The sequence below is a fragment of the Drosophila kikkawai genome, chromosome X (genome assembly GCF_030179895.1).
Source record: "Drosophila kikkawai strain 14028-0561.14 chromosome X, DkikHiC1v2, whole genome shotgun sequence".
In the NCBI taxonomy this organism is placed as follows: Eukaryota; Metazoa; Arthropoda; class Insecta; order Diptera; family Drosophilidae; genus Drosophila; species Drosophila kikkawai.
In genome coordinates this window covers 12,858,784-12,930,872 of record NC_091733.1, presented here as the reverse complement: position 1 = coordinate 12,930,872, position 72,089 = coordinate 12,858,784, and the positions used below count along the sequence as shown (strand labels likewise).

At 40.3% G+C, this 72,089-nt stretch overlaps 1 protein-coding gene across 3 annotated transcripts; it reads left to right on the top strand.

Moving 5' to 3' along the window:
- Positions 1-13,406: 13,406 nt before the first annotated feature.
- Cph (BCL11 transcription factor chronophage) lies at positions 13,407-63,452 on the top strand. 3 transcript variants are annotated; one of them, XM_070288588.1, is made up of 5 exons: positions 13,407-14,644; positions 37,958-38,053; positions 54,752-55,201; positions 55,270-55,596; positions 60,136-63,452. In XM_070288588.1, exons 1-5 carry the CDS (start codon positions 14,608-14,610, stop codon positions 63,060-63,062), a joined length of 3,837 nt encoding a protein of 1,278 aa, XP_070144689.1. In that variant the 5' UTR covers positions 13,407-14,607; the 3' UTR covers positions 63,063-63,452. The 3 variants fall into 3 exon arrangements, with proteins under 3 accessions (XP_070144689.1, XP_017029223.1, XP_017029222.1); XM_017173734.3 differs by lacking the exon at positions 37,958-38,053; XM_017173733.3 differs by lacking the exons at positions 13,407-14,644; positions 37,958-38,053 and adding an exon at positions 47,150-47,204.
- The last annotated feature ends 8,637 nt before the right edge of the window (positions 63,453-72,089 follow it).

Here is a 72,089-nt window from a genome sequence, read left to right as displayed (position 1 = left end):
TAGTCATGACTTCCGCTCTGCACTTTGGCACACATCCAGACAGGCGGCAGCGATGATGCCCCATTATGTGGCATGTAGAGCGATGCACAGTCGCTGCACAGAAACTTTACGAAAGAAATAAAAACAAAAATAAACAAATTAAAACATAAATATTTGGTAGATGAAAACTAAACCAGGAAAAGGCATGCAAAATTTATAGATTTGAATTTATATATTAAACATTAACTGTATATTTTTTAGAATATTTTTTAAAAGGGGTTTCTTGGTGAATTTTCAAGGGGGAAATAATTGATTAATTACGGAAAATTTATTGAAATATTAAAGATAAACTATATATTTTTATGGTATTTTTTAAAAAGGGTTTTCTTGGTTAATTTACAGGGGGAAATAATTTATTTATTTATTAAATATTTTGCAATATCTACAATTACGCTACAGCTTAGTTATATATATTTTCCATTCTTATTTCCATATTTTCTTTTAAAGAAATTATCCTATCTATAAAAATTTCTTACCATAACTTTATATTAGTGAAAGATTTTTTTTCAAGTGTTATTTCTTCCCGTTGCAATTGTCATGGCCATGTTCCTGCTGCCCACACAACAATCACAGCCACCGAGCAGATGCCATCGAATCCTCTGCCGAAAGCCTTTGCCTCGATTGAAGTCCGTTTTGGGTGATTAAAAATTCCCCTTTAAAGTTCACACACACACACACACAGACACATCCCCAAATGAGGGGGAGGTGGTGGGTCCCAGCATTAATATTTCATACGGGGCCAGGTCGGCCGATCACTGGTCTTGGCCAGGTCAACGTTATCTTTCTTTTCACCTTTTCACAAACTGCAAACTGGCCGAAATTAAAAGTTTTGTTTGCGTTGAATAACTTTTCAAAGACTCTTTGAATTACAGCCTCACACACTCATGTGTGTGTGTGTGGTGCGTGTCCTCCACCCTGCACACTTGAACCTTCTTCTTTCAAAATTTCCTTTCAAAACTTTTCAATTTCTGGGCTCTCCTCCACACTCTGCCCTTTTTTTTTATTTATTCGCGTTGAAAGGAAAAAAGAAAAGAAATGCAGGAAGGCTTATCAGTTGGACAGTACGAAATACAGGCTGTATTTTAATTGTGGGCACTCGAGTGTGAACCACATGGCAACCCCAACCCCAACCCGGGAATCCGGGCACCCAACAACCAGCGCCCGCACAAATGGCCAGCGGGGAAAAAGTTCTGGTGTTTAATCGGCATGCGACTCCTGTCCGCAAAATTGCCCGAAAATTGAGTTTGAGGCCAAAACAAGTGGACATCATCGAGTCCATTAGCTAATGGATAAGGGATAATGGATAAAAAAGTGTCCAGGCAATGGGAGAGTCTCAGAGCTTTGAAATTATATTAAAATAAGACTTAAAAAAAACCAAAAACAGAGACTGGAAATTAAATATTAAAAGCTTAGGAAGCTTAGGAAATTATATACTATTCAGATTTTTTAAAATAATCTAACTAAATAATTAAATCTCGGATATAACTAGCTTTTTTTCTGCTGCCACAACAAGTGGTCACCGCACAGGAGCCACCACAGAAGAGGCCTAATCTCTTACAGCGAAATCTCGGCGACAATCTGGGTGTCGTCTTCATTTCATTTAATTTTTTGTTGTTGTTTTTTTGGGTCTCCCAAGTGAGTTGTTGTGAGTTCCCCGGGCAGAGCTGTAACTGTGACTGCTCCCATCCGCCTGTGGCTTGGGGTCTCGTGGGTGCGGTTGAGAGATCTCTCTCTCTCTCTCTCTTGGATCGGATTGGATTGGATCGCCACCCACTCGCATTTGCATGAGCCACGAGAGGCCACAGCCACAGCCACAGCCACAGCCAAAGCCAGAGCAAGAGCCAAGCCCAGACCGGTGGTCAGCATCAGCATCAGCATCAGCGGCCCCTGCCTTATTGATGACTTTTAACAGCCGCAGCAGCAGCGTCGTTTAAATAATGAGCCCACGGGTCGAGGCCACCAGCCGGCGTCATCATCATCATCGTCATCGTCATCGTCATCTCTAGGTGCACACACACCTCCGCATCCGCAAGTCATCAATGGCTCGGAACCGATACCGATACCGATCCATCTCCCTCCTAGAGGTTCTCTCCCCATCAGCTGTCACATTGGGCAATTGCCATAACGATTGCCCAACCAAAAACCAAAATCCTGAATTCGAACTGCCGCGTCATCGCCAGAGTCTCCTGGGGATCGATCTACTATAGATTCTATAGCATGCATGCGACCATGTCCAGCTGAATCTCGGACTTACTCTCGATTTTATTTGTATTTTCTACTGGCAAAGGCCAGTCAGTCCAGTGGCTTTGCTCGAACGTCGTTCAACCGCGAAATTGCCGCACAAAATTCAAGCAGCTGGGAAATGGGGAAAAGTCGGAGGTCAAAACAATGTCAGCACCCGAAGAAAATTTCTTAAAAAAAAGCTGATAATGGTAACGAAATTTTTAAGTATTTTTGGAAGCCAAGAACATTTTTTTAATATTATTTATTAGTTTAGTTACAAATAAGAATGCTTTTGAAGGATATTTATAAAATGTTTTCGGTGGCTTAGAAATTAAAGAATAACAAAAATATTTACAATATAATATCCTATATATATAACCTATGAATAATATAAAAAAAAACCGTATTCTTTAGCCCCAAAAAAATCGTCTTAGTACTTGTTGATTTCTTCAAGTGACTATAGTGGCCCCAAGTCCAATGATGAGTCCACGCATATTGGTGCCATATGATTAGCGGAGCGTCGCCGAGGCATGACAATCCATCAGATGGCGATGGCCATGTGCCCACACCGCCGTCACCGTCACCTCCTCCAACTCCAGCTGCGACGAACCTCGTTTCGGATTCCGACTAAATCTTGGCCCAGGCTTGCCGCCGCCACCAAACGGAATAACATCATCATCATCGTCGTCGTCGTCTTGTGCCATTGATGACCAGGAAGGCTGGGCGTGGCCGGCATGCCCCGTCAATTGCCCAACTTGGGCAGGAACTCTCATGGGCAGCAGAGAGCAGAAGGGTGGGGCCCTGCCCCTGCCCTGTGCACACCCAAAACAAATTCTGTTTTCTTTTTTTTAATAACAAGAAAACAAAACCAAAACAAAAAAAAAAAAAAATCGTCCAGAGAAACCCAGCCAAAAAGTGCGATCGCTTACAAGTACAAAATTGTCCCAACCTACGCTTCGTCGATCTCGCCCCATCTCTCTTGGGGGGAGGCAGTGGCGCAGTTTTAGGGACCGGGGGGGCCCATTTTTTTTAAGAAAATAAAAAAAATTTATTTTTATATAAATTAAAAATGCAATACGAATGTATACATATAAAGTACATATCGCTCGTAACATTGTCCTTGTTCTCAGTCTCTCTATCTTTCTCTACCCCGCTTTGCCTGCAATGTTCAAGCAATAGAAGAGAGCATTTCTTTTTTGACTGCACTCCAGAATTTGTATTATAATTTTGTGTTGAATCTTTTTTAAAGCTATTTAAATATTTATATCTTAATATTATTAAGCCCCCTTAAGGACCCCCTTTTACGGCCGCCCCTGTCACGGCCGGTGCGTGCGCAGATGCAGCAGCCGCGATATCGGGCCTAAATGGGAGCAAAGCAAGACATAATGCCAGAAAAGAGCCAGAGACAGAGCCCGAGTCTCGAGTAGGCCTCCGCCTCATTTCATATTCATCGATGTGGGGCACGGCCAGGAGATCTTGGCTGGATCTGTGTAGGATCAGCAGGAAGAGAGATAGAGCCACCCCTGTACCCACCCATATATACATATATATATTTTTTTGGATATATATATTTAATCAACTTTGGCTAAATACTTGGACTTGGCCCAGTAGTTGTATGGCGGTGTCATGCGCCACCTTAACAGCATTTGCCAGCCAGCCAGCCAGCCAGCCAGCCATTTGTCATTGGAGCACGGGCTAGGCCCCAGCTGAAAATAGTAAAAAATAAAGCAGACACCAACATTAAACACTGCAAAAAATAAAAAATAATATTAAAAGGAATTATTAGTGTTAAGCAAATAAAATAACTAAGAAAACAAAGAGCAGACATCTTTAGCAGTTAAAAGATTACTTTCCTTACTTTTCCCTAAGTTTTTACTTTAAAATAAATTTCTATGGTTTATATTTAATATTTTCCCTTAAAAATAGTTAAAAAATTTATTTCTTGAGCTGTGTACCTACCCAGGGGAGTGCGATTCATTCATTATGTGGAAGATCTGGCCGGGGCAAGTCATTCGAATTCATAGCGCAGACTGCGTGGGATGTCGCCGTCGTCGTTAAAGCTAAAGAGCAAACACTGGCGAAAAAATCCAAAAAATATAAAACAAAAAAAAAAAAAAACCCCCAGCAAACAAAAGATTTTTGTTTCAGAGTTAATAACAAGTATATATAGTAAGTGCGGAGAGTTCAGGTGAAGTGGGCATACTCTATAACCTGCTCTCCCATTTGTCATATCTCCTTTGGTCCATCATTAAGGCGGCGACATCATCACCAGATCGGAGCGATACGATATACATAATATTATAATAGGGTATAAAATACCAGCAGAGATGACGCTGATTGCCATCGGGAGATGCTAGTCCGTACATATCCCAGCGATATTGCAATTAAGATAAAGTCGGCGTTTATTTTTTTTTTGTTTTTTTTTTTCGGTTAAAGACAAGTCGGTTTAAGCCGCTCCCCCTTTGGTTTGTTCGTGATTCTTCAGGCTTTGCTGTACTAGCCTACGTTCTTCCAGTCTTCTGCTGTCTCCTGTCTTTTTTCTAGATTTTTAGGACACGCAATACGAGCTTACAGCTGCTGGAATTGAATAGGAAAAGTCTTTGAAGAGCTTTAGAATAACTATTAATTTATTTCATAATTAAGGAAAAATCTCTAAACTAAATAAATTCTGCTAAGCTGTTCCCTAACAATTTCTCTGAAAAATAAACTCTGCTAATTCTTTAATTCTTAATTAATATATTAATACAATTTTCCAGTAGCCCGTATAAGGTCCCCCTTGCATTTTCTTGCAGTCACAACATAACCTTGAAAAATTCAAAAATAAATTCATAGAAAAATTTGAAAACTCAGACACTATTCCACACTTCTTCTCCCCATCTCTCTACCGAGAGAATACTATAAATAATATATATAAGAAATGAAGTGTGTGTGTGTTTAAAAATATATATCCACAACGGACGGAATTTTCAAGTTCACCCCCTGCTATGAGCTGGCTCCTTAGACTTTTCCCAGTTCTGGCTGGGGATGATGGCTGGTCAAATGTGGAGCGTTGCAAGAATTGAAGCGACTGAAACCGAAACCGAAACCATTTCATGCCCATTCCCATTGTCGGTGTCACAGCCATGGCCATCCATCCCATACCATCCCCCCCGTTCAATATAGATATAGGAATAAGAATAAGACTGAGACTGAGAGATCTGTGATCTCCACGACGGCTGGCGGTGGCTTAAAATAACATTACGCGGGGTCTTGAGATCGGAGACCCGGGTCCGTTCCATTGCCTGGCCTGGCCTGAGTTGAGTTGAGTTGAGTTGAGTTGCGGCTGCTCACATGTGTCTGCCATATGTTGGTCCGTGGGACAAGACAAACGCCCATCGGTTTTGGTTTGCATCACAGACTGGCCGTGGGGCTGTGCCAGGCACTACAAAAAATATTTGCTCTAAATTCTTATAAACGAAATGGCATTAAAATATATATAAAGAAATGTGAACTTAATTTTGATTAGGAATCCCAAAATCGGAATTATTTTGTTCAGCAAACTCTAGATCAGCTACGCTGGAGTTCTACCTTCTTCGCTCCCTCTTATTACAGCTTTAGAAATTCCATTGACAAAGTGAAATTCTAGTGAAATTTAAGATTATTTTGTCACCGTGTATATACGATCCCCTCCTTAGGCGATCTCCTTTTCGGATCCATGCCACCCCTGCGGTGATGCCCCCAAAAATGGCCGACGTCTCTTGGTGGAATCGTTCGTTCCATTTGTGGACACACTTGAGATTCCATTAATTCCCAAATATTTTCATTTTGTTGAAAATTTTTAAAGACAGCCAGCAAAGCAGAGAGCGGTGGCAGGCAAATCAAACGACATATAACAGCATATCAAGTGCCCCGTTGTCTTGTCACTGGGTTTTATTTATGGCCGCTACTGTAAAACAAAAAAAAAAAAAAAACAATGAGAAATTGTCACTTGGACAGTCCGTGATCGCATCATCTTGAGAAAAAGAAAAGTAGGTGGGGTTGAAGGGATAAATTTGCCTCAGAAACAAGAAGAGTCAAAAAAATAGCTCAACTTTTAACTATTAATCTTTAAAACTAATATATAAGTATACATTTCGATATATAAATTATTATTTTTTATATTTTTAATTATAAAAGAACAACAATTGTGTTTGGAAAAAAGGAAATGAGTAGCAGCGCAAGTTGGTGCCTGTACATGGCAGGCAAAGCATTAAGACAAAAGCAGAGCTATTCTTTGATTCCTTTGAGGGAAGTAGACATTATTTTCTTATTAAATATTTTTACTTTTTAAATATTATTACTTTTATAACTTTACCTTCACCATTACATTTTATAAAAAAAAAAACACAAAAATCACACACAGTATTATATTATAAATCTCCGCTCCTATTATTTTGACCTCAAATATAAGAACTCTGAACTCTGAAACCCTCTTAAGTGGGTGACTTCTTTGCCTTTCGGTTAACCGCAGTGAAAAATGAGGCTTAATGTAGGCTCCTGATGCCCAAGGAAAATCCGATTGGATGGGATCTCCGATTACGGTTAGAAACACAGAACAGGACAACGCCAGGACTCTCTCTCGAGTGGCTTCAAGTGCTTGCTCCTGCACTTGTCTTGGGATTTCAATTAACTACAACTATATGTACATATATTTCTTACAAAAACCCTAAGAAGTGCCGACGCTTTGAAGGGGGTTAAACATATATCCATTAAGAGTACGGTTTTCCAAGGCCTGGGAAAAAAACTAAACCTATCTTCAGTAGTGAGATATTTTAAGGACCTCTTAAATAATATAGTGTAATATGATTTTTCTAAAATCCTTGATTTGTAGATCCCCCTAAGGACACTAGTTTCCCTCCAATTCGCTTACCAACCTCATTGACAACCATATTCCTTCACCTAGTTGGGCCCAAAGACTCTGGTTAATGGCCCAGAACAAGGTCCGATGGTGGAGCCCAGCTAACCCACCGCCACGCAAAGAGGAGGCAATGAGGACAGCCGGTGGTTGAGGCAAAAAAGGACCCATGGCTGATGGTAGGTGGAGGCCTGTTGTTAGCCTTCATGGCCATCGAATGTATAATCGATCACTTGGGTGGCCAGGACACAGGCCGAGTTTGTTGGGTCATCTAAACAAAGGAAGTCAGGGGGCTGGGGTCCTGGAGGAGGGGTCGGGGGGCAGAGCAACTCAGAGACGCGGACGAAAGACTCGAAATGTGGCACTCGCTCTCGTTCGCCGTCGCTAAAATTTGTTAAATCGATAAACTTTGTTTAGTGCGCGGAAACAACAAGAAGTCAGCCAGTCAGCCGGTCGAATCCACGGCGATTTCGACCGCGGCTCAAAACCACAGAGCCCGATAGACCACCGACTCTGACTCCCCAACTATCCCAACGAATCTAAACCACCAGAGACATTAAACCGAAATATAGCTTACCTTATAACCTTAAAGGATTTTTTAACAAGTTATATTCTCCTAGATCACTATATTTACTAAAATTATGGGATTACAATTTATCGAAATTTTAAATATAAAAAATATCACAAAACTATCTTATATCATTTAAAATATCCTAAAAAGTATAGTTTATGATATCCTAAATATTATTTTCAAGCTTAGAGTTTCGCAAATATTGTAAGCTTTAATAAATCGAAATTTTAAATATCGAAAAATAACATAATTATCGTTAAATTATCGATCTTATTAAGAAAAGAATTTATTAATATTATTTAAATTACTTGCATTTTTTTATGTTAGCTTAGAGATGTATATATTAAAAAAAAATCTGATATAATATAGATAAAAATATCTCGAACTTAAAATCATTTCGAAAATATGGTAAACTTTAATAAAACGGAATTTTAAATATTAAAAATTATATTATTCAATATTTCAGATTTCAATATCAATATATATATAAAATATTTCAGACTGTTTAATACGATTTAATATATTAATATTCTTTTAAAATTATGTCTGCTATAATATTCTATTTTTTTTTTAATTATAATATTAATAAAGCATTTATTAACTAACATATTATATTTATATACATTTTATGAAGTTTTACCCACTTATCGATGACAACTTCTTTAGGTTTGCATTTTTTTTTACATATATAATTTTATTTTGGAAATTGCGTCAATCAGTGATTTGTCAACATAGCAAGCGGACCTTACCACCTCTCACCTGGCCAGGGCAACGCACCCCACCCCACCCCATCTTTCATCAGGGTCGTTTAATCGATCAGCGGGATGGCCGCTGGCATTAAGAAGCCGCTTTGGAATCGGTATCGGAATTGGTGCCACCACCACATTATTTTTTTCCTTTTTTTTTTTGGGTTCTGTGGGTGGTTCCAGTGGTTGACACCGCGGCATAAATATATGCATTTCTATATATATATATTTTTTTTATATATATGTTCCTGACCCCCAAATCGATCTAACAAAGCTGTTCACGCGACAATTAATGGTTCGGGCCAAGGAAGAGGGGAAAAAAGAAGGAAAGGAAAAATCGTTATACCAACCAGAGTTGGGGGAGAGTTTACCCCCACTTGGTATATATATATGTATATATAGGGGAAATTGCACTCAGAACCGGTAGCCGTGATAATGGTCAGCCGTTGGCCAAAACGATTTATTACCAAGCCAGCCAACGATCGCTGATGCACTGCAAATTAATGCACCTATATAAAAATAAATATATAAAACAAAATATTTTTTTAAACAATTTTTTTGGGATTTATTTAACTTAAGCTTTAAAATTAAAATTTGAGTTTAAAAAAAGAAAAAGTGTAATATACTTTTAGCAGTGTGACTGGCCCGAGCGGCAATCACGGCACGCAACGGCTAATGGAGCGAAGCTGGCCAAGAACTGGCCGTTGGCCAACTGCAGCCGCTTCCTCGATGATGGATCACAGATTGAGATTCGGACGGGCGGCTGCTGGGCCAATTTGTCGACACTTTTGGACTTGAGCGGGATGCTGCTGCCGCAGGACCTTCTCTGGCCGACATAATGATGCAGCAGAAGTGCTGCTGCAGGGTCGCTGCAGCTACTGCTGCTGCAGTTGCAACTGCATTTTCGGAGTGCACTCTAAATCTCAAGCATCGCTTCCTCTCTTTTTTTTTTCTTCTTCTGGTTTCTACCTCGCATATGTCACCGGCAGGCAGGCAGGCAGGCGGCGGCCACCCCCTTTGGTAATTGCCGGCAATTCTGCAATTTTCGTTATTGTTAAATGTCGGTTTTTGTGCTCGGTTTCTGTAGCTTTATGTTTTCGCTTTTTATTTGCAGTTTTCAGTTTTCAGCTTTTGGTTTTGTTTCGGTTTTTTTTTTATTTATTTATTTTTTCAACGCGAAAAAAAATAACAAAAATGCAAGCGAAACTCTCACATCTCGCCGACAATGATCGGTAGTAGAGGAGCCAGGCGTCCATCGATCGCTGACAGAGCCGGGCCTTCATCTGCATATATTAAAAAAGGTATGAATATATACACTGGGAGAAACGGAAAACCCCTAAGGTTTCATTTAATCGTTTCAGAATATTTTTAATTTGTTTGTTATTTGATGGCAACCTATATTTAATATGTAATTTTTTCAAATTTAAAAAATTCTAGGATATTTTCTTTAAAACAAATATTTCTTATAAATTTTAAACAAAAGAATGTATATATTTCCTTAATTTTTGTCATATTAAATTTCATTTGTAACAGCAAAATTGTATACAAAAAATTTAAGATATATATTTTATTTGATCACCTGAAACTCTCAAGCTTTAAATTCTTTATTGTTAAAGTATTTCGCAGGATTCTCGCAGTGCACGCATGTGTAATGAAATGTGTGATTGCGTACACACGTTGCAATTGCGAAGGTTCCTCTCAAATTCACACTCGCCTTTCGGATTCGCAAGTAATTGCTCGGCTCTGCTTAGATTTTTTACCCACCCCCGTCTGGCTTTACCCTTTATTATTATTTTTTTTCGATCTTTGATCTTGCCGTGTCGGTTTCGGAATCGGAATGTTATATCCCCAGTAAAGGAATTTACCCTTGTGCATCTGAAGTGGCTTTTTTCGCGTGGTCAGTTTTATGTTAAAAATCAGACCATCAGACCACAATGACCATATTCGATAATATATTTAAAAAATAATAATAATATATAACAATATTATAATATATTAGAAATAATATAATCGTAAAGTTTGATATATAGAATTTTAGAAAAAGTACTACAATTATTCCACAAATAAAAAGAAATCAAAATCAATATTATTTTCACAAAAATATTAACCAAATATCAGCAGAACCTCTAAGCCAGAATAATAATACCCTGTAAAAGGAGTAAATAATTCGCAGTTTATCATCTACTTTGGCCTCATTCCTGGCCAATTCCAATTCATTTCCAATTCCATTTCCATTCCAATTCTATTCCAGCTGCGCTCCGCTAGCCGGCTTGCTCGTGTGAGCGGTCTCCGTTCGACTGATAACAGTTATAGCGATGCCCGGCGACCCCTACTCCACAGCCACATCCCCACCTGCCCCCCGCCCCTGTTGGCCAGTAGCCCTCACCTTGGCACTTCGTCGTGGCACACATTGTGTTGTCCCCCCCTTACTCCAGCGGCACCCGCGCTCTCCACCTTTGTGGGGTGGCGTTCTCCTAAGCTCGCTCTCTCTCCAGCAACGCCGGCAGAGCTTACTCTCTCAGCCTGTCTCTATGTGTGTGTGTGTGTGTGTGTGCTACCTGTACGTTGAAAGAGAGCCGCAGGTGGAGGAGGAGTGTGTGTGCGGATGGGTTATGAGCTTATGGGTAAGGGGTAGATGGACCGCGGGGGGTGGCAGCGGGCGATTGTCAAACACAAATGTGCGAGAGCAGAGACGGCGGCCAATCGATGACGAACGCGCGTGTGCGACGCCACACATGTGTGCGTCTCTGGACAAGTGTGTGTGTGTGCGTGCAGGAGTATGTGAAAGTGCGTATGTGTGTGGGGGAGTGGGAGTGCGACTGGGCTTGCATATAGCGCTATTAATATGTATATAAGTATCTCCACATATGTGTGTTTGTATGTATGTTTTTTAAAGATTTAATATGAGATTTATTAAGTCAAAATAGTTTTTCATTTTAAACAATATTAGAATAATATCAAGGATAATTTATTATTATTATTCTATACAAGTTATGATATGTGGGATGTATAAGCTACGATTTGGGATCTACTCAGATGGAATCTTCAATTGGAATTACTGTTTTATTTCTGAAAATTACGCATTTCTAATATATTTCTATATTATTTTAACCTAAAATTTTGGACCTCATTTTATTAAATTTATTTAAAAGAAATTCTTTTAATATTTTTACACTCGTAACTTTTTTAAAAACAGTAATTTTGAACATAATTAAATTTTTGAACAAGTGCAATGAGTGTGATTATAAAACTCGGACTCGAACACACACACACACCTCATGTCACCCAACTCCCCACGCCCCCCAGGACCCCTCCTCCTTCGCCCACAAAACAATTAACAACAAAAACAATTCGACACACACTCGCAGCATTTGAAGCTCTCATATGTGTGAGAGTGCGCTGATTCTCATATCAAAGAGCCTGACATTAATGGCAGCAGCGACGCGACGCTGGCCGCGGCAGCGCTGTCCAGCTTTTTTTGTTGCTTTTTTTTGGTGGGAGGCCAGGCAGGCCAGCAGGCAACATGTTCGATGTCGCGGTTGCAACTGGGGAGCACCAGCGGAGGTGCGGTGATCATTCATTGAGGGATGCACCTTAACCCCCCAACGCTGCTATAATTATCGTACAGCCCCCCGCCCCGAACCAATTGACATGACCTTTGGAGGCGCTTTGTCGTCGATCTCTGGCGAGCTTGCAACGTGTTGGAAGCTGTGCAGGTTGTGCGCCACTTCGGTTGCATCCTCCAAGCACGAAGCTCCACCAGACGCTCTTGGACACCCGACGAGGACGTGTCCCCCAAATGGTTGATAATATGGTTTATTATTTATTATGGCTATTTGATTAATATTTATAGCATTACATTTTTAATAAGAATTTACACTACTTTAACACTTATTTTATTAAATTTTTAAAAATTTTATTTGGATAAGATTTAGATTTATTTACTTATCGAATATAAATTAAAATATTATAATAAGGCAAACACAAAAATAGGAAACATAAAGTCAGTCACTTTAAATTTTTAAAATAAACTGTACTTAAATATAAGAAAATAAATACATCACTTCTCTATTTATATTTAGCTTGTAAAATATATTCCCTTAATAGCTTACTTATTTAATTATGTTTTATTATTTAAAGAAACATTACTCCTTTTTATTCCAAGTAAATAACAAGTTTTTCTTGTTTTTTATGTTTGTTATTTATTTACAGCCCGAAAGGTGCGCGCGCGCTTTGATATCCTTATCCGTAAGGATGTTGTGGTCCTTGTTCGGTGTCCTTGCTGCCTGGACAGTTGTAATTGCGAGAGGGTTGTAATCGCGCCCTTAACTGCCACGAGTGTGTGTGTGTGCCAGCGATTGACCAGAGTGACCAGCCTGAAAAGTTGCCACCCCTTTGCGATTTTCATGCGTGTGTTTGTGTGTGCGTCGAGCTTCGCTCTAGCGCTGTCCCGCTTTGGCCAGTGTGGCCGGTGTGCCCACCCCCACACACGCACCAACACACGCACCAACACACATATGACCAGCGGCAAATAAACAAACGCCGGCAGCGACGCGGGCAGAGAGCGCGAAGCCAACCCACCACCACCACCGCACCACCACCTCCGCCGACACCATCATCACAAGCACCGGCACGGCACCGCACCGTTAGGAAAGGGCTGCGTCGGCGTCGGCCTCGGCGTCGCTTAGCCAAAATCAAATTGCCAGATTGGCATTAAAGTGCAAAAGCCTGAAATGAAATTGAATTATCTGCAGGCAGTCGCTCGCAGGACATCGTCGCGTTCGGACACATTCGCCTAAGCTCGCTCTTCCACTCACACACAGCGCCGCCTTCTCTTTTTGGCCAGCGCTCGACGCTCTCTCTCCCTCACTCTCTCCCGCTCTCTCAAGCCTCGTGCTCGTGTCCAAAGCGAGCTTTCGTCACACTTCCAACGCGTTCGCTGGCGTTCGCTCACTCGTTCGCTTAGTTGGTTGGAGCGTGGTCGCCGCGGTGTTTTTGTTGCTGCTTTTGGTGGGCCCTGGACAGCGGCGACAGGCAAAGCTGCGCAGCTTTCAGCGACAGCGGCTGAGGCAGAGGCAGAGGACCAGACGGCAGCGAAGACGCGCTCGCCGCTAAAACGTCGCAAGTAGTCGCGTACTTCCGCCGTTACCGTTAGCACCGCACACAAGCCGGAGCCGCAAAAGCGCGCACACACATACACACGTTTACCGTTGGCCGTCGTCGCGGCAAATAATAACAGTTAATCGAGAAGAAAAACAAAAATATATCAAAATACAAAACGAAAATAATACGTACGCAATGGGAAAATAATAGAAAGAAATAAGAAAAAAGAAACGAAAAGCAGGCATTCTTCTGTGCAATCCTCCATTTTTTTTTCAAGTGTCTCGGAGTGTGCTTTACCAACCAATTGGGTTTTTTTTCGATTCGTTGTTGAGCCAACTCCAATTGGAATCTCTTTTGGGAAAATGAAACCGCGTGCGAAGGTGACAACGACAGCGACGACAACAACAAAGGCAACAGCAAAACAGACACAGCTAAAAAACAAGGCTTGACGAAAAGTATCAAACCCGAAGGAAGCAAAGGAAAACCCAAAGTCCGAGTGCAAAAGGTTCCTATAGGAAATATACAACAATCGCAAAAAAAAAAATTATAAAAATAAAGGAAAATAGAAAATAAAAGTGATAAAGTGCTCAAGTTTAGTTCCATCAAAATTTACAAATATCATCCTTGTATTTTGTTTGTTTTGTTCCGGTTTTCCTCCTTATGACAGCCCAAGAAAAGCCATCAAAATGACAAAAACAACAACAAGTAAAACCAAAACTGAAGCTGTCTGATTAGAAACTAAATAATACCATTAAAAACTATTTTTTTTTAATAAAAAAAAAAACAAACACCGAAACAAGTGCAATAATAAGTAAACAAAAAATACGAAGCGGAGAGTTGTAGTAAAAGAAAAACAAAACAAAAACCTAGAATATATATTTTGAAACTTTCTTTATTGGAATTGGAAAACCTCAAGTGGAAATCGTTTAAAGTCGCGGTTAAAGTGTGTGTGTTTTTTTTTTAGAGATCGGCAGGACATTGCCCTTTGTGGGGTTAAGTGTGCCTGTGTCTGTGGCGAAGATTAAAACACCTTCCGGAAACTGGAAAGAAAAATGAGAATTAAAATGCCCGCGGTTCGAATTGCACAAGGTGAGTCTGATAAGCAAGGGTTAAAGTTTAAGTTTCCAATTGGGACATAAACAGCTGACGTCTGCAGGGTTGGAGGATTCTTTGGGTTTTCTGAAACAATATTTTAGGAATTAGTAAAGACATTTTCTCGTAATTTAACAGGAATTTTATTTTACATTATTTGTATTTTACCATTTAATATTAATTTTATTATTACCAGGGATTTTGGCTTTTTCGTTTGTTTACCTTGGTAGGTTAAAGGTTAACATGCTTATATAATAATTTCAAAGGCTTTAATTTACTTTTATAGATTAGGACACCTAAATAATAGTTTCTTATATATAAAATAAATTTTAAAAAAATCATACATTTATGTAAATATCAATGGCAATTTGAGCTTAATATATATTAGATAATATATGATTACCAGAGTGACCAAAACCGAGAAATACTGCAAGGTGACCCCTGAAAAGATGATCTCAATATCTCGTTCTGGAATGTGTGTTCTAGGTTCGGCTATAGCCTATGGTCAGGCCATATCAGTCGACCATGTCGCACCCACACCCACACCCCTCCCCGTACCATATGGAAGGTCTCCTTATTTTGTTATATTTTTGTTGTTGTTCTTGTATCTAGTCGAGTTATCGCTGCGATATGGCCAATGTCTAAATCAGAGCCAGTCGCCCCCGCCTAGGTGTGTTTGCAATGATTTTTTTTTTTAGATTTGTTGTTTTAACGCCTTTTCCCCCAAAATTTCGAGTTGTAGAATTTGCCGATTAGGGTTCTTTGTAATTTCCCTATCAACTCTATATGGTTTTCTTTTTTTTTTTTGGCGACCAGCGTCCAAGCTGCATTTGCTATGTGATTGTGGAAAAAACACGGCTTAGTTCAAAGAGAAATCAGGGCCGTAAAGCCATAAAGCGCCATACAATCGGCATATATCCATATCATTGTCATAATATGGATTGTTCGCGGCAGTAATAAAGTAAGTCGTATTTTTTTTTCGTTCGTTTTGGGGCCGCCACTCTGGTTGGGATTTTTTGCACAGATTTTCCATTTGTTGCCCAAGCAAGCAAGCGGCGTTATCAATCTTATCTAGATAGCGACGGCCGCTGGACAGTGACGCACTTGAGTTGGCCAGTACCGGGTACACTTGCTCCACTCCCCCCACTAAAAGGGGGAGGTAGGGTGGGGGGGTGAAGTGTGAGGAACCCTTGTGTCGTCAAACAATTTTAATTGCTCGCAAAGTTGTTTGCTGTTGGTGTTCTTTTCATATTCTTTTTTTTTTTCGGTCTATTTGTCTTACAAATCAAAATCAACAAGAGGGCGAGCAGCGAGGGCCTTTTCCAGGTAATTTCCAGGTGATAAGGGGAGAAGGCCTAATTGCTGACGATCGAAGGTGGAGGAGGAGGCTTGGACGCGATGCGATGCTCCGGAGTCCGGACCTGCCCTGCCATATGTCATATATATAAACATGGTAACCATCCTTATCGATATCTCCCTGCTCTGTCCCCAAAATTGCTGTTGTTAGCTAGCTAGGTGGCGGTGTTTGGTGTTCGGTGTTCCCTCCCCCTTCTTGAAGCCCACCTCGTCGTCCATCATAATTAATTGCTACAATTTCATTTTCGATTCCACTCGAAGGTGGGAATCTTTTTGATCTCCAAAAAAGAAACAAGAACAGGAGAGTCTCTTTACACACACAGCATTTCGTCATTTCGCCGCCCAAAGGGGGGTGTTGCTGCTCCTCGTCTTCTTATCAGCATGAGGAGGGGGTGGTTAAGGGGGGGAGGGAGAGAGGCTGATGAGTAATTTCCGAGAACAAGTCGCAATGTTCCATGTTTGACAAGTTCTATTGGGAGTGGGGTCTAAAATGGTAACAAAAGCTGGGGGAAAAACTGGGGAAAAATAAAGGCTTAAAAAGTAAGGAAAAGACTAGATTTTATAAATATAAATATAATAAATAAAAACTATAAAAATGTATAATAATTAATATAAAAAATGCATATAAAATTATAAACAAATACCCCAAATAAAGTCCCCAAGCTAAGGTCATATATTTTACTTTTAAATAAATAACAAAACCTTATTGAAGCATAAGAATTATAATAAATACAAAACAACTAGCCACTTAATCACTGATCTTTAAGCTATCAATAATTTCCAATGAAAGCACAAAACAAAAATGTAAACTCAGCTGCCCTTCGGTTAATATCCTGCCGGCCCTTGTTGAGCTTCGTTGCACAAACATCCTGAGGGGGAAATAGGGTTCGATATATACATATATGTATGTGCCCACCGATATGGTCAGCGTTAATCAAGCAGGACAGGCACCTGCCTGCCAGGAGGGCACGAGGCATGGGGAGATGACCCACCACCAGCATAACCACCTGGCGGGCGGCTGACCTGGGTGGCCTCATCTCATGGTCGTCCTGGCGCCTCTTGGCTGTTGATTTTTCCACCTTTTTTCGACTCTTTTTTTTAACTGGAAGCTTTTCTCGTACCTTGGGCGTTCTTTTAATTTGATTATCGACCAAACAGTGTCCATTAAATGAGCGACCGACCGACCAGGCGACCGCTGCCTTTTTTCGTGTTATCCTGCTCCTAATCGCCATGGCAACGTCCTCCTCGCGTTTTCAGCATTTGCAATTGTTATAACAAATAACAGAGTGACTCCTTCTGTCTCCTCCTGCCGCGTCCTTATTTTTTATTTTTATTTATTTATTATTTTTCTTTCTTTTTTTTTTTTTTTGCACCCACACTTGGCACACTCCCACATCCTTGCCCGCAGTGTCAACGTGTCGTCATGTGGACCTCAAACTTTTGTCCAGCTGCGGCTACAGTTTTTATTTTTTTGTGATGTTAAAACCCTAAAAGCGGCCAAAACATGGGGAGTCAAGGGGGTTAGGGGGAAGGGGGATTCCGGGCAGAATGCCAACTTTATTTGTTGTATTTTTGTATAATTAAACTGCTCTTAAAGAATGAGGAATCGCAAAATTTAGGAAATATTTTATAATATTATAAATATATTATATAAAATATATTGTATCTTTTGGATATTTATTTAAATGAAAGATACTTGTAATTTTTTGGAAGCATTTAATTAATAAAACAAAACATTAATATTCCATAAATATTACTAAAAGTAATAACGAGGTCTAAACAAATAAAAATCTATTGAAATTAATTTTTTTATAATTTAAGTTTTTGCTTTAAATAATTTTATATTTAATTTGATACTTAATTTTGGCCAATCTTGGAAATATATATCCGATGGGAAGTCGGGGAATATAGAAAATTTATTATTTTAATTTAATTTATTCAACAAAATTTCAAGAGTTATTTTTTGTAGAATTTTTTTTTGCCGTGCAGGAGGGGGAACTACTGCTGCTGCATTTGAATCCTTGCGGGGGGCAAGGATATGGCGGATATAAATTGAAACTGGCCCGTTCTGCTGCCGGCGCAGCGGGAGAGACCAGCGCCAGCGTCGCTCACATGGTCCAGACGGATGGATGGACGAGGGCAGAGGCTATGGATGTGGATGTGGCAACCCCCCTTGGAGCCCCGTGCCACTGCCAGGAGCAGGAGCAGCAGCAGCAGCAGCAGCATAATCAGCCACAACAGCGCTCAGCGAGTTACTTCCGCTGCGGCGAGTCTGGGCCTTAGACGGAGTCCTGGTTAGTACTGGATACTGGATGCGGCGTTCCCAGGACCTGGTCCAAACTGTCGCGCTAGGTGCATCCGTTTTGGCCAGCCCTGCATGTCCTGGGCAATGTCCCTTTCCCTCCCCCTTTTCGCCTTTGCTGAATTGTTTTGCACTTGTCTTTTGTTTTCCACTCGCTTTTCGCCTTTTGTTGTGTGTTTTTATGTCCTGACTATGTGTGTGTCGTCCCCCCCTCCTCCCCTCGGTCTGAGTTTTGTAATTTTTAAAGTTTTTTCGGTGTTAAAAGTGTGAATGGGTTTTGTGCTGCTGCCGCGACTTTTATGATTATTCTATTCTTTCACCTGAAAAAGCAAACAAAATTGTTGCGTGAGTTGGGGAAAACATTTGTACGTTTTATTTTTTACTTTGATAATTACATTTAAATTGGACAAGTATATATACTAAATATTTTATTTGTTTTTATGATTATTTATATTTATATTTATAATTAAATTTGAGTTTAACCTAACTTTTGTGACCAAAAATAATGGAAAGACTGTATTTATTATTAATGTTAATAAAATAAGTATTCCCTTTTCAATTGAATTTTTCAACTAAAAATTAATATAAATTCCAAAAAATATATGTATATTATTTCCATAATATAATATAATTTTACTTGTACTTAATTTTTTTTTAACAGCAAACTTAAGTCCCAAAAACCATTCTTTATAACTTGTTATATAAACTATTGACACCATGACCCTGTGCCGCATACTAAAACTATTATTATTATATTATAAAGCCTGCCAACGGTGCGTATACTTAATATTGGCTTGGGGGGCCGCCTAGGCAAAGAGCTAATAGCTGTGAAAAGGGGCGGGAAAGAGGCACCGAAATGACCTGAAACAGAAGCTAACAAGTTAATGAATCTTTTAGACTTTGTTTTGACGCGCATTTTCTTTTCTACACGTTTTTTTTTGTATTTTTTTGCCGGTTTTTATTTTTTTTATGATGTCCCGCCTCGCACTTTGGCAAACTTTTCACTTTCAACGAGGTGGTGGGTGGTGCGGGGTGGGTGGGGTTCAGAACTTGGCACCTTTGTCATAGTTAGAAGCCATCCCCCTTACAGTTTTCCCCCTCTCTGCCACCGTTTTTTTTTGTGTCTCTGCAAACAGCATTTTCTTTTCTTTTTGCTTTCTTTTTGCAAAGACGCGCGTAGCCGGCGAGCAAAACAAACCGCAAAATGTTCGAAAGCGAACATCTGACTGTGAGCGATGATGATGATGATGACGATGGGATGGGATGGGGTGGAGTATCCTGCCACGCCCCCGTAAGCCCCCCTCAATGTGGGCTTTCCCTTGCTCCCTGCGCACGCGCCTCAAATTTTTGCCTAGGCGCGAACCAAATTTCAATGGCTTTTCCTTTGGTTTTTTGTTTACTTTTGAGCTTCCTTTTTACTCTTTTTTTTTTTCTTCTTGAGGCAGCTCATTTTTCTTGCACTTCCACATGGCATCTGCTCATCCCTTTTCGAGCACGTGCCAAAAGCGAGAGAAGCCCACCGGAAATGCGGAAGATTCCAAGCGAAAAAAAAAACTACAAAATACAAGCATTTTCGTTGGGAATTATTATGGTAATAGTAATTATTTTGCATAAATTGGGCCAAGATCAAATAACTCAGCTGCTGCTGCTGCGGCTGCTGGGCGGGGTGCAGCGTGATTAGTTTCTGAAGCCGAAGAGAGGAACCCAAGTCATTCATTAAGATCCATGGGCTTGGCTAACAGCCGCGCAGCTCAAGCGCCTACGCGATGTCAAACCCAAGAGAAACCTCAACTTGAATCGGAATCAAACCCCCAAGAAGAAGACGAAGAAGCTCAGAGGAAGACCTCAGAAGAAACCCAGACTCAGAGGCTTCTTCTTCGGGCTTTTGTCTTTCGCGGCGAGTCTCCAACTAGGTTCGGCATGGGGTCTCCTCTCTTCTCCTCATTTATTATTATTTTGTTGTTGTTGTTGTTGTTGTATTTCTTTCGTTTTTAATTGAGCCAAGCAATTATTATTTCTTGGCTCATTCATTGATCCGCTTGCTGGCCCATTCATTGCGTTTATAAATAGCTCGAGCTCGCTCTGGAGATTGAAAATGCAAAGCCCACGCAATCCGTTGGATAGCCGGACCTCCAAGAGCCCGAGACCGAGAGCCTCCCCCCTTTAACCATTTCCGACTCCTCCAAGTGGTGGTGCACACACCCTTTAAGTGTAGAACAGTGCGTTTCATTAATAATGTGGCAAAATTAGAAGCTTTGTTAGGTTGGTAAAAGAACGTAGAAAATTTTTATATATTTGGGAATTTTTTTTTAGGGTTTTGTAAAATTTTAAATGTTTAGTTTTTTATAAATATATTTAATATATATCCAAAAAAATAAATAACTAATGTAATAAATTATGCTTGGTACTATTTTTTAAAAAATCTGAGAATCTAGAATAAGAAATCTTATAATTCTGTTGCAAGTTTCTTTCTTTTGAGCTTCGTTATATAAATATCTTGAATATATATCCAAGAACTTTATAAATTATGTTTGGGTAATAATTGTAAAGGATTATAGAACCTATAATAAACAGATTTAAAAATTCTGTAAGAGGTAGCCTTATTAAAGATAATAATATATCCCACTGAAAATTCTTATCTTTAAACAAATTTTATAAAATTAAATATAGTTCCTAAATACATATTCCCTTTACTAAAACATTTTTATAGATTCTAACTTTAGAACTTGTCATTTTCGAGCCACACTGTATGCCTGCGTATATCGGTTACAGTTTTGAGCTGAGGTTCGGTTTTAGTTTTGGATTCTCAGAGATTTTTTATTTCGGTCTCGTCACCAATGGGTTATAGAGAGACCCTAGGCATGTGGGTGTTTTTGGCAGCGAATTCAATAAAAACTTCACAGCCAATATTGTGGCCGATTTTGGCATGTGACCAGCTGCTCCTCCTCCTTCCCGAAATCCACCTCAATCCTCCTTCACTGATTGCCGTCTCGTGCTGTTGATGGTGGGTGTGGGTGCGGCCAACGGATGGCTCGGAATGGGTGGGGATGGATCTCTCTGGATCTCTGTGGATCTCTGTGGATCTCTGGTGGATATCCAGATGGATGGATCCATCTGCTCATTTCGTGTTTGCTCAGGCCCAGGCATAATTTAATTCAATGATTACTGATTTCAAAACGAAACCAAGATGCGAATCCAAAAGAAAAGTACAGAAAACATAAAAAAAAACCGTATGTGCGTCGCGCCCGGGCTCAAATAAATAAATCAATCACGACGAGAGCTTCAGAGGGAGAATCCGGAGCGGGGGGCAACTGCGGCAACCCCACCTCGAAATGCATGCAATGGTTCTCTTTCGGGGTCCAAGGCACTCCCCATTTCCGTTTGCCAGCGATTTATATCGGCACTTGGATGGATATGGATGCCACCATCTGGCCCTCAGTTTCCTTCCTCCTCCTCCAACGCATCTTATCAGCATAATTATTATCATTAAGATGCCATTGTCACATTGCATTGCACACCTTAAAGTGGAGCTCTGGGATCATCGAGGCACCCAGGCAGGCAGGCAGCTGTGGCTGTGGCTGTGGATGGATGCGTTGGATGATGCTGTGGATCCTACTCTACTCCTTCTTCTGCAAAGAAAAAAAACCAATAAAAAAGTGGGATAAAAAGCAAGCCAGAGGGAGGAGTCTGGCTCTGGCTCTGGGTCTGGGTCTGTGGGCGAAGTGGGTGGTGCTCAGAGCTTTTTCTCTTGAAAATTGCTCTGCAGAAATGCGCATACTTCCATGCATATTAAAGGTGTATTTGTGCCATCAATATTAAGGGTCATATTTGAATTTGGTCAATACTATTTATATTTTAATTTTTTTCTGTGGAAAGTTTCAGGATTTTTACAAATATTCGAAAAGTATAAGCTAGAATACCTTTATAGATATTTATCAAGCACTTGTTACATACTTGTTACATATTAGATGTTAAGTACTTACTGAGGTTAATATATTTATTTAACCAATTAAATAGTACAAAATGTTGTCTTAAAATCATTATAATATTTTTATTTTTTTTTTGTTGGGCTTAATAAATATCACTTAATATATTGTAGACTACAAAAAGAAAATAATCCTCCTTAATAAGATTTTATGGCTAATTTTTAAAGTATCTTTTGGTGTTATTAAATCTTCGAGTCTCCACCTACAATTCTTCTGTAATTAATTAATCTCTGACTTAATGGGTCTTATTATTATTGATATATGGGATATTTTGAATTGAAACATTAATGCGTATCTGGGGCTTCATTTTTCATCAGCGGCACACGTTTCTCAATTCTCGCAAATTCTCGCGATTCGCTCGCTAGCCATTCGCTGCGTCTTCTCCAGCTTCTCCCCTTTGCTGGTATTTGTGCGCAGTCTCCAGTCTTCAGTCTGCAGTCTTTACACTTGAAGAAAATATGTTATAATAATATAGTAAAATATTTATATAATAAATTGTATCATAATAGGGAGGAAATCATGTTATTATTATTTATTAGTTATTTTAGGAAAGACTTATTAAGGAATATTTAAATAATAAAAAAAAAACAATAATTAAACATATACAGTGAAATTTCATAGAAAATATAAAAAAAATGTACTACAATAAGTTATAAATAGGTTTTAATTTAAATAAAGAATAGTTCGATTTAGTTATAATTAATTTCATATAGGGAACTATTTTATGATTATAGTTTAAATTATTTAATATATATTTTATAATTATATAATTATTATTTTATACTCAAAGCTAAAAAAGAAATCTTTGAAAGTTTTCAAATCTTAAATATTATAAATTGTATTTCTCTCAGTGACTCAATTTTTTCGGGATCACCCGAAGACGCGCTCTGACTTGTCTTGGCTTTTGCGTTTTTCTTCTTTTTTTCTCTGGCTTTTGCTCTGTTTTTTTGTATTTTTTTGTCTGCCTTGCTCTACGCTTTTCTGTTGACGCCTCCCCCTTTTATTTATTCATTCGGTTTCCAGTTACAAATCCGCCTGATAACTTATTTACTCCGCTTTGGGGCTTTGTTCGTTCGCTTCGGTTGGGGCTCTCGGATCGTTGGGAGCGTTCGGATCGCTGTTCGGGTCGCTTCGGTTCGTCTTCGTGGCGATTGTGTGCGAGCAAGAGGCGGCTAGCTTTAGTGGGAGCTGAAGTGAGATGGAGACATGGGGCGAGTCGAATTGGGCAAGCGAATTGAATGAATATCAGTAGAAGAGCAGCAGCAGCAACAACAAAAAAGCAGGTTTCTTGTTGTTGCTTTTGTTTTTTATTTCCAGTTACCTGTCTTACCCCGTTTCTTCTTTCGCTGTTATCTGGGGTCCCCCTTGGGCCCCGGCATTACGGTATTTGTTATTGCCGTCTGAAGCTAAATAAGCTAAGACTGCTTCACACCTGTCTGTCGTCCGTCCCCCTGTCGCTCATCGCCTTCGTCTTCTGTCTTCTGTCTGTGTTTGCCGATCGCCAGCGCCTGTGTGCGTCTCTTTCTGTCCGATCTGCCCACTCTTTCTCCTCATTTGGCGTGTGCGTCTCTGTGTCGTTGGACATTTTGATTGGCCAGACCTTAATAAAGCCAAAGGCAAAGCGGAAAGCAAAAAAAAAAAAAAAGAAATAAAAATAATAAAAAAAAAAAAAAACTTAAACTCGAGCCAAGCCCAGCGGTCTCTCTCTATCTCTCTTGCTCACTCTTCCAGTCTGTCCCTCTCTTTCATGGGCTTGGCCACAGCATCGTCATCGTCTGCGATTTTTCCGCGGCGATTGCGCAGCTTGCTTACACACACACACACACACTCTCAGCCGCCATTTTGGAGTGTATATCAAAAATATTAAAAAAAAAAACTACAATTTACATCTTAAAGTTTTCTTTTCTTATAAAAGCTAGGGCACAGCTTGAAGTCTCTCAACTTCATTGGCTGTGGGCATAAAAGGGTTAAAAAATAGTTTAAAACTGGACAAGATCGTACAGAGGGAGAAAAGGCTTTGCATTTTTGCTTTTTAAAAGGATCTTTCTTTGATCATTTTTCAAACTTTTTAAAAGGAAGTCTTGAAAGCTTCTCCCTTAATTCTCTGTGTATTCCCAAGGATATTAAGGCGCAAAAAGTGCCCTCAAAAGAAAGGGGTGACTTGCGCTGACCTCGGTAGTACGTTGAGCGGTTCCTAATTGAATTCGCAGTTCCCAGTTCCCAGTTGGACTTCCCGGGCAGTTGCCAACTTGGCCACTTTCCAAAGGCAGGACAGGACACTCGCTCTCTCTCTCTCTCTCTCTCCTTCCCTCTCCATATATTCCTGTGAGGACCTTTCGAGGGCAAAGGCCTCTCCTGTTCTCAGCTGGAAAATTGCACATGCGATGCTTCCTTTCCTTTCCTTGCCTTTCCTGTCCTGTCCTGTCCTGTCCTTGCCTCTTCGTACGTTTCCCTGTGCGTATGAGTGATGTTACCAACTGCATATGTGTGTGCTGGGAATTTATGCATCAGCAGGCACACAGACAGGGTCCTCTTTTGGTCCTTTTACAGCCTCATTTGGGGGAACAGAGAGGGCCACAGATAAATAGAGAGAGAGAGAGGGAGAGAGAGAGAGAGAGAGAGAGAGAGACAGAGCGCCATTGTCGGGCGCAAGTTGCGCATAATTGAAACATAAAACGCTTGGACACCAATTCACAAAAGGCCAAAGAAGAGCCACCCAAGAGTTGCCACTTTTTGGGGAGTCACTTTTGTGCCAAAGAAAGGAGACAATTGTGTGTAAGGAAATGCATTCTGTGTGTGCGTATGTGTGTGTGTGATTTATGGGGCTGTTGTTGTTTTTGCTTGCCAGCCATTTGTTGTAAATTGAAGAGTGCCAAACCGCACATTTGAATATGGCAGTTGGGAATTGGCCTGGCCATAAACAGTGGGTTAACTTGGGTTAAAAACAGGTAACATGTTGGTCTAAATAATTTAATAATAAAGTAAATTTTAGCTTGAAATGAAAGGGTTTAGGAAAGTTAATACATTCTGGAAAATTTAAGGAAATATCTAAAAAATAAAAAATAAATAAATTTATAGAGGTACTTTTTAGATGTATTTCTCTCTTAAAACCCATGACAAAATATTATTTTCTTGAAATGTATATATTAAATAATATTCTCTGACAATATTTTTCCCGTTAGTAAAGCTCAAGACCTCTTTAAGATAATGATTTCAGGCATCCTTCACAAGGAGTAAGAAATAATATGTCAGCAAGTGGGTTGCTGCTCTCTTGACCTCCAGTTAAACTGCCAAAAAAAAAAAGAAATGGGAAATAGGAAATAGAAAATAGAAAATCCCTGGAATAAAGGAGGTGAAAAGCAGAAGGAGGCGGAGCAACTGAAACCGAAACAGAAGCCGAAACAGGAGCTGGGATTAAGACCTAGACCAGGAAGTACACATGTACAAGTCAGAAATGCACTACAAGAAAAAGGAAATCAAAAGAACAATTAAAGAAACAGATTGAAAAATATATTAAATATTAAAATATATAAATATTAAGCTTAAAAGTTTTAGTTGAAATATTTACAAATAATATTTCAATGATATTTACAATTAGTTTTAAATATTTATTAGTTGAAATCTTTATTTGTTTTTATTCCGTGCAGCGGCTTTGCCGCTCCAGTCGAACGGTTTCGCTACTTTCATTTGTTCATTGTGTCCTGCCCTGCGGTGCCGGCATCGTCCGTGGTCCTTCCTCGCCCGTTGTCCGTCGTCCTTGGTCCTTCGTCCTGCCAGTCCTGCGGTTAAGTTCTCCAAATTGCAGTCAGCAGTCTGGAGCTACAAGCTACATGCCACACAGCAGCAGGAGTAGTTTCTCCTACTCCTGCCTGACTCCGGGCAAATACATAGCCTGCTCCTCCTGCTCCTCCTCCTTCTGCACCGTCTGATTCCCTCGGATCCTGCAGCCAGGATACTGGAGACTGTCCAATAAGTGGCAAAAACGACGCGTGCTATCTAGTCATCTGCAGGATGAGGCGAAAGGAGCTGGGAGTTCCAGCGATGGCAATGCCAATGGAAATGGAGATGAAGCGGGCTGCCAGGATTCAGAGTGGGTGCAGTAGTAGGACCTCCTTCTCGATGTCTCTCCGCCAGACAACGTCCAAGGTCCACTTTTGTGTGTACGGGGGGGCGGACGGCACGAATCACTCAGCCGCAGCGCATAAAGTTCAAGTTGGGCGATTTCCCGGGAACAGTTGCCAGGCAGCCGTGGACGCTCCATGGTTGGGATATCCAAAAACTCCTAGCTTCAAGCAAATAAAATCAACAAAATTCAAGTTTTTATTGTTGGCCCCGACAAACACATAGAAACCGAGAGCGAAAGAGAGATGAAAGGACGAAGGATTCGCCGATGCACATATGTATTCCTTCGACTCCCCCTCCCCCCAGGAATACGTATCGGTATCTCGGGGCCTGGTACATATATGTGTATCTTGTGGAACGTGTACTATCAACGTCATCGGCCACATTTGGTCGTCGTCTGTCCCTGGCGGGTTTCTCGGTTTGCAGCAGCAGCATCTGTAGCATCCTTGGCATATCCCTACTCCCCCTTGCAGGTCCTTCTGACACATCGTTTAAGTGTCGCATCCGGGTGTCCGAGTTCGACTTCAACTTCAGCTTCAGCTTTCAGCTCCTGCTCCTGTTCGAGTTCGAGTTGGAAGGAAGCAGGATCTGGTTCTTCGCACAGGAAACAGCCCCCAAAAATACACACCCAAACACAGACACACACACAAACACACACACTATTGATTTTGGCCAGAAGCTGGGGGGCTGCCTGGCCACAAGGGATGTGTCCTGGCCGTTGTTGAGCCTGGGAGTGTGGGTTCCCCAAAAAAAAGGGGCAGCCACTGGACGATTGGACGATTGGACAAAGGGGCGTATGAGTATTGGAATACGTTAGTTATGTGTCCAGTTTTTGAGACTCCGCCCATTTGAAGATATTTGAAGCTTGAAGCTTAAATTTTTAAGGAAAAAACCTATAATACCTATTTAGAAAGTTGTACAAAAATGTTTAAAGTAAAATTAAAGGTAAAAATTAATATTTTTGTATTTATTTAATTTCATAGTTTGTTATTTAAACAATTTTTACAAAATTCGAGAACGAAAAGTGAACTTTTTAGGCTAAAAACCAATAATTAGGCCTAAAATGCATTGTTTTTTAGCTTTTGTTATTGAAATTCAACATCTAGATCTAAAAAAAATAATAATTAAATAATTAAATAAATTAGTTTTCAGATTTAAAATTTGTATATTTAATGTTTTACTTTTTTTTGTATTTTTATTTCAACATTTTAATTAACAAAAATGTTTATAAAAAATCTTAAAATTTAGTTCATTTGTCTTTATTTTTGTTTTTCCAACTTTATTTTATTTAAATCAATATATTTAAATAACCAAAAATAACTATTTTATAGTATATAGTACATAGTACCTCTGGCCATTCATTGAATTCGATTACTTGGAGGCACACACACACTTAGACACACACAACCCCTTTGGCCAGAAGAAGAGGAAGAAAATCAATAAAAAAAAGCCAACACCCAACCGCAAGACAACCTATAAATAAATGGCCATCTCTTCTCACCTGTGCCTCCTGCCAGAGAGTCACTCGTGCCCCGTGAAGCCATTTAATTGCCGGCAGACAGAGCTGGGAGACGGCAGAGAGCAGGAACCACTCCTGACCACTCGACCTGCGGCTGGCGAAGATTAGCTCCTCGGCGCGGGCTAATAGCCAAGCCATAAAAGACAATACCAGGAGGCAAATAGCGGACGCGGACGCGGATCGTGTAACCGAAATGTAACCGAGACCTGGTACCCGGGGTACCACACGTTCCACACACATGGAGGCAGCCTCGCCAGACGCCCAGAGATACCGAGACTTCCAGCTTCCCAGCTCCCAGACTTTGGACAACTTTGACTTATTGCTGCGACAGATACAATTACAAACGATGGGCTTTGGTCTTGCGGTCAATGAATGAATGGCGAATGAATGAATGAATGAATGAATGAGTGGTCCAGACTAAGGTCTCCAGGCACTGAAAAAGAAAATGGGGTATAACAATGTGGGGAAAGTTAAAAGGATAACTGAAAGTTCCGAAATTTAGGAAACTAAGATTTATATTTTCTTTATTTTATTTCATTTTATTTTTAAATCTCCATTTTTTTATAACTAAGTTTTCCTCAGTGTATTGTCTTCTTTATAACCCAGTCTCTACTCAGGGCCAAAGTTTTCTCACCTTTGTCTCTGGTGTCTCTCGGCGATCGATCGGAAGCGATGCCAATCGCGATTTGTTATCACGGCTAACGATGGACCCCAAAAGAGAGAGAGAGAGAGAGAGAAACCCTACCAATATATATGAATATATATATATATATATATTTATTTGTATATCCATATCCGAGTCTAGGATCATCGAACTCTGGGTGACTGCGGTGGGGAATCCTCGGCCTCAAGCCCATTGTCTTACTTGGCTCCTCCGACTTATTGCGGTTAACCGAAAGTTGTCTATAAATTATTAAAATTGTCTCATTATTCATATGGAATACAATAGATTTCATTTACGTTTCATTTTATTACAACAAACAGAGACAAACAAACAAACAAAATAAAAACAAATAAACAGCCACAAGAACCGCAGAACCGGTCCCTAGAACTAACTGAGAGAACCGAACCGAAGGTGAACTTAACTTAACTGAACTGATCCGAGAACCAGACCAGGTCCAATTGCCTTTGTTTTGTTTGCATTTTAGGTTTGGTTTGGGTTTGCCTTTTGTTTTTTTTTTACTTGGTTTTTTGTTGAATTTTTTTGTGGGGTCTCAAGAGCACTTGAGGCCTGACACTGAATGCGTGGGAGAATCTTAATGACACACACAGAGAGTTGAGGTTAAGCCCAGACCCAGGCCCAGTTCCTGGTAAAAGTTGGCCAAAATTGCAAAAGAAGAAAAACCAAAAAGAAATCTTGAAGAAACCCTAAAGAAACCCTGAAGAAACCCTGAAGAAATCTATATTTTACAACATTTTACTTGTCTTAAAATAAGAGGATTATTTTTAAGTTATTTATGGGATAATTTTCTATATTTAAGAAAAATCTCATTAAAACTTATAACATTTTTCTAAAATTAAAATAAACTAAAATTAAATTAAATAAAATCAAAGAAATTTTTACTGTTCATTTTTATATTTTTCTTTCTCAAAATTAAAATAAATAATAATAACTATATATATTGTTTTTTATATATTTTTAAGCCCTAACCTAAGCCAATTCTAATCCTAAACTTTATATATTTTTATATTTTTGCAGGTGAGTTACCTCTTTCCGTTTAAAAATCCTGACTTGGTCAGCCTGGAATAGTTTGTAAGTACTTGGGGGGTTCTCTTTTCCTCCCTCTGCCTCGGCTCTTGTCAGATCTGGCCAAGATGAGGCCTGAACATGGCCCCATTACATGACCGGCGCGTGTAATCGTCTGGCTTCTGCTCCTGCTCCTCTCTCTCTCTCTCCCTCTCTCTCTCTCTTCGCCGCCGCCTAATTATGTAAGTCGAGAGTCCTCCTCTTCTGAACTCGTTAACCCATCCGATGACATCTCAATACGGAGTCCCAGAGTCGCCAACTTGGCCATGTCAAAACCTCAGAGGGCGCATTGTCAATGTCCGAGTTGGATGTCAGCAGGTACTCCTTGTGCCTCGAACTGGGAACATGGGAACTGGATTGGAATTTTCGTGCAGCGAAACGCAGAATTTTCCAGAACAACTTTGATGCATCGTCGCTTAATTAGCATTGGAAAAGCGGTGGTGGGGTGGTGCAGGTAGAGCAGGTAGTCTACACCTAATTAGTGGCCTTGACTGGCCTGGCTGATGGATAGATGGATGGTTGGTTGTTGGATGGATGGCTGGCTAAATGGCTAAATAGATGAACGTTGAATGACATCTAGCTTGGCCAAAAATCCAACAGGAGTTACAGTGGAAAAAATAGTATGTTTCATACATATGTGGGGATTTTCTAAAAGCTTTTTTGGGAATATAAAAAATATTTATATAAATATTAATATATAAATTATAAGATTTCGTTTATTTAAATATAAATAAAATATGATCCTATATAATTTCATATCGAAAATCCTAAACTTTTATAAATCGAATATTTAAAAATCTATATACATATATTGCATTTCATTTTTAAAAAAAGTTAAAAATCTGTTAAAGGATCTAATAAATTAAATAAAAGCTGGATTCTTGACACGTATCGCAAAGTAAAACAATATCGATAAATGTATCGATTACATTCTCGATTTATTTATATTTTTAACCTTTTCTTTTCTTTCAAAAAGTGAAAGAATAAAGCATTTTTAAATATATATAACTATTAGTAAAATACAGATAGATTGTGTATATGAAATATATTTTATATATATTTTTTTTTATTTAATTTTTAATCCTTAAAATCAGGAAATCAGGTGATATTTTTTATGCTGTGTGTGCACTGTTTGCACATTGGACTTTGCACTGTCTGTATGTCATTGGACTCTGACTTACACGACATCTGAGCAGCCGAAAAAGTGGAGTAGGAAAATCGAGAGGGAAAATCGGGAAAATGCGGCGATGAGGGAGAGGGAAGCGGGCTGCTGCGGTAATGTTGCGTGCATGTCTTACACAATCCAAATCCCAGTGACGCCGTACGCAAATTTAGCATCGTCGGGCGATGAGCGAGGCGAAAACTAAGTGAAACAAATCGCAGCTGCATGGCTACCTGCACACACACCCAGGACACCCCCGAAATTATTGGGAGGTGTCAATGCATGGCATGTGTGTGTGCGGGGCTGTCAGGGGTTAAACGCGCTGATTCAGCAAATGTGCAAAATATATGCATCACAAATACACAAAATAGTCGTGGGTTGGCTTGTAATTTAAATACTTGATTTTAAAGGCTTTTAAAATACATTTTTTTAACTTAAAGGGAATTTTAACAACTATTTATTAATTTAAATTAATAAATATTTAAGGAGAAAAGGCTTATAATTTATTTAAAAGGCTTTCTTATGAGTTCCACTCAAATATTTAGTTAGCAAAGGATAGTTTCAGTTATTTTGAATATTATTTTAGTTTAGGTACTATGTTTTTTATTATTATTTGATAGTTATTAAAATTTCAAATAGTTTTTAATTTAATTTATGTAAGAAAAAATATTTTGAGGAGGCAAGAAATTATTTAATAAATTATTTGTATGCCTTTAAAGTTGAATGCTTTAATTTAGGTAAGAAAAAGTATTTTAAATTATTTTTATGATTCCTAACTATTAAAAAATAATTCTTTTTACCTTAAAAAATATGTGTTGCCTTTAAAAATGAAAGATTAAATACTTTAAATAATTTGCTCGGTGTAAGGGACTTAAGCTTCCTTTAGCCTTCAGCCATTATTGTCCTTTGGTCGCTTTTCAAGGCTTAAATCCGATTGATACCCGCTGTGTTTGTGTGGGTGTGAATGGATGGATCTGTGTGTGTGTGTGTGTGTTTCGATGTATCTGTGTGTGGATTGCGGCATGTCCGACTTGCGGCAAGTGCGTGTAAATGCAAATGTTGTCGATGCTCAGCCGAAAATTGGATTGCCAAAAGGGCGGTGTCGGAGAGGCTTAAAGCTATGTTCTTCAACCCAGAACAGAGCTAGAACCAGAGAGCCAGAGCCATAGCCAGACCGCAGACGTGTCCCTAAATGTCGTCCCCATTCAGCCAGCAAATCCCTAATACAAATTGCAAAGGCAACCGCGACCAGGGCCCAGCTTTTGGTCTGTTCAACATTTGTTGCTGCCGATGCTGCTGTTGCTGTGGATGTTGCAGCAACTATTGCTGCTGCTGTTGCTGCGGTTGAGCAAATCAAGCCTCAAAAGCCTCACTCTTTTCGCTGGGCATTCGCATTCAATGAATTCAATTGCCGACAACCGCAGACGAGAGCCAAAAGTCACTTGTATATGGGCCTCAAAAACCCATAGCAAATACGACGAAAAAAAAGTGCAACATAAAAAATAAACTAAGCCAAGAGTCGCGTAAAGTAAAATAAAAATAAAATTAAATACGTTAAATCCAGAGGCAAAGCGAAGACGACGCCATCGATGCTGCACTTTCAATGTTAGACCCTCGAAAGCCCTTTTGTTTCTTTTTTTTGTGGTGGCACTGCGAGAAAAATTGAGCTGGGTTTGAAATTAATTTTACATTTATTATCTATATTATCAAAAACAAAAAACACAAAAAGCTCGAAAACTCAAAAAAAGAAACTCAACATAAAGTGTAAAGTTGTATATATCGATATTTTAAATATCAAAAAATATCACATTAATCGTTAAAATATCGATATTATTAAATGGCCCTCAAGAAACCCTTGAAAACCCAAAAAATTCCATCAAAAACCACAATACTGTGTTCTAAAAATCCCCTTAAAGTTCTTTTAAGTCTAGGTACTTCCCCTTTTAATATATTTATTTTTTGTATTAATTTGTTGCCAGTGTACCTGTACCTGATCGCTGCTTTGTTTATTCTTTGAGTTCCCCTTAGTCCGCTCACTGTGACTGTCCCTGTGCCGCCTTCAATTGCGTCACAACGACGCACCGAGATACAAAGATACACAGATACTTGGAGGCGATGCAGTTGCATCTTCGGCACTTGCAGTCTTGCTCTCTCTCCCTCCCGCTCTTAATCGTGCACCTCGAGACGTCACATTTTATTTTTGGCCACATTGATATGCAAGTGACGACAGAGCGCGACGACGACGACGACGACGACAACAGAGGCAGGTGCGGAGGATATGCAGATATATACGAAAAGTATCTGCAACATGACTTTCAAACGTAATACAAACAGAGAGCTCATCCATATGGATGCCCTATGGCTGTGGCACCTAGGTCGCATTCATTGTCCGCCAGCTGGCCGCCTTCGACAGTCGGTCGATCACGCGGAGCATAGCTATAGCTTCAAGTGCCGAGTAACCGAGTATCCGAGTATCCGAGTATCTGAGTATCTTAGTATCTTGGGCATAGGAGCATCCCAGCCTAAGAGTATCTGGCAGATACAAGTGGCGATGCGACGCGACTTCAACTTTCAACTTTGCATCTCTCGATTCCGTCGCTTCGTTTCGTTTTGTGTACGAATTTGTTGAGTTGTTTATTTATTCCTTTTTCGGCTGGCATTATTTCTATGAGTTATATCTCTCCCCGGCACTAGGCCTTTGTAGGTTAGACTGGAGCCTTGAGCCACACAGTACAGTTAGTGTTGCATGTTGCAGGTTGCTAGTTGCAGGTTGCTAGCTGCTCGTGCTGGCTGCTCGTGGGTCGCACGTCACTTGGGCCTTTGTTTGCTGCCGTTCGAATTGAAGGAATTGAAGGCTTCGAGTGGGTTTAGCTCTTAGACAGGAGCTGGGCAAACACTTGGCTTGGCCTGCGATTTGGCTGGAGATTGTATGTGTGCCACATTTTTGATTCTCACCGTTCGGGTGACCTTCAGAGGGAACCGGGACAGGTTCCCATGACACCTGCCCTGCCCTTAACACTTTCGGCTGACATTCATCAATCAGCTCACACAGAAAAAAAAAAACAGAGTAGAGTCTTCTTTTCATTCATGGACACACAAAGGCAACCGAGAGGCCCTGCGAGTTGTCAACGGCTTGGAGGTAGAGGTACCGTTGCCGCCTCCCAAGTTTCCCCTACCCTACCCTCCATCTCTTCATTGCCCAGGTTCAGGTCCAGGTCCAGGTCCAGAGTGTGGGAATCTGTTACCCTTTCTCTCAGCGCGCCTAAGCAAATACGAAATAGCTTTTCTGCAACGGCAGCGGGCACAGGCAACAATGAGCGACGCGACGACCAACCACAGAGACCGAACGGAGCTGACATCCAAACACTTTCCAGCCTGCACTGAGAGAAAAAAAATGTATTTTTAAATAATATTTGTAGATTATCTATCAAAGCAAGAAGGGGTTTCATTTAAAAGCATTAATTTCTAAGCATTTTAAAATTAACAATAAAAGTATTCATATAAGAAACTTTGTGGCTTTTATCCGCATTTAAATATACATATTCTTGTCTTTTGTTTATAATTCTCAAGTCCTTAACATAAATCTTTAAAATCCTTGAAAATTACTTTTTCCTTAGCCTGGATAATTGTTTTTTAAACAGAAATAAACCTTCCAAATTATTTATTGATCTCAGCATCTTTTCAAATTAATTAACCACATTTTTTAACAAAATTTTCAGTATGTATTCTCTCAGTGTACAGAGGCTGCTTCTGCTGTCGTCAGGTGCATTCGAGTCCGAGTCTGGGCTTTGAGTCAGAGTTGAGTTTGCCATTGTTTCAGAGCCAGAGATTTTTTGAGGCGCCCCCGCACTGTCAATGTTTTCGGCCGGTCGTCCCAAAAGGGTGAGACCTCCACAGCCGCCGCCGCCGCCCCCTTTCCTCCTCCACGGTCACAATCCCCAATCCCGGCCCACGGGGAATCCGCTGGAGAAACGGCAGCCAAGAAAAGCAAGGCTAACCACAAGTCGGATGGAAAAGAGAGGAAAAGCCGGAGAAAAATTCGAAAAGCAAAACAACAAAGTTTGAACGTGTTGTTCGGATTATCCGTGAGATAATTTCTTCTCTTCGCTGTTGGGCACCGAAAACTGTCTTGTTCGCATTTGCTGCCTGTCAACGCCTCGCGTCCTCCCCCTTCTTCGTTTCTTTTCTTTTCCCTTTTTTTTCTTCGAGTGTACACGTAGTATATGTGGCCATGGCCATTATTCCTAATTTCGCTTTAAATCAGATCTAGCAACATGCCCGCCGCCTACAAAAGACCCATGGCATTCACAAAAAAAATAATATAAAATAAAATAAATAAAATAAAAACAACGTAGAGATCCCCGAAAACCTCTAAAAGCCTGGCGCTTGCAACTACACGAAGAACAAATTTATTGATATTGATATTTTTTTTATGGTTTTGTACTATTTTCATAATTTTATATCGATAAGATATCGATATTTTCAATCAAAATTGAAATGTATATTCTATAACTTGATGGGGTTTTCCAATTTAAAAAATACTATTATGTTTTAAGGCTGTAAATATCAAAGAAACTTTATTAAGTTAATTAACTTAATCTTTGCTAAATCAATATTATTTATATATCGATGTTTTCGATCAAATTCGATTTAAAATTGTTGTGTTTTAATTTTTCTTTACAAAATTAACTTATTAAAGAATTTAAATTCTTTAAAATTCTTATGAATATATATTTTTAATTCATTTTATTTTCTACATATTTTTTAAATTATTATTTTTTTTAGTGTTGCAACTTGCAGCTACCAGCTACTTGCAACTCGTCCCAAAATCTCTTGAAACTTCAGGCAAACTTGAGGGCCATTGCATTGTCCAATGTCTGTCCATTGTCCAATTGTTTCAATGTTGCTGCTGTTGCCTGCTGCTCCTGGTATTCATTGGGCTTTCCTCCATTTAGTATTTGTTATGGCTTTTCTCTTAATTTGAGGTCGTGAGAATCATGGCTAATTAATTGTCCGCCAAACAACAAGCACACACACACAAACACACTTCGTCTTTTGTTCGATGAAGCAGGCAGCTTGGCTTAGGCCATGTGTGGCAGGCAGGACTTCCCTTTGACAACTTTATGAATAGAAGCTTGGCTCCTGCTATATAAATATATATATTTATTTATATATATAAGCCTCGTCTTAATTCTTGTCCATAGAATTGCCTTCTAAAGATTTTCCTCTAGAGTTTTCCCCGGCTATTTTCCCAATGTTTTGGCTGTTGCTCATGTTGATGGCGTGTTATTTAAATATATTTAAAACAGGTAGAGCGGGAGAGTGGCTCCAAAATTACAGTTAGACGAATTGGAGGAAATTCCTCGAGAGAAAAATAAAACAAAGTAGCTGCTGGCTGTCTGTGTTGCCCTTTTCTGTTTTTTTGTTGCTGCTTCCGCATCGATTTTCACATTGCTGCTGCTGCTGCTGCTGCTGCTGTCTCTTCCTTTAGTTCATTACAATTTATTTTTATGTGTAATGCAATTATTGTTGTTGCTGTTTGGGTAGTAAAGTGGGAGGGGTTGAGGGGGTGAATGACTAGGTGGTGGCCAGGGGGCGTGGGCGGCTGGCTTTTCGCCTGGCATTGGGTATATTCAGTCGAGGTCTTTGTTACACTCTTGGACATGACAACGGAGGCACGACCACGACACGTTGCGAATTTGCCATGAACATTTGTTGCTGCTGCTGCATGCTGTACACTGCAAAATAATTTGGGTTTTTTTTTAGAGAAAATAGAAATTGATATTGTGTTTGATATGTGGAAAAAAAATTTAAGAAAATAGAAGAAAAGTATAAAAAAAGATATACAAATAAAATAACATTTTCTGGATTTTTTTTATTAAAAAATATTTCTATTTTGAAGTTAAATCCTGTATTTGTATTTCTAAATTGTTTTTATTGTTTTTTTTTAAATTCGATTTTTTTTGCGATTTTGAAGGCTGTAAAAAATATTCTTTTACTTAAATATACTGTTTTAAGTTTATATATTTTTAATATTTGATGTCTTTTATATTTAAAAGTAAAATTCAATTCAAAGAAGGAAGAACTAAGGAATATACATTTTATTTTTCATAATTGAATATTTGTATATCTTTAATTAATTAATAATTAATTAATTTAATTAAAATAAATTTATTTTTTAGACTTATTTTTCCAAGGCTTTTTTTTCGCTTAGAATTTCTTGCTGTGCTGTGCCGCTGCGGGGGCGAAAGGGTTTGGGCTTTGGGAGTTGGGTGGTGTACTGACCTGGCGTTGCACTAAATACAAACACACACTGGCGGACACCGACACGGACACGGACGCGGACACGGACACGGACACATCTGGCGCTGAAGATCGCGCGATTTCTTAATATGAGAATATTCCCACCATTGTCTCCGCTGATGGGGCACAGCTCCAGCTACAGCTCTAGCTCCAGCTTTGGGCTTGAAGCTCCTCTTTATTTTTATTTCATTTTATTTTTTGCCGTTGTTGTTGTTGTTGTTTTTTTCGGGGTGACTGACTTGGCGCTGGAGTTGTCCACTTCGATTGCATGCGAGCAGGAGGAGGAGGAGGAGTAGGTGGAGGAGGAGGAGCCCCGCGTGGCCCATTTAGCACATGCGCTACCCACGAGCCCAGGAAAGTGTGCAGCAGCAGCAGCAGCAGCAGTTGCAAGTTGCAAGTTGCAGTTACCGCTGGCGCTGCTTTAATTCCAGTTATGCGAACTTCTTTTGTCTTCCGCAGATCAAGACTCAAGTGCAGTGTGAAAAATTCCCCATTCACATGAACGAGCGAACGGTGTGGGGTCATTACTGGTCACTGTCTTGGCTGTGGGTTAGGATCGTATATAACCATGTGGGAGTGTTGGGTGCTGGGAGGCGGGTGTTCAGGGTGTTGGGTGTGGGTGGAAAGAACGGTTCTTGCGTGTGCCACACGTGGTTGGAATGAGTTTCCCACCTCCTTTTCCGCCGCTTTGCTAATTTATTTGCACTGGAATCCCCGCTCTCTCTCTATTTCTCTCTCTTTCTGCATTTAATTTCTATTCACTTCTTCTTAATTAATAATTTATGCACCTTGGTGTTTTTTTTCTCTTTGCAGGTGAGTCTAACGGTATCAATGGTGGCCCTGCCAGGTTCCCAGGGCAAGACTTGGGTCCGAAAGCCAGCGGAACTATGAGATTTGCGATCATAAACAGTGAGTAGGCAGAAAACGGGGCTTTGAAGCAATTGATAGGGGTTTTAGATAATATATATAAATATAATTTATATATTTAACTGTTAAATAGGAGATTATAAGGGGAAAAGGATTACCTTTTAGTATTATTATTTTAAAGTTAAGGGCTTTAAATCCTTTGTTTTTCAATAACTTCCATCAAAATAATGTATAGTTTAAATATTTTCATATTTAAACCGTTCTAAAAACTTGAAATTAAATTAAAAATTTCAAAATATTTATAAATCAATCAAAAACGATTGAATATTATTTATAAATTCACCATAAAACAACATAAAATACACCATAAAGAATATTTTTCTATTTAATTTATAGTTTAATAAATTTTCATATTTATACATTTCTAAAAACTGTATAATTAAATTAAAAAATCTCTAAATATTAATATAATTAAATATTATATAAATATAAATGCACCATAAAATATAGTGACGGAAATCCCCTGAAACCAAGACACATCCTTGATTGCCCTCCTTGCTCCTTCCTTTTTGGGCAATTGTGCAAATCGAGACCAGAAAATTCCGGCTTAGCCCTGGCAAGGAACAATGGGGGGCCCTGCACCTGCAAATCGATCGAACCATTTACGGGGGGATTAAACCAGAGATTTTCCCACAATTTTCCAAGCAAAAAAAAATGTACAAGTATAAAATTTCATTATCGCGCACTTGTGAAGACGAGGGGATGTCGATGCCCGCTGCAGCTTATCCCATTACACTAAGCGCATATATAGAGAGAGAGGGAGAGGATATATATATAGAAAGAGAGGAGTCCAGTGTACCTATATCCTGGCCCCGTAGAGCACTTGTTGGCCGCTTCAGATTTCAGCAGAAAAGACGCTGCAGACAAAGCAGCGCCGCTAGAAAATGCGAAAAGATCTCTGGGACAATGTCCTGGACGGCCATTTGATAAGCTAGCCCCATACACTGAAAAGAAAATATATAAATTTCTAATTTAAAATGAGGAAAAGTAAAGAAAATCAAGCTATATAGAAAGTCTTGAGATACTTAGATACTATATATATATATATATTTTTTTTTTTTTTATGGAAAATCATCTCTTTGGTTATCCTGGAAAGCAGGTGACGTGGCTCCTCTCTCTCTCTCGCTATCCTGCGATCCTACGATCGTCCTGCTTGGGGAGTTGGTAATTGAATTGATCGTGATTCGGATTTGTTGCCATTGTTGGGCCTCGCAATGAGGATGCAGATGCAGGAGCCATCCGATCGGGCTACCTGGATTCGCATTCGAAACAACAAGGGGGAAAAAAAAAAAAAAAAAAAAAAAAAAAAAAAAAAAAAAAGAGGGAGAGTGTGCAAGGATCCTGGCGAAATCGCCAGGACAATGAGTGCGCATTTTGTGGGCTTGTCCGATATTTGCGACGTGTCATCGAGATCGAAGGATGCTTGAGAACCCTGGAATCTCTTTTTATTGAAGGTCCTACGATTTTTTGGTGCGTGAGAAAAAGGATTAACAGGACTCTCTCTTTCTCTGTCACGTGAAAGAGGTGTGCAGAAATCGTTTGGAAATCCTTTTTTCGCCAGCCATCGGCAGCTGGTGTGGTTTGTCTCCGTTGGAGTGTGGGAAATTCTGGCCTCTGATTTTGATCCATTTCAGGCTAATCAAAGCCAGGGAAAATGCCCACCTCTCTAGACATTTTCCAAAGCATTTTCCGCTGCAGCAGCAGCAGCGTCGGCGGCGGCATTGTCTGCAAGTTCAGTTCGATAAGCATCAAGTTCTCACGAACTTTTATTGTCCTCCTCTTGACGATGGCGAAGACCTGGAATTGGAACTTGCCAACTCTGCACGAGCATTGACTCCTCCCGCCCCCGTTGTAATGTGGGGTGCCTTGGTCTTGGTCCCCTCCCCTCCCCTCCCCTCCCCTCGTTTGGGTTAAGAGACATTTTGCTAGCAATTAATGCCAAATTTAGACAGGGCCTAGGCCGAGCTTTTTCCTCTTGATTTTCTGCTAGAAAATATTGGGAAATTGGATTCACGATCATTAAATAGCTTAAAAAAAGAAACTACATTTTGTTTATAACAAATATTATATAAAATATAATATAAATTATAATATAAAATTATTATTCAAAGATTTAATGTTACTTAATTAAGCTGCAAGATTAGCTTTTAGAAAAGGAAAAGACTACCCTTATGATTTTTCATTTATTTGTTATACAATCTCATATACATATACACATTTCATACTATAAATTTCCCCTTTACAAATTTTCCACCTCAATCAGCCATGAAATATGAGTTCAAACTTGGACTTTCTGTGCTAGAAAGAAAAAAAAAAAGAGTGCTGGGCCGGAAGTGAGTACGCCCAAAGCCCCATTCACGCATGACACTTGGCGTTCGGCTTGTAAATATATAGTATATATTTTCTATATATATATATATCTTTCCATACCTTTTCCTTCTTTCTTTCTTTGTTTTGGTTGTTGTTATTTTTTTGGGCCCAGTTTTGGCGGCTATGACCCAATTCCGTAGCCTTACCTTGACTGAATCATCCGAAAGATAAGACCCCGGGGAGTGCGGACCTTCGGCCAAGCCCAAGACTTAAGGCCGAGGGAGACCCAGAAAGCGTAAAACTAAATACCCAAAAAAAAAAAAAAAAGAGGGCGAAACGCTTTGCTAATAAATTCGTTTATATGCGGGACATGTGGAAATTCAAACAAATTAAATTGTAAAAACGAAATTAGCTTAGATAATTTAACCCTTTCGCCGCTGCCCGCATGCGCCCAGTGTGACACAATGCTGCATCAGAGATCAGGGGCAGGGAATTCGATATGCAACCAATGTTGATGTCGATTTCGATAAGCAATTGCCTATCGCTAGATAAATTTGATTAATGGGTTTTTATTAATTTGTACAAATACTTTTTTCGAGATTTTAAAAGGTTTAAAGTGAAGGTTAAATAAGGATTAAATATTAAATAGTAATAAATAATAAATATTAATAAATACCTTTGCATCCTCCCGAGGCGCCACTTGTCGTGGGTTTAGCCAGCAGGACATGCTCCTGCATTAGTCCCTGCCCCTGCCCATTCTCGTCGGCTTCTGCAGTTTGATCAGAATGGTCACGGCGAGGTCCTTTTCCACAATTTGTAAGCAATTTATTTATGATTACGACTGTGCCGGTGTCCTGTGTGTGTCCTTGTCCTTGCCCGCCTGTTGTTTTGCTTTTGTTGTGACTGGCGGACAACCCATCATCATCATCATCGTCATTCTGTATTCTGTGGGCGTTGTCCTGTTAGTCCACAGGTTCCCATTGTCTCTCCTTCGAAATGGTCAGCACATCATCTGCTTTTGCCGGTGTTTATTATATCCTGCCGCTTGCTCCTGCGTTGTCCTCGATTTTATTGCGTATAAATCAGCAAACGCAGAATGTTTATTTTTGTATTTCGTACTCGGGCATCTTGTATCTTGTATCTTGTGGGTGTTTACGGGCAATGACACGCCCATTAAGGAGTAGGGATCTAAAAAGGGATAATGTCAAGTGTTGCCAGATGGCAAGGACTAAGGGATTAATGGATTATATATTTTTTTATATATTTATTAAGTATCATGACTTATATTTAAATTATTTTCTAGTTTATTTAGGGTGCCTTTCTTTCTTAACTTAATTTCTAAAAATTATATCTAATTCGCTTTAAGTAATTTATTGTTTTTGTTACGAAAAATAAACCCCGAAAATGGAATAACTCTTGCTGGAAAAACAGACCTCAATCTCGGCTGACTTTGCCATCTTTGGCCATCGCATAAATCGATGTCACTGATTACTCCATAAATATCGATTCACCGTGGAATCTCTCTCGTTTCCATGGGTGTTTGTTGTTCTTGTTATTGTTTTTTGGCTATAGTTGTGGCTCTGGATGTGGCTGTGAACATATAGATATATCTGTTCAATATGCGAGACACGTACGAAGGGAACAACCGCATTGAGACCGAATGCTGCTGCGGCTAAAAAGAAAAAAACTTCAAAATGGGGCAACACCTACAGCTGGCCGGAGTCGAGGCCAAAAGATGGGCACGTCCGCGGGTCCAAGTCCACGTCTGGCCGTCAGATCTCCGTTCGCTGATGGAGATGTCACTTGAGTAATTGTCGTCAGACACTCGCCTCCCAAAGCCAGCTTATTTTCCTATTTTCATTACCAGCTAAGAAAGTTCTCACTGTGTGTGTGTGTGTGTGTGTACAGAGGAAGAAAAAATGAGGGGAGAAAATATACAGAATAATTTGATATATTTTTTTAGGGTAATTAAATAATTTTTAAGATTTTTGTAGATAAAACTCCGTTTCCAACAAGTAGATTCTTTTGAAATTATGTTTAAATATTAAATAAGTTTTATAGTACAAGAAAATATTTAAAAGAAATATTTTTTTTATTGGTTTTAAGCTTTTTAAGACCTTAATTTATAAACTACTGCCTAAAAACCTTTATTTTCATAAAATATTTGTTGTTTACTATAAAACTTAATTAATATTTACCTTAATTTTCCCCTACTGCTGTATGGCTTTTCCATTCCAAATTTTTCCTGCCTGTGTATATACTTTATTTTGTTGTTGTCCTCGCTTTTGGACATTTGTTGTCCGAACCGAACTGCGCCTTTGTAGTTGCACAATCTGCGTGTCAATGATGACGCTGCTCCCTGCTGCCCTCTCCGTTCCCCAGAGAGCTCCCAAAGAGCCCATAGCAGGTCCAAGAGCTGAGCCTCGATCGTTTGGCATGTCCAAGATGCGAGGCAGTGGCCAACGTGCAGCTATTTAGTGGCCTTTGTGCTGCCCCCCGTATCTTTGTATCTGTGTATCTGTAGCGCTGCGTGTTTTGTATCTGTATCTGATGCCCCTGTATCCCTGTATCTCTGCATCTCTGCATCTCCTCCGAATCGCAGTATCTTTGTATCTGCGACCTGTGTCCACGTCCGCCGACAACATTTCATCATCGTGAAAGGAGCACCCCGAACAATAATTGTCAAAAATACAGAAGAGAATAAGATATGGGGGAAGGAGGATGAAGCAACAGAAAATAATAATTATTTCGAGGAGAGAAACAGAGAAGAGTGACGTGTTTCACCTTATTTTTGGGAATTAGCAAAACGTCTCCCAGGGCCACTCGAGAAATTCAGGAAAAATCTATAGGGAAAATGTTGGGAAAACTGATTGATTTGACCGACAAAAACGATCTGCGTGAAGATGACAAATCCAATCACAACAACAAAAGGAGTCCTGCAAGGCAAGGACAGCAGGTTGCAGGGTCAAGATGACAAAGGTTGCTACTTTTTATAACAAAAAAAAAAAAATAATAATAACAACTAAACCTAAATAGAAAATTTACAAATGAAAAGTATTAAATTAACAAAAATTATAGAACAAAAAATCATTGAAAAACAGTTTTTAGATTAATTCTTTTATAGAAATCCGTTATATCTTTAAGAAAAGCAACCGTTACAAGCCTATCAAATTTCCATATTCTTTCTTTGCTTTTTTTTTGCTTTAAAAAAAAATTAAACCTAAAAAATAGAATAGAGAAAAAACTATAGAAAAACCGCCTTGCCACAAGGATTTCTATCTGCAACACGCAGTCGGAAACCAACTTTAAAAAAAACTGTGTTTTCTTTTTAAAAAGAACACTAAAAACCGGTCACCCTTCCTTTCCCTTTCCAAAGACCCATAAATTTTGCCGTTAAAAACGAATGCATTTCCAGTGAGAGATTTTTGCTCATTTAAACCAAAACTGGCCCAGGATAACGTGAATATCTTTGAGAAATTATCAGCGGCAAAAAATCCTCTATAGAAAATTGAATAAAAAAAAAATTAGACGACAATTGCCCGTCTTAGGGTGAGGATCCTGTCCTGTCCCAGGCCGTCTTCCTTTTTATCATTGTTTGAATTGAATTAAAAAAGCGACGGTAATCAATGCGAAGCTGCGCCGGCTGCAGGACCCTCCTGTCTTCTGCCTCCTTCCCCCCTCCCTCCTCCTTACAAAAAAAATTCAACCTTTGCCTGCCTCACACACATGTGACCGAAAGGAAAAAAACGCCACCCCAAACCCTCCTCGCGTATCTTGGGAAAATCTTGGTTTTGGCCACCACCCAAAAAAGTAAAGGAAATCAGGGGAAGGAAACCCAAACGAAAACAATAAGGACACGCACACGAGGGGCATAAAAAATTAATATCGGGGAACAAGAAAAAAAATAAGGGAAAAAAAATTTGCATAGAACAAAAAATGCCGTTACACACACACGGAACACGGAACACGGGACGATGGGACGCTACCTGGACGCAGGACACACAGCAATTCGCAACTCTCCCCTCCTGCAGATCCTTCGGGGGTTGCAAAATCCTCGAAAGGAAAAAAATCACACTACACAAAGAAAAGAAATACAAGGAAACTTTAAGGCGACGGCGATCTTTCGCTAAAAATTGCATAAAAAATAATTGCAAGGCGACAGGACGCGGGCTGGATGTCCTGTTCCCGTACCCTTATCCTTACCCATACCATACCCTACTCTCCCTGGCTGCCCGAGAATTGCGTTTGATTAAAGCGCACAAAAGGACCAAAGACGAGTTGTGCTCCTTGGCGGGGCAGGACATTAGCAGCATCCTTTTACAGCTGCGCAGGCGCCGAGGGGTAAATAAAAAAAAACGAATGCGCGCGCAAAAAACTCAGCCAGCAGGGTTCTTCTCTGCTCTGCTATATAGTATATATAGAAATCTGTATTGGGATGACAGGAAAAAACAACACACAAAAAATCGTTTACCCCGTGACAGCCCAGAAAAAAGAAAAAAAAAAGAAAGAAAGGATTAACGTGAGCGAGAAAAATCTTAGAAAATGTTACGCATCCTTTATAGGGGTTTTTTTTCTTCCTTAGGGGAAAGGGTAGTAGAAAAGGGGATTTTTGCTTGAAGGAAGATGAAAATCGGGTCTGGTCGCCACACTTATTGCGCAGCTTCCGCGGCGGAGCTCAAATCGCTGCTACTGCGCACATCCTGCACACATCCTGGCACCAGCGAGAGAGAGAGAGAGAGAGAGAGAGAGAGAGAGAAGCAGGGATTTAGAGAGGGCAAGGAACTCTGGGCAGGATCTGTGGAGCATTCCGTTGAATACAGAGCATTCCATAAATAGCTCAAAGACATCTTCATTAACAAATACAAAGCATCCTCTCTTTTTCAGAGAGAAATAAGAATATGAATTCTAGTAACTAGAAAAAACTAGAGGGTACTGGGTTGGGGATCATGGAATATATATACTTTCATAATATATATACTTTTTTTAAAAAATTTTTATATATTTTCGTTAACTGATTACAAAATTAACTGATTAACTGATAAAAAAAATTGAAAATATAAATTTTTAAAATATATTTGTGGATAATAAATTTAAAATATATATTTTTAAAATATATTTATGTGTAATAATTTTAAAATATATATTTTTTAAATATATTTGTGGGTAAACAATTTTAAATATATATTTCATTTTATATATATATTAAATATATAATTAGCAACTTGTGCCAGAGGCCGAGGATAATCCTTAGGGACAATAGCCTTGTTTAGTCTTTACAGGGGCTTATTATTTTGATTTTATCTAGGTATTATTACTAAATCTATTTATTATATTTACAGTTTATTATTTGTATATATAATTTAACAATTGGCAGTAATATAATTCATTTTTCTGGTCATTTTCAAGCTAGGATTCCTCTAAAAACAAACCTATTCTCTACTAGGCTTCTTTAATTTTATATTTAAAATAATGATTTAAAAAGTATTGTTTGCTTTCTATATTTTTAAATATATAAAAATGTAAATAATATTTAAAAAAAAATGTTTATATATTTAAGAAATCCTTTTTTTATATTTTTTTTTAAATAAATTAAATAATTCCCAAAATTGGAAATACTATTTAAAAGATAGTTATTCCTTTTCGTTGTCTCCCAAAAAAGATATCTCCTGCCATTGGTCAGTGGAACACACTGGTGGGCTCCTCTCTAACCCCTTTTTTTCGTTGAAAAAAAAAAGGTTCCCGACATAATTGTAACTGTAACTGTGCAAACCCCCAACCCTTTTGGAGTAACAACTCAATTTGGGCAGCGATTAGCAGCGGACAGTCGTCGTTGTGCGTGTGTGTGTGGAGGGATTTTCCGGCACCAGATTTTCCAAGGAGCTGGGGGCACACACATACAGCCGTCTAGGGGGGGGACAAGCAGCGACGCTGGCCGAGACGCCGGCAGTGACGGAGCCGTTTTCATCCCCCTTTTCCAGCGTTCGACGTCCGCCTTTGGTCCACTCGCAACTCGAACACGTGTGTGTGTGTGTGTGTGTGTGCAAGAGGGAGAGGGAGCAACACCAACCCCTGGGTGTGTGGTGTGCGTGTGTGTAGTTTTTTTTCTTCCTAGTCCGCATATTTTTTTTTTTATCCCCGGACCTCGAGGGTCAAAGGGAGAGCGTGTGTGTGTGTGGATAAAAAAATGTCGCTGTCGACGCCGCTGCCTCAGCCGACGTCGACGGCACACAGCCTCTGTCTCTCAGGAAGTCGACCGTCGAGCAAACCGGCGACCGTCGACCGTTGAGCGTCCCAGGAAGTCAGTCCACGTGAAGCCTCCGAGGGGTCAACAACACACGCGCTCTAAAGATCCTTAGATCCTGCGGCCTCACGTAGTCTTAACGAAACGAAAAAAAGCAAGGCTAACCGAAACGTCGTGTCTTGAGTGAAAGTGCCCAAAGCTATCGAGAATCGTTAATCGTAATATCGAAACTTTTATCGCTTAGAACAAAACACACTGAGGACAATTGGATTACCTGCGATCGTGTGTCTTTGTCTCGTGCCTTTCCCATAACTATATATACTTATATATATAAAAACACTATTTTTTTTAAACGAAACACCCACCTAAAAATATATATATATTTTTAAAACAATTTTTTTTCGAACCCAACAAAACTTGTGATGTGTTAAGAGCACAAAAAGTTATAAGAACAAAACAAAAACAAAAACTGAAGTTGCCCAAAGGAAATTGTTTTCCTTCTTTTTTTTTTTTAAACCAAAACCAAAATGTACAACAAAATGCTGTCGATCAGTGAGGATCATGGATTCCGTTCGCTGAGCCGTAAGTAATATTAAATAAAGTGTATAAAAAACCGAATCTACACTTAGATGGAAAGACAATTTAATATAAAAAATCCTCAAGAAAGTCTATTAGAACTCTCAACAAATGAAAAATTTCCTAATAGTCTGGCTTAAGATTTTCCAATAAGCAATTGCTCAAAGGTTTTTCCTCAAAAAAGAAGACATTTATCTTCCAGGGAGATAACCGCAGCATTTTCTGGGAATTACCCAGAAATTCTTACCACAGGAAGAGCCTCTACTTGGCCTGTTTTTGTTGGTGGAGCGAGGTGACTCTTTAATCATTTGCCGTTGTCGTTGGTTCTGTCCCCCAAATAGATACAAAAAATACAACGAAAAAATACAACAAAAAATACAAAAAAAGGGCAAATTTTTGATAAGCAACTTGTACTGGGAAAAAAAATAGGCAATAAGCCAACGCCCGCACCCATAGACATATATCTACTATATACAACGAGAGGGAGGGGTAGCGGCGACAGGCCTACAACCTACTTACCAACCTATATAGATCGCAGCTATATTTACATATGTCCGTTGACTTTTCGGGAAATAAAACAAACTCCAAGCCACACAAACACACGCACACCACAAGCCATACACCTTGCTCACAATATAAATACAAATACAAATATTTTAGCGACAAAAAAACAAAACGGAAAGGTACAATTACCAGAGTAAAACTTACAGGCGGCCACATGTCTTATCAAAAGAAATGCGGAATGGGAAACAACAATGGGAACATTTCATTGGCTCTGGACAAATATAGTATAGAGGGAGAGAGGTATTTGGTCCACCTTAAGACTTCAAAAGGCTGTGAGACTCCTTAAACGAAAAGTACAGTTGAACCAATACTATTTATATTTATATATATTTATATTTATTAATATTTTGTAAGGTCAACAAGTTTTAAAAGAAATAAAGAAAATTAAAATATTTAAATAATTCTAAAACAAATAATAAACTCAAGTCTTGAGCTAAACCGGAAGTACAGTTAAGCTTTCTGTCAAATATTTAACTATTTCCTTAAATGTCAGAATTCCTTTCCTTAAATTGTGTTTCAATGGCTCTCATTCTTAGTCTACTTCAAATTATCAGTAGCTGTTAGCTTTCTGTAAAAAATGCTATCGTTGGCTTGAATAATTCATAATTCATCTTCTCTATAGTTTTAAAGCTTTTATAAACAGCAAATCCAAATTTAAACTAAACCAAATTGCTCTATTTTATGAAGATTTTATTGTTTTCTGTTATATTTTTTTCTGTAGTTGTTGTTGTTCTTCTGTTGTTCCCATTTCCTTTGGGCTTATCAGTCGCCGTGTGTGTCCAGCTTTAACACACAGCGGCACACACACACGTGGACTATATGTTAATGCCCGATTCCAGGCCGCGACCATATTTGCATATGGCTCATTCACTCACAACCTGGCTGGTCCGTCCGTCTACGGGTCTCTCCGCTCCTCCTCCTCCTCCTCCTCCTCCACGGCTCCACTCCGGTTCGATGGTTCTCCAGTTATCCAGTTCTCCGGTCTACGGCCTCTGGTCTGCGGTCTCTGGGTTCCAGTTCCAGTTTTCCAGTTTGTGTGTTTGCTCATTTGTTTGTCCAGATATCCAGCCGAGCCGCCGCCGCTGCCGCCGCCATATGCGGGTGTTATCAGCGCTAGCTTTTGGCTAACCGACGCTCCACAACTCCTGGTGGTTCCATGCTGCTCCCTCCTGGCTCTATTGGGGGACAGTAGGCAAATAAAACCAAATTTTGTATGCTAAAACACTTTGCAAAGGCGAAGGTGGTGATAACACAGAGAGAGGGGGCGGGGTGGTGGTAGAAGGGGGGAGGTGGAGTTCACCCACACACAACAGGAATCATTGTGATATATATATATATATATATATATAAAGATATATCGCACCGCTGTGTTTGTTATAGTTTCAGCTGCTAAACACCTTTCCATGTGGCCATATCTGTGTGTACTCGTGCCGTGCCCCAAGGGTATATAGTATATCTTGGGTATTGTGAGAGGTTATATAAAATTGGATATAGGGATCTGTTCAATAAAAAGTAGCACAATAGTTTATGCCTTATTTCTTTTAAAAACATACAAATCAAGAAAATTCAAACATATTTAGCAGAGTTATAGTTGGGTTATAAAATATCATAAGCTAAGATCTCAGGACCTGTTTAATTTAGAGTAATTAAATTTCACCAGATAGTTTAGACATTATTTCTTAATTCACATACCAAAAATCAAAACAATTCATTTATTTTTAGCATTGTTATATCAGATTAATAGGTATTTCCTAGTCGTTAGGTGACTCGTTCCCTCTCGTATCTGTGTGTAATTTGTTTAAACAAATTAAGTCGGGGGGGCTCCAGTTGATTTTTTGAGTTTTTCAGCTGCTGACGTCGCTTTGTCACTGTCAGGCAGCCAAAACCGAGAACTATGCCAGTATTGGTGGTGCTGGACTCACAGTTACTCGCTCGCCCCCGCAGACTGTTATCGCCAGAGTCACAAAAAGAATTTCGAATTTGTTTAACCTTTTTTTTCGGTTTGTTTTTTTTGTCGCCGTTAAAGTTTTTAATGAGTTGGCCAAAAAAAAATAAATAAATAAAAAAAGCAACGGTTGTTGCCTTTAAATATTTACTCAGCATTTTTCGGGGCATTCGTTATTAATATTTTCTTTTGTGTGTTTTTTTTTATTTAATAAGCCGTCAATGAAGTAGAGCAATTGAATTCCTTGTTTAATTTTAATTTATTAATTTTTTAATTCTAAAAAATTACCTGTTTCCCTTAAGCTTTTCCGTGGCTGAATTTCGCCTGTTCTGAGAGTCCTTAAAGGGCGCTTAAGTTTCCCTATTCAACCCTCCACCCCAACCTATATTTTGGTCCAGTTTTTCCTGGCTGACGCCATTTTTCATTCGGGTACGAGCACCTAAAAACAGGACGACCATGTGGCGGCTGCTGCCTTTCTGCCTGGTTTTTATGGCCGCCCCCCCAAACCGTAACCTTTTGGCCATAAAACCGAATCCTTCGGGTGTGCGTGTGTGTGTGTGCGCCAGGATGGGGGCATAAATTAGCACAATCAACGTATTGTTTTCGGCTTGCCACGCCCTCCCCACGAAAAACAGTCAATAACACGAGAACGTTATAAATAACAAAAGTACAAGAGGGAGAAAAGGACCAAGACTTTCCCCCCCACTCGCTTTCATATTTTCCTTGTGTCCTGATAATTTGCGCAAAACTTCTATTAATATGTTAATTCTTAATTGTCCTACACAGATATATGTATGTATGTTTGTAGTACTAGCCAGATATATATAGAACCAGATATATATATATATTAATAGCCGGAGGCTTGCATTAAATGGCCAGGAGGGCTTTCGGAGCTCGTAAATATTTGAGTTAAGCTGCGCGGTTAACAAATCGACGCACTTCAATTTATTTTCCCCAGAGCCGAACAGCAGCAGCTGCTGAATTAATTACGCATATCCTGGCCAAAAGGGGGAGGGGCCTCGGATCAAGTATATATATATGCCAATGACATCACACTAGGCCATAAATATGGAACAACTTGCAAGGGTCTTCATTAAGGAAAAAGAAATGCAAGTCTGGGGAGATGTATTTTTATATTAAGATTTTATTTGTGGAAATAGAAAGTATTTAGAGGTTGAGTTTAATGTAAGAGAGGTTAAATTATATAAATTATATTAAATAAAATAAATAGAGATTAAAGAGAGGTTTAGAAAATTATAAATTAAGCTTAAAGATCTCTTGTTGTTTTTTTTTCTAGAAGATTCTCTTCTCTAAATAAATATTAAATATTATTTATAAACAAACACCCAATATATTAACTCTTATATATTTAATCGCCTCAATCCCATTCGATTTGCCTGAACAAAAAAAGGGGTTAATGCAATTTATGACTGACTTCAGCTGGCATTCTTTTATGAAATCTATTTGGCAAGGACTCTGTTGACACTTGTCAGGCGACTCTGACACGTTTGACAGTTTCACAACACACACACACTACCGAATCCTGGCACCCTTTCACCTTTTTTCTCGGCCAGCCAGCCAGCCAGACAGCTGCTGCTGCTGCTGCTGCTTAACCCCCCTCCCACACACACAAATTAACCCTCTTCAGCTGGCGCAATATTGTGCATGCTGTCAATAAGTTTTCTCTTTATAAATATAAATAAGGACCCAACTTGCAGTCTGTCTTTCTGCTAATCTGCCGGGCAAACATCTAATCTAATCGCTTAGGCAAATATCGGGCAACGCCCCCCGTTTCATACGCTTGGCCACGCCTCTGAAACAGAAACAGAAACAAAAACAAAAAAGAAGAACAGGTAATAGCCAAAGGTGAGTTGCCTGGGCTCTTACCTGCTTTTTGGGCCTGGCCAATTGCCGTGACTGGCCAATCAATAAATACCACAATAATCAGTTGGAAAATGGGCGAAAAAAAAATAACAGAAAACATATTCTTTTTACAGAAAAAAAAGAAGGAAAACTAGGGGAAAATTGAAGCGAAAATTGAGCGTGGCCACCCAGGCAATCAGCAGAAATTACGGCAACATCGTGTTCATATGTGTGTCACCCCAGAAGCAGGACAATCAATTGATAAAAAAAGAAAAGGAGGAGGAGGAGGGAAAAGGCAGGGGAAAGGCAGAGAAAAGCAGGGAAAGCAGCGGTCACGGACAAGGGAAAAGTCAGAGGGAGGAGGCGGAGGAGGAGGAGGATATCCCCGCTTAGGGCGCATTAGTTATTGTTTGGACCCGGGCAAACCGCAAATTGCTCAAACTGCCCTCCGGAATGGACACAAAAAAAAAAAAAAAGAGAACAAAAAAAAAATAACACCCACAGAAATAATAAAAAAAGGACAAGTGGCAAAGCGACAGGGAGTCAATAATTCATAGATCTATTTCCTAATTGACAACTGTGTGTGTGCCGCCTGTCCTGTAATTGAGGATGATGTCCTCGACGAAAGTCTGGCAATTGAGGGATAAAAAATGGTCTATAGGCTGTAGCTTTAAATTGATGTAATAAACATTAGATTTCAAGGGGAAAATAATATTAAATGCACAATAAATTAATAAATAAATTGTTAAAAGTTAAAGAAAATTAAAAAGCAAAGCTTCAATACTTTTTCTACTAAATAAAGTCTTTTTAATATCACAAAAATGAAATAAAATTAAATTTTTCCATTTAAAAATATAATTGCCTATTTTTGGGCAGTTTTTAAGGCGATTTCAAATTGTTTTCATTCCTTAATTTTTACAAGACCACCTTTTTATATTTATTTAAAATTATATAGAGTTACATATAGAGTTATAGAGAGACATCCTAGCAAATAAAACTAAAAATAAATAAAAAAGTGGATTGAGCAAAGATAAAAGTTGATAAACTCCCCTGCTTGACCGAAAAAAAAAACAAAATAAAAACTTGTGCATTTTCGATTTCAACTTTTTTGTGTGCCTGCGTGTGTCCTGCGGCTATGATGTCCTTCCGTTCTCCATGGACTACCCGATATATATTCATATATTTATATACATGTCGTTGGATATTTCCACCACCCACCCACCTCCTTTTGGTCAATCAAGTCCTGTCGATGGGAATATCGGGGAAAACAAAAGTTGAACTGCCTTCGGGGCTTACAAGTTGCTCTCATAGTTCGTGGTCCTTCCCGCACAGGATCTACACCATATAACAGGTTGGCTGATAAGTCCCCGGTCTGACACATAGATGACGTCGCTAGTATTGAATGCATATTATTTTTATATAGTACTAACCTTTAAATGATTCGTCTCAAAATTTGACGTCTGTCAGTCAATTAGTTTGTGAGATAGAGCGTCTTTTGTGAAGCAACTTTTGTTATTGTGAAAAAATTTGAAAAAAAGGAATGTCGTGTTTTGATAAAATACTGTTTTCTGAAGGGAAAAAATACAGTGGAAGCGAAAACTTGGCTTGATAATAAGTTTCCGGAGTCTGCCGTAGGGAAATCAACAATAATTGATTGGTATGCAAAATTCAATCGTGGTGAAATGAGCACGGAGGACGGTGAACGCAGTGGGCGCCCGAAAGAGGTGGTTACCGTCGAAAACATCAAAAAAATCCACAAAATGATTTTGAATGACCGTAAAATAAAGTTGATCGAGATAGCATAGGCCTTAAAGTATCAAAGGAACGTGTTGGTCATATCATTCATCAACATTTGGATATGCGGAAGCTCTGTGCAAAATGGGTGCCGCGCGAGCTCACATTTGACCAAAAACAACCGTGCCACAAGTCATTGACAACGATGGCAAAAATTCATGAATTGGGCTTCGAATTGCTTCCACACCCACCGTATTCTCCAGATCTGGCCCCCAGCGACTTTTTCTTTTTCTCAGACCTCAAAAGGATGCCCGCAGGGAAAAAATTTGGCTGCAATGAAGAGGTGATCGCCGAAACTGAGGCCTATTTTGAGGCAAAACCGAAGGAGTACTACCAAAATGGTATCAAAAAATTGGAAGGTCTTTATAATCGTTGTATCGCTCTTGAAGGGAACTATGTTAAATAATAATAACGAATTTTGACAAAAAAATGTGTTTTTCTTTGTTAGACCGGGGACTTATCAGCCAACCTGTTATTTATTCATGTATATTTGTATATTTGTATATTTTCGCCTGGTGTTGCTAATTTCTGGGCCAGAGATAAGCCATGACAACCGCAGCCCAGCCGAACGCCCCGAATTAATTGCAGAGAATGTGTGCTGCTACTGGAATTTATGGTCATGGGAGGAGGGAAAATCCAAATCCGAATCCGAATCGGAATCGGAATCAATCCACCACCACCAGAAAATCCTTGCCACATATGCAAATAAACCAGGGGTTGGGGGGTTCCACGATTTTTATTGTTTTGTGTTACCCGGCAAATAAATTAAAGTGCATGGAGATTGGCATTCGGCTTCGAGGCTTTCTCGGTTATCGGTTTTTCGGGTTTCTCTGTGTATATATATTTGCTTATCTGGCCATATGTAAATACACTGTGCGAACAATTAATGAAGCGAAGGACAGGCCATAAAAATGTGACAAGGAGCCGCACGGATTCAATTCCGCGAATACTTTTAGCGGGGGGGGGCGGGGAAATGAAGCCGAAATTGATGGGGTCCCCCATAAAAGTGGCCCAGAATTGAGAGCCTGCGAATTAGATGGTGTAGAAAAGGGAACTAAATAAATCAGGGAATCCCCCATTAGCGGTTCTTAAAAGCTAGGGAATAGCATAGCCTACTCTTGGGCAGCTGGGAAAGGGATTTAAAATCTCTTTATTTGATTCTAGCAAGGAAATTTTGTCTGAGATGTATCTTAATACGTTTTTTAGATGTTTTTATTAATAAAAAAATATTATTTAAATTTTAAACCAGTAAAAAAGATTAAACAAGAACTCTCAAGACGAAATAAAATCTATTTTTTTTATTTTTACTAGGAAATATATATAAAAAATTAAAGATTTTCTATACAAAACCCTCTTACTAATCACAAAAACCCACCTTTTTCCACAGATTCCGACTCCACAGAGAACGATGCCGTGGCCACGCAGGACATCCTCACGTGCGGCGCCTGCCAGAAGGCTTTCGCCCTCTCGGACATTGTTAAGTTCATCCAGCACAAGGTGCTGCAGTGCAACAAGGAGAACTATGGCCAGTGCGCCACCCAGAATCCGCAAATGGATCGCGATGCGGAGGAGGGTCGCCCACTGAGTCTGGTCAATCGCCGGCCCTCGATTTCTGCCCCCATATCCGCCCGCAAGACCCTACCGGGTGGAGGAGCAGGAGCAGCAGGAGCAAATGCATCCGCGGCAGCGGCAGCCACGGCAGCGGCGGCAGCAGCAGCAGCGGCAGCAGCGGCGGCCAGCAGCACGGCCAGCGGTTCGAGGATACACACACCACCACCGAGTCCGGCGGATTTGCTGGCGGATGGAGCCAGCAGCACGCCCAAGCGGCTAGTAGATGGTAGGTCCTAACCCAAAAGAGTCCTTGGGGCTTGTAATAATATCAATTTGATTTATTTGATATTTTAGAAAACGACAATACCACGCCCAAGGACAGCGAAACGGCGGCCACCACCACCACCACCTTGGACTCGAATGCCGGTCCTGCGAGTCCAGCGGCCATCGAGCGTCAGTCCACCGGCGACATTAGCTGCGGCGAGGATCTTGACCAGGATCCAGCCAAGGTCAAGCAGGAGCCCTACGAGGAGCAGCAACGGCAGGAGCAGGCTCTCCTCGAGGAGCAGGAGGACGAGGAGATGGAGGAGGATGAGGAGGAGGAGGAGAAGCGCGAACAGTCGGCGGCCAAGCGGCCCAAAATGGAGCTGGTCGATGCCGAGGCCAACACAGTCCACACAGGTGAGTCCTTGCTTTGCTTTTCGACCCTCCCTCCTTCCACGCATTTTTGGGTGGCAAAATTAAAATTCCGCCCCGCAGTGGAAAAAATGTGTTTGATGTCAGGGCTATATGTGTGCATATATAGAATGCTGATCGGGCCGCGGGCCCTCGGCGATAAGCTGCAGCTGCATTATGAACCCCCTCTCCCGCACAAAACAAAAACAAAAAAAAAAGAAATCCAAAAACCAAAAACCGAAATCCGGGAAAAAAAATATGTAGAAAAAGCGCGGACACTGCGGGCATCAAGGACTTCAAAGCCCTGCTGATAAACTGCAGGAAGGACACTCGCTCGGACAGCGTGACAATCGAAGCCCCTGCTGCAGGACGACTGCTCTCCTGCTCTCTCTCTCTCTCTGGCCCTTTGACTTTGACATTTCAATGCGAAATGCTGATGAAAAGCCAAAGACAGCTATTAAAAAAAAAAAAAAAGGACGAAGCTGCATGCAGGAGGGCAACCAGGCAGGCAGGACAACAAAGCTCAGCTCCGAAGCTGCCCTCGAGGGTAATTTGAATGCCTCAAAAACAGCCAAGGAATGTCCTCTACAACAACAACAACAACAACAACAACAGCTACAAAAAAGGAGTGCAAAGCAAGAGGGCAAGGGGTAGGGGTAGGGGAAACAGGACCACTTGACTGGACAAAGGACCTCGCACTGGACTTGACACACGCACAAAAGCGCGCACACAGAACCAAAAGGACCAAAAGGACCAAAGGACCGAAGAGACCCTCGGTCAGTGGGAGAGATTTTTCTGCATGGAAAAAAGTACACACATTTCTTTTTGAAACTTGGACACGTGCCAGGCAGGGGGGAGGGAAGGGGCCTTTGAGGGGGGTTGTGCAGGAGGTGCCGGGTCAAAGGTCACTCAGGTAAACAGCGGCGAAGGTCGCGTGTCAACGCCAAAGCGATTGACTTGCAAACATATTCAGCATAGGCCTTAAAAGTCCTTAAAATATACATAATGCAGCCTCCATCTATTAAAGCACAGAGAGAAAAGGGTACTTACAAATACTTGAACATTTAATTTTTATAAATCTAATAAGTAAGAAGGGGGACAAATATTTTAAAAGTAGTTTTACAATTATTTTAAAAAGGAAAGTTTAAGGAAATATTTTTTAAAAATATTTTTAAATAAATAAACATATTTGAAATTTATAAAACAAAACAAAATTTAATAAAAAGAACTTAAGAAAATAAGAAAAACATTAAGAACCGTTTGAAATTCATTGAAAGTTTAATTTGAAAAAGGATATAAAATTAATTTGAAAAAGGATTTTGGAGAAAAATTATTTAAAAATATAAAATAAAATAAAAGCTATTAAAATGAACAACAAAACATGCATTAAATAATTTTAAATTAATTTAACAAAAATCATTAAAACCCATTTAAATCCCAAAGTAAGCCAGAAGAGAATTTTCAAAATTTTCGCTCAGTGTTAGGGGCAGGGGGTAAGGGTTAAACAGCTACACATACGCGGCGCGACCAGGCCAATTTAACCCTTGAACTTTTGCGCTTTTGACACGAACAAGAAGACAACAAAAGTCACTGACAAAAAAAAAAAGAAAATAACAACAACAAAAAAGTTGTTTGACTCTGACAATGCCTCTCAACTGACAAGTCGCAGATACAGATACAGATACAGATACAAATGCAGATACAGATACAAATACTGGAAACAAATACAGATGCAGATACATTTACAGATACAGATACAACGACGAAGTATCTGCGTTAATTACGCATTGTTTTCGCCGCTTTTTTTTCCCCCACTTTCGCCGCCTGTCGAACCCAACTCCCCGCCCCCCTTGCCGGCTCGACCCCCTCTCCCCCTCCTTGGCTCCTTTTCGGGCCAACAATGGCCATTTGGTAATTATAAATATGGAGCTGGTGGGCATGGCAACCCAGTCAGTCATCCGTCCGTCGGAATATACATTAAAAAAGCGAGCTGAACAACTGTCAACAAAATGGATATTTGTTGCAAAAGAATACATACATATCCTATATATCCTTGCGCCAGGACATGAACTTTTTCCCACCTGTCAGCGTGTGTTAATTATCCAAGTATATATATATATATATATATATTTCTTTTTTTTTTGTGGGACACAGCGTGTCGCGACCGCAGCGACAATGAAACACCATCAGAGCGTGCGGCATGAGTGGGTTACGGGTTAAGGGTTAAGGGCTAAGGGCTACGGCTTACAGGTTACGGGCTAAGGGTTACCGCAACTTTTGGCCATTCAATTATTGACTCATGCTGGCACTAAGCCAGCCCAGGCAGTCGCCGGCATCGCCGGAATGGTCGGTCGAATGGTCGAAATCAATGGCTAATGCCCTCGGCTCATGCAATTTCACGTTCAAGGATTAGATGCTCCCGGGTCCTTTGTGTAAAAGGCGGAAAAAAAAACGGAGAGAGAGAGAGGAGAAGGAACGGAGAGCTTAGAAGGGATTTTGCATGGAGCCAGCATCCTCGGGGTTGCTCTGCTGCAACAATTATCCCATTACAGGGCAACCCTTTTTTTTTTTTTTGCTTCTACTTTTATTTTTGTAGATTTATTTTCTCTGCAAGGACCACCCGCTGGCATTGTCCATACGCACTGTTGGCCCTGCTATACTGCACTTCCTGGCGGTCAATTTGGCATATCCGGTGCTAGAAGACATCCGGCCTTTGTCCTTGGGAAAAGCACAGAGAGAGAAAAGGGGGATAGGAAAGTAAGGGAAATGTAAAAGAAAGGTTCTAGGAAATGTAAGAAAAACAGGAATTTAAAAGAATTAAATGGGGATATATAAGGCCGAAAAATAAGTAAAATATCTGCCAAAATAATATTTATATATTATTTCTAATTTTTTTTTTATTTGTTTTTATTTTCTATTATTTAAAAATTTATTTAATTATTTATTTTGCACTTAATTGTATTCAAATAGAAGCAAAAAAAAACTGAATATTTCCGACAGCTGTTGTACAGAAATCAGTAGAACGTGCCAAACCCGCGTCCTGGCGCATCCTTTTTCATAGGCTTCCGATCCTTTCTGTTTGTTTTGTTGTATTTTTTTGTTCTCCCCTTTTTTCGGGTATTATTTTCCACATAATTATTAAGGCGAAGCGCGTGCGCATCGCGAGCTGCGATCCAAAAGGATAAATGCCTGATGTTTTTCGACAACTTTTACCTCTTTAGCTCGCATCTTTTTTATTGTTAACGAACCAGCAACCCTTCGGTTATCTGTCAGATTCATTTGCATTTCCTGCGGCATGCGGGCATCGAGCTACCCCGATCTCTAGCGATCTCTGGGCGATCCTTGATCCTGCCTGCCAAAAGGGTCGCGACGAAATCATGTTAAACACGGCTCACCTTTGACAGGAAGCTGAGGGAAGCGACACAGTGGAAGAAGCCTCCCTCGAAGCCATAAAAATATATATATTCCTTCGAAAAAAAAAAGGAAAAGTGTGGAGCGTGTCCGCCTCGCTTCCATTTTCCATTTATTTCGGATAATTTTCGGTTAAATTTTCATTTCGTGCGTTCGTTTCGTTTTTTAAAGCGTCATTTAAATGCAGAGAACGTCGTCATAGTCACGGGGGTAGTTCCTCTTTATCCTTGCGAGGCATTAACACCTTGTTGTCCTTGCTGGCGACATGTGGCCGAAGGAGCAACCTTCCTGCCATTCGCTTTCCATTTTTATTTATTATAAAAAGTAAAAAAAAAAAAAAAACAGAGAAAATATACTTGGCTATCTTCGAAAGTGTCCCGCACATTTTTCATAAATTTTCCAATTTTACATCTGTTGCTCAAGGGGTGGGGTGGGGGTGGACATGTGTCGCAGGACATGGGTGGTTGGCGGCTGCCATTTCCGCCATGGCAAATTAACAAATGTCGCGACAAAACCGCAACAACGCGGCCAGAAAACTAAAAAGGACACACATGTGTGTCCTGTGTGCCCTGTGTGCCCTGTGTGTGTGTATGTGTGTGCAGAGGGGGCAATATCCTTGGCAATATTGGCAATCTCCGTCCGCATGTAATGCGTGTCCTGGCGCATTTTGGCATGCCAACCGCTGCAAAATCAATAAATAAATAAATACTCGCCTCGTCCTGGCCTCATCCTGGCCTCGTCCTGGCTCCTAGCTAACACATCCTGTATGGCTGGCTCTGCCCCCCCCCCCCCCCCCCCCCCCCCACCCAGCTCATTAATAATTAATAACGAAATTGCCAGGCAACCTCTTTGCCGTTCGTATTTGGCCAGGAAAAAGCATTTAGTGGCCAAAATCAGTGATTAAAACCTTGATTTCCTTTCGTATTAAATGTGCAAATTTGTTTACAAAATAATTAAAGACGGCATTAAGCTTAATTTCTTATTAAACTAATATTTTATAAGGTTTTAAAGGGTTTACAAATTATTTTTAATCGAGAATAGTTTATAAAACATTTTATTATTTATATTTAAGAATGTTTTTAAAACGATAAATTACTAATTAAAGCCTCTTGTTTGTTGTTTTAATCTTTGCAGAGCCCAGCAACTACACCTGCTCCACCTGCAAGACCCGCTACACCTCCGCCTGGCGCCTCATCCAGCATGTCCAGCACTCGCACGGCGTCAAGATCTACGTGGAGAGTCCGGGCGGCAATGGCAATGGTGCCACCTTGACGGTGGCCACCCCGGCGGCTCTAAACAGCAGCGCTTTGGCTCTGGCCGCCGCAGCAGCAGCTGCTGCTGCCGCCGCCTCCGGCCTGGCGAGTCCACAGCCAGCCACGGCGATGAGTCCCAGTCCCAAGAGGAGCAGCCCGGCAGCAACTGGCATCCTCTCCAGCTCCGTGAGCTCCGCCTGCTCCAACTCGCTGGTAAATACCAGCGTTGGCAGCAACAACAGCAGCACCAACAGCATTGGATCGCCCCAGCATCAACAGCAGCAATTGCAGCTGCAGCAAGTGCAACAGCAGCAGCAGCAGGCGGCGCAGCAGCAGCAGCAGCAGCGCGTACAGCAACAGCAGCGTGAAAACCTGGCCTCGGCCATGGCCGCGGGAATGAGGCATCATCCGTTGCTGCCGCCACCAGAGGCCATGCATGCCAATCCCTTCCAGCTGTTGCGCATGCCGCTGCCCGGCAATGTAGTTCCTACGGTGGCCCCCCTCTTCGGGCGCCCCTCGCCCGCCGATCATTACCGAATGGAGCAGCTGGTGAGCGAGCAGTTCCGTCATCATGGCTTCAATCTGGCCGCCGCCGCGGCTGCTGCCCAGGCGCAGGCCTTCAATGGAGGTGTCCAAGTGCAGGAGCCGCGTCCGCCGTCGTCCAGCAGCAGTGGCAGTCAGCGTGGCTCAGTTCCCCCGGCTGCCCTACCTCCAGTGTCCCTCAGCTCCCAGCAGCAGCAGCAGCAGCAACAGCAGCAGCAACAAAGCGTGCAACAGCAATCACAGAACCTGCAGCAGCAACAATCCCAGCAGCAGCAGCAGCCGTCGCAGCAGCAGCAGCTCACACCCGGCCTGATGGGCGGCAGTGTGGCTGGAGCAGGAGCTGGAGCAGCTCCCGCTGGCGCCTCCCTGAAGCTGGAACCGCAGCAGATGGATTTTTACTCGCAGCGATTGCGTCAGCTTGCGGGCACAACAAGCCCTGGAGCTGGCAGCACTGTTAACTCGAGCTCGCCGAGTCCCCGACAGAAGCAATCGCCGCACTTTGCGAGCCCCTCGCCCGCCGCCGGCGCCGGCGCCCAGCAGCAGCCACTGGTGGGCCATCCCGCCCGGCCTCATTCCCTCACCCCGCCTGAGAAGATGGCATCCGGAGGAGCGGAAAATGGAGGCCTGGGCGGTTTAATCCTGGCCAGCACTCCACGCTCGGCCAGCACGCCGCCCTCGAAGACGAGCAACAACAACAACAGCGGCAGCCAGGAGCAGCAGCAGCAGCTCCTCCAGCCGGAGCACTGCTTTGCCTGCGATTACTGCGACAAAAAGTTCCGCTTCGAGAATAATCTGATCATCCACCAGCGGACGCACACTGGGGAGAAGCCCTACAAGTGCACCGCCTGCGACTTTGAGTGCTCCCACATCCAGAAGCTGATGAAGCACATGCGGGTCCATCGCAGTCCGGCCGATGAGCAGGACGATGGCAGCAACGATGGCGCCGATTCCCTGGAGACAAACGAGGCGGACAACGATGAGGATCCGATGCCGGATGAGTCCGAGGAGGAGATGGGCGACAATGACCCAGACAATGATCCCGACGGTGATCTCGATGGCGAGGAGGAGGACGAGGACGAGCTGGATGAGTGCGAGGATATGGACTACAAGGCGGAGGACCTCAGTGTCAGCAATCGTTTGGATGGCAAGAGCCAGAGTCCCAAGACGACCAGCTCGGGTGCCACCTCGCTGGTGGGTGAGCTTATGGATAAGTTTGGTCTGTCCAATATCGCCCAGTACAGTGAGGCCTACAAGCAGGCCCTGCAGGAGTCGGGACGCAAGGAGGCGGCCGCCGCTGCTGCAGCTGCCGCAGCTGCTGCCGCCGCCGCTGCTGCGGATAACAATAATCGCAGCGGTGGAGGTGCCGCTGCTGCGGATAAGCTCAATGGCCTGCCGGTGGCTGCCTTGAGATTGCGCGACGAGTTCGCCAAGAATTGCAACATGTTCCAGCAGGATGCCGCCGCCGCGGCGGCTGCTGGCGGTGCCCCATCGCAGGTGCCCCTCTTCAATCCCTTCCCCAATCCCTTCGAGCTGAGCAAACGCATGAAGATGGACGGCGGCGACTGGTGGGGCATGTCCCAGGCCCTGCATCGAAACGAGGCCGCTCTCTTCGAGAACCTCAAGCTGAAGCCGCTGGGCCTGGGCGGGGCAGCCAACTCGCTGATACAGGGACCGCTGCTCAAGAAGGAGAGCCGCCAGCGGAACGATACCTGCGAGTTCTGCGGCAAGGTCTTCAAGAACTGCTCCAATCTCACCGTTCACCGGCGGAGCCACACCGGCGAGAAGCCGTACAAGTGCGAGCTGTGCTCCTACGCCTGCGCCCAGAGCTCCAAGCTGACGCGACACATGAAGACGCACGGGCGGACGGGCAAGGATGTGTATCGCTGCCGGTTCTGCGATATGCCCTTCAGTGTGCCCTCAACGCTGGAGAAACACATGCGCAAGTGTGTGGTGAATCAGGGCAAGGCGGCAGCGGCTGCCAATGCTGTGGCTGCGGCCCAGGCGGCCCAGGCGGCGGCCCAGCAGCTCCAGGCAGCGGCAGCGGCCCAGGCGGTCCAGCAGCAGCAGCATGGACAGCAGCAGCAGCAGCAGCATGGTCAGCAGCAGCAGCAGCAACAGCAGCAGCAACTGTCGCCCATGGGCGTGGTGGGCTACCCTCCGCAGTTCAACCTTTCGCTGCCGGGCAGCGTGTCCGGTGATAATGACTCCAATGCCTCCTCCAGCATGACCGGCGTCCATCCCATAACGCTGAAGGAGGAGGCATGACTCTTTGGCGGCTTTCCCATGCCCCTGGCCCCGCCCTCGGGGCCGCTTCCTCCACCTCCTCCTGCCATGCAGCAGCAGCAGCCGCAGCAGCAGCAGCCGCCGACCAGTCGCAGTCGCATCATGTCGCGCATCTTCTAAAGATACAGCAGATATTCATGTATCCCTGGCAATAGGGATACGTGTGTATGTTAGGACCCCTGTACATAGGACTTTTTGTGAAAAAGTTTCGGCTCCAGCTCCAGCTCCAGCTCCTTCCAGGCGACAAACCACGACCAGAGGCATTTAATACCAAAGCAATAACCGTTATGTAATATAATTTTAAAACATTCAAAGCGTAATATTTTTTTTTTAACTAAAAACAACCCCCACAACACACACGCAAACGTAAACCTCCCTTAAACATTTTTTTTTTTTTCGCTTGTAATTTATATTAAAATATAGATATATATATAGTATATATATACCTATGTGTAGTAATAATCGGACACACGTTTTCCAGTGTATTTTCTAGCAAGTAATATAAAATTAAATATAAATGCAAAAAAAAAAACACAGAAAAAAATATTTAAAACCAGAAAATTCACACAAAAATAAGCAAAAATTATACTCTAATTAATATCTCTATATATATATATATACATAGATATATGATATATATGCGAATACGATGTATGTATATGTGGTTGCGAGTGAATAAGTGCGTATTTTGTTCATCGATGTACATTTTTTTTATAGAAAATCTAGAAATCTAGCCCTAAAGACGAACACTTGTAAAAATTCTCTACTTATGCGTAATATATATATAAATATATATATATATATCTTGACTCTCCCCCATTTCTTTTCCCCCTTATCAATTATTATTATTATTATTTCAATTTTTTTGCCTAGACATAATTCTATTATTAAATGTAATTTAAAAACGAGAAAAAACGAAAAATAATCAAATTTTTTTACATACATAAATAAATCGATATATATACATATTATATATAAATGTAAAACACAAATTTTTTTTAAACAATTTTAGTCCTAAGCTCGGCGAGAAAAAGAAACGCAAGAAAAATGAGTTAAAAAATTGGCATAAAAAAGAAATAAGAAGAAAACGAAGTAAGAGAGCTGCAAATTTGTACGTAAAACTTCAAAGTGAGAGGAGAAAACATAAAAGAATATACATAAAAGGAAGGATATAAGGGATATAAAGGATATAAAAGCAATTAAAAAGAGATAAATACCGAAACAACAACAACAAACAAAACTAGATTTAGAAGACTGAAGAACTGAGAACGAAAAAGAAATATAAATAATTAAAATAAACAAAAAAAAAAAGACAGAGGCAACCGAAAGAGACAGCAGAGGCACTGAGCGAAAAATCGGACCCTGAGAGAATGCGAGCATTTTTTTACTAAATTGTTTTTTTGCTGTTGATTTTCGTTATTTAATTGGAAACTTAAAACAAAAACTTAGAAAACAAAGAAGGGAACATTTTGATTAATGATTAAATATTTAATATTGTTTGTTTTTAGCAGAAAAATTACTCACATACATATATATATTGGACATTAGTTTAAACTTTGTTTGTTTCTTTTACTTTTTTTTTTTGTGGACACACATTCCCCTTTTACCCCCAAAAAAAAACCCACCAAAAAAATAAGAGGAAATCCCAATGACAATGCGATTTATCAGGAATTTCTATAAAATATTTTAATTCCAGCAAAATCGCATTGCCATTGGCGATTTATAGTCCGATTATCAAGGAAGTTTTACCGTGCATAATTTGTACTAAATTTAAGCGAAATATATACATATATGTGTTTCAGAAACCCCGACACACATACACACACACACACACACACCCTATATACTATATATGCATATGGCAACAACAAAAACTGAATAAACAAAAGCTCAAGAAAAAATACAAAAACCACACGAGTTATGTTTTATTTTCATGGCTAATTTTTATTTTTCTGGATTATTTTCAAGACTTTTTTCCAGGCAAAAACAGTGGGAGAGTGGAATGAAACGGAAGCGAAAACCGAAACGAATTGAAACATAGCCAGCAAGCAACACTAAAACTATCGTTAATTCTTAGAAAATTAATTGTAGCTATAAAAACGAAAAGCAAGCAAAACTTTATACTAAAAATAAAACCAAGAAGAGAACAACAAATCCAGCTAACTCTTGTTGTCTCACTTTGGCCGAAGGATCAAGTATAAAGCTTGGATTCTCAAACATTTATAACAAAGAAACCAAAACAAATATTTTTCAAGTGTGTGTAATTTTTTGAAAGTAACAATAATAAATACGAAACGGAAACACAAATCGAAAAGAAAACAAAACCGAAAAAAAAAACAAAAAACACAAAAAAATTACAAAACAAAAAGAAAAACAAAATTTAAAAATTAATAATTAAAAGATAGTTGTCTGTGTTACAAAAATACGAAAAACGAAAAAGCAAAAAATACATACAAATTGCGAAAAACTGTAAATCAGCGGAAGTCCTTTTATTTGCCATAAAAAGAGGGACAAGAAGCGGCTTAGGGTGGGTTTATGGGAGGCATTCCATAGGAGGTACTTTTTTATAGCAGCTCGCAGCCTGAAAGTAGGCAGCACGAAAATAGGGCGGAAGAGAGGGAACCGATCGTGCTGGCCCGAAAGCGTTGCCTACTTTTTAGGGGCACGCTAGGTGGCGCCAGGACAGGGATGAGGTTCGTTCACTCTCTCTTCCTCTATCTCGGTCGCACACTCGGTCCGAGCTGACCAATCCAGCGCCACTGGCCACCCCCCCAATTGTCATGTGCGAAAACTTCAATTGGCATCTGGCAGCCACACACATCTATGCACAGCTACTCACACACATCCTGCTGCGAGCCGAACCTCACATATGCCGTGCTACCGGCGTCGCTGCCAGCAAGCCACCCAGGCACACACACACGCCCAACCGCGTCCACTGGCCAGTTCGAACCTGCGCGGTCGAGCATGTTCGAAGAGAGAGAGAGAGAGCGGCAGAGAGGTTGCAAACGGACAACGGTATAGGTTAGTATTCGTAGCCAGCAGAGTTAATTTTGCAAATATTAATTATAACAAGAAAGAAAGCTAACTTTGGCCAGCCAAAGTTTGTATACCCTTGCAGGTTAAAATTAAAATATATCATAAATAAGCCAAAAATGCATTAATTTCGATTCGGAAAGCGGTTTTGTGTAAGTTTTGATAAGCCTAAAAAAATTGCATACCAAATTAAAAATTTTAAGATATCAAAATTTTTGGCCATTTTTGCTAATTTTAATGATGACCCCTTATAAAATTTTGCAAAAATGGCCAAAAAATCGATTTCTTCCGGACATATCTAGAAAGATTCCCCTGTTGATGCTGATCAAGAATATATATGGTTTATGGGGTCGAAAATGATTCCTTCACTTAGAAAAATATTATTTAGTATTATAAAATCGGATTTTTTATATTAAAAAAACTTCTTCATTATTTTAAAATTAACAAGAAAGGAAGCTAACTTCGGCATGCCGTTGCAGATTGGTTTTGATGTTTATATTATAGATTATAATACTGACAACACTCACAAAAGAGAGTTTCATTACATTTAACCTATACTTATTATGTTAACAGTTTGACAGACAGTTTTGCATTCCCGGCTTTAAATTTTCTCTACATTTACCGATCGTTTATATGGCAGCTGTATGATATAGTTGTCCGATTTTCATAAAATGTTTACCAAAATTCTGAAATAATATAAAATGGCCATATCTGAAAAATGGTGCAAAAATGTTGATAAACAGCCAAGTTAAAATTTTTTTTCTAAAAATTGATCGATCATTTGTATGGGAGCTATATGATATAGTCGTCCGATCCGGCTCGTTCCGACATATATAGCAGTGAGAGTATATAGAAGACTATATAGAAAGTTTCATTCAGATAGCTTTAAAACTGAGGGACTAGTTTGCGTAGAAACAGACAGACAGACAGACGGACAGACGGACAGACGGACGGCTAGATCGACTCGGCTGTTGATGCTGATCAAGAATATATATACTTTATAGGGTCGGAAACGTCTCCTTCACTGCGTTGCAAACTTCTGACTGAAATTATAATACCCTACAAGCGTATAAAAAGGTAAGTAATAGTAAGTAATAATAAAAACAATAAAGACAGCTAAAGCTAAAAGTTGAAAGTCTATAACTAATAAATGTGCATAATTAATTTAATATTAATATTTATTCATAATTTTAAGTGAAATTGTTTGAAAAAGTTAAAGTCAAACGCTTAATTAAATCTTGACATTTTCAGTACAAATTCATCAGCAAGCCGATTATAAAACATCAGGAGAACAGAAGCAGCAGAAGGTGGATTTCATTTAGTGCAAGCGAATATTTTCACTCAAAATACGATATTCCTCAGAGCTGCACGTCTCTTGCTCTTTGTTTACCAGTTACGGTCTTCACTCTCTTGCTCTTTGTTTGCCAGTTTCGGTCTTCGCTCTCCTGCTCTTTGTTTGCCAGTTACGGCCTCCGGGGATTAAGAGAGCCCAAATGAGTGCAAACCATAATTTCAATGCCAACATTTTCACTCATTATTTTTACTCATTGCAGAAAGCAGAACATTAACTCATTTTGGCTCTTCTTTTGTTGTTGTTAGGATGACATTGTTGTAAAAAAATGTTGTTTTTGTTGTAGCAAAAACAAGACTGAAATCTAGTTTCCGGTGTTTCGAAAACATCGATGTCATCGATGTTCGCATCGATGTTTCTCCACCTCTACTTGTTGTTGTTATAATAATACTTTTGTAAAAATATTGTTTTTATTGTTGTAGCAAAAACAATGGTGAAATCTTTACATTTTCAGTACAAATCCAGCGATTACTGGATTTCATGTAACAGGCGAACAGAAGCAGCAGAAGGTAGATTTATTTTAAAGCAAACGATTATTTTCACTCAATGACAACGAGTTTGATCTTTGATCAGAGCAATATGGTCTTTGAGTGAAAAATTCGTTTGCACGAAATGAAATCCACCTTCTGCTGATTCTGTTCGCCTGTTACATGAAATCCCCGATTTGCCGGATTTGTACTGAAAATTTAAAGATTTCACCATTGTTTTTGCTACAACAATAAAAACAATATTTTTACAACAGTATTATTATAACAACAACAAGCCAGATGACCTGTTCCGCTGATCTGCGAGATGAGTGAAAATGTTATGGTTTACACTCATTTCGGCTCTCTTAATCACCGAATACCGTAACTGGCAAACAAAGAGCAGGAGAGTGAAGATCGTAACTGGCGAATAATGAGCAGGTGAGTGAAGATCGTAACTGGCGAACGAAAAGCCCGAGAGCGAAGACCGTGTCTGACGAGCAGCTCTCAGCAATATCGTAATTTGAGTGCAAACAAATCGTTTTCACGAAATTAAATCCACCCGCTGCTAATTCTGTTCTCCTGTTACATTAAATCCAAGGAATCGCTGGATTTGTTTTGAAAGTGTCTAGATTTTAGCCTTGTTTTTTCCTACAATATTTGTACAACAATGTCATTCTAACAACAACAGGAGAACTGAAATGACTTAATGCTCTGATTTCTGCAATGAGTAATAATAATGAGTGAATATGTTGGCATTGAAATTTCGGTTTACACCCATTTCGGCTCTCTTAATCACCGAATACCGTAACTGGCAAACAAAGAGCAAGAGCTTTTAGCAATATCGTAATTTGAGTGAAACAAATTTATTCGAGCTAACGTAAATCCACCTTCTGCCGATTCTGTGCGCCGGGTACTTTAAATCGGAAAGTTGATGATTTTGTTCTAGTCAAATGCTTTATTGGGCCAAGATTTTTCCCTACAAAAACCAATTTTACAAGAACAATACATTGACAACGATTTTGTTTTGTAATTTGCAATATTTATACGCTTGTAGGGTATTATAATTTCAGTCAGAAGTTTGCAACGCAGTGAAGGAGACCTTTCCGACCCTATAAAGTATATATATTCTTGATCAGCATCAACAGCCGAGTCGATCTAGCCATGTCCGTCTGTCCGTCTGTCCGTCCGTCTGTCTGTCCGTCTGTCTGTCTGTCTGTTTCTACGCAAACTAGTCCCTCAGTTTTAAAGCTATCTGAATGAAACTTTGCATATAGTTTTCTATATGCTCTCACTGCTATATATGTCGGAACGGGCCGGATCGGACGACTATATCATATAGCTGCCATACAAATGTTCGATAAATTTTTAGAAAACAAATTATAACTTTGCTGTTTTCCAACATTTTTGCACCATTTTTTAGGTATGGTCATTTTATATTATTTCAGAGTTTTGGTAAAAATTTTATGAAAATCGGACGACTATATGATATAGCTGCCATTGGAACGATCGGGAAATTATTAGGAAAAAAATTATTGCTTCGTTGTTTTTCAACGTATTTATATCTACTTTGAGATATAAGTTTTTTTTATTTTTCTAGAATTTTGGTATAAATTTTATAAAAATCGGACAACTATATCATATAGCTGCCATAGAAGCGATCGGTAAATGTAGAGAAAATTTAAAGCCGGGAATGCAAAACTGTAACTGTCAAACTGTAAACATAATAAGTATAGGTAAAATGAAATGAAACTCTGTTTTGTGAGTGTTGTCAGTATTATAATCTATAATATAAACATCAAAACCAATCTGCAACGGCATGCCGAAGTTAGCTTCCTTTCTTGTTAATTTTAAAATAATGAAGAAGTTGTTTAATATAAAAAATCCGATTTTATAATGCAAAATAATATTTTTCTAAGTCAAGGAATCATTTCCGACCCCATAAACCATATATATTCTTGATCAGCATCAACAGGGGAATCTTTCTAGATATGTCCGGAAGAAATCGATTTTTTGGCCATTTTTGCCAAAAATTTTGATTTCTTAAAATTTTTAATTTGTTATGCAATTTTTTTAGGCTTATCAAAACTTACACAAAACTGCTTTCCGAATCGAAATTAATGCATTTTTGGCTTAGTTATGATATATTTTAATTGTTACCTGCAAGGGTATACAAACTTTGGCTGGCCAAAGTTAGCTTTATTTCTTGTTTTTATTAAAATACGTTAACAAAAAAAAGGAAAACTTCGTCAATAATACTGCAGGACAGCTACTCGGCCGCCGGCCCGTTTTTGCTTGGGTGGCGGTGGCGCCTCCGCAAGAGTTGATGACGCTCTGGTGCTTCTCCCTCGGTGGCTGGTTCTACCTCTCCGTCCAGATCCATGTCAAAGTCCGGCATACTTGGTAAGCCAGCTATGGGATCGCCGGCCGACTCGGTCACCTCCTCCTTGCTGGCTTCCTCCTCCTCCTCGGCGGAAATTGCTTCATCGTCCTCGTCATGGAGCTCCTCTGCCATCATTCACTTCAGCTCCACCTGAACCTTGATCTTCATGGTGGTAATGATGGGCGACAAGACGCGCTCCTCGTGGAAATCGTCTGCCTCCTCCTCCCGCTCTCTGGTCAGCTCATCAGCACATTCGGCACGGTGCCAATGCTCTCGTCGATCTTCCGAAAGCAGATGAGCAGTTCCTTCAGGTCCAACTGAATCTTGTGCCTTATATCCATCCCACTCTGCACGCTTTTTAAGGTTAGTAAAGCTGCACACTTGATTTAATTTTAATATTTATCCATAAGTTTATAAGATCATTTTTGTGAAAGTAAAAGTAAAAATATCATAGCTCCGTCAAAAAGGCATTAAATTCGATTTGGAAAACGTTTGTGTATTTGCTTTTAAAAGGCTAATAAATAATAAATGTTATAGATAAATATTAAAATTAAATGCTAAGGAGTTATATGCAAAAATGTGTATAAACGGTATAGATATATATATACCATATATGTATATGTATTTTTCCTTTACGGACTGGGTGCTGGGGGCACCGCGGCGTGCCGCGGCTTGAAGGTGGGCAATTAATAACATGGCGCTGCCGAATGTGCGTGTGTGTGTGTGTGTGCAAGTTGGACCCCACTTGGCGAGCATTATTCATTCTCCATTTGCATCGGTCTTGGTCCTTTGGTCCTTTAGTCCCCCTCCTCGTGGCTCACTCCCTCCCTAAAAAACTCGCAGCGAATACAAGGACTGCGATTCGGTTTGTGGCTTTAATTCCAAGGCGGCGGTGGTGGTGCTGGGGTCGGCAGACAGGATCTGGCAAGGATGTGTAGGCGACTAATTCAAGTGTGTGCTCTTTCCCTCTGTGTGTGTGTGTGTGCGTGTGATATATAACGGTATAACACACACACACACACTCGGTGTAAGGGGTGAAACTTTTACAGTTAGCTCGGGCAGAGATTCTTTTCCGATGATAAATTAATTTATTATGTTCGAATTGAAGCGACTCTAACAGGAGGAGAGTCGGCCAGGATACAAGCAGGATATACATATACATATATATATATATATATATGTGCTTGTGTGCATTTCCACCCCGTTCGAGTGTGCACAATTACAAGAACAACTACAGGAATAATGAACAACACCATCTGACCACTTGAATAATTTCAAAGGGGTCCCCGGGTCCGGGCCGTGTCCGGGTGATGTTTTAATTGAAAGCCATGGCCGTGGAATGGCTGCCAAAACCACCCACCGGAAGTTGGTCCATGTAACTGTGGACTGGCAAAGGGAAAAAGGGAAAAAGGACCAAGGACTAAGACGACCAGAGCCCAGGCACTGTAAGGGAGTGGGTGCCGTTAAGCAAACATGGCGGCAAGCCGCCAAAAAGCAAACCCAGAGAGTTTTCAGAAATAAAGATCTTTGCAAAGATCCTTGGGTTTTCTTATATGTTTTATACGTAATAAATACATTTTTATATATATTTTTTATATAAATTTTAATACATATTTTTTCATATATTTTTAAAAGGTTTTTGTTTCTTATATTTTTGTTTATAAAAAAGAGACAACAAAATGCTGGCTGGTTTGCCTCTTCTAAAGTCAATGGGATGGATATATACCACAAACTTTAGCTCACAGACGCGAATTCAACTTTGGATTTGGTCACCCCGA

Excerpts from the sequence above, each read along its gene's own strand:
- Cph (XM_070288588.1), top strand. The coding sequence starts at position 14,608 with ATGAGAATTAAAATGCCCGCGGTTCGAATTGCACAAG. Across the intron at positions 55,202-55,269 it reads GCCCAAGCGGCTAGTAGATG|AAAACGACAATACCACGCCC; the intron begins GTAGGTCCTAAC and ends TTGATATTTTAG. Across the intron at positions 55,597-60,135 it reads GGCCAACACAGTCCACACAG|AGCCCAGCAACTACACCTGC; the intron begins GTGAGTCCTTGC and ends TAATCTTTGCAG.